This window comes from Chinchilla lanigera, unplaced genomic scaffold (assembly GCF_000276665.1).
Source record: "Chinchilla lanigera isolate Chin_1 unplaced genomic scaffold, ChiLan1.0 scaffold00002, whole genome shotgun sequence".
In the NCBI taxonomy this organism is placed as follows: Eukaryota; Metazoa; Chordata; class Mammalia; order Rodentia; family Chinchillidae; genus Chinchilla; species Chinchilla lanigera.
Window position 1 is genome coordinate 8,446,451 of NW_004955403.1, and position 50,628 is coordinate 8,497,078.

The window sequence follows — 50,628 nt, forward strand, 5'->3', positions numbered from 1 at the left end:
GGGCATTGGTGTCAGCTGATGGCAGACCATCTGATCCAGCGTCCTCTTGCAGTTCAGGGCATGTGCATGGCCCAGACTCAGGTTGCACTGGTGTGACAATCCCGGTCCAGTGGACCTATGTCCCCAGGCAGTTCGGGGCACAGGCAAAACCCAGACACAAACTACAGGGTCGACAGATTGTGAACCACCTGATTCTGTGTCTCCAGTCAGTTCAGCACACATATAGGAACCAGATGAGGGCCAGACCAACAGCAATCACAAACTGCCAGTGCCTGCCACCCCCTAGGGGGTCCAGGTGCAAGTAAAGCACGGACTTGAACTGTGGGACCAGCAGCTCTTGGAGCACTCACTCACTCAGTGCAGGGCATGCTCAGGGAGGGCCCACACACGAACGGTGAGAGCGGTCCCCTGGGCCTTCTGAGTGAGGACCTCCTGTCTGCTGCAGGTGCATGGAGGGCAGAGACTCAGACTGTAATGGCAGCAGAGTCCTCAGTTGCCTGCTCTGCCCCCAGAAAGTAGATGGGAAATACCTGGCTTTCTCCATTTCAGCTGGGAACCGTGGTGGTGGGAGCGGGTCACAGCCAGCCTGGTTCTGCCTCTTAGTCAGTTCAGGACATGCACAGGAGCCCGACCCAGGCCACTCAAACAACAATCACAGACTGGTCCAATAACTTTCATCATGGAAGTCTGTTGGTTCATTTCTACTCTCAAGTTTCCAGTTTCCTGTTGCATAGCTCATAAAATGATGCAACTTCAAGGCTTAGGCTGGAATCTGTCTGGAAATCTGACATAATAGACTGTGTCCACCTCCCAGGCTAAGGGGCAGTGGCCAGGCGATGGATATCTTTTCCAGATAAAGGCTTCCTTTCTTTGTGTGTGAACACGAGCAGCAAGACACTAGACCATGGGAGCAGTGTCAGCACTCCATGCTTACCTGTCACTATGATGCTTCTGCCAGTATACATTTCCTTGCCTCAATTCAAGGTCTGCCATGCACTAGATGTGAAAGTCACTTCCTTCTTTATTACTTTTACTCTGCCCTGATAGTTTCCTTTTAGAAAACCTATGCAACCCCACTTCTTGGGAACTGTGCTTCTGCACGGCTCCAACCAAGCAGGCAATGATGTGACGCAACTGCTCCCAGCTCACTGGAACATGTTCCTGCCTTAAGCTGGAAAAATCAAATTCTCCCTGCAGGGAATTTGGAAATGGGCTTTGAAACATCAGTCAGTCTTTGTTAGGGTCTGGACCAAAAGCTCTTATTAGTCTGAGCTGGGCAGCCATGAACAGCTTGAAGCAGACAGAGCAGATAAATAGAGGGCAGGAAGAATGAGACCATTGAGCCTCAGAGAGAGGGGTAAGAGAGAAAGGGAGAGGGAGAAGGAAAAGCAGAGAGAGAAAGGGGGAAGAGAAAGGGACAGGGAGAAGGAGAAGCACAGAGAAAGAGAGAAAAGGGGAGGGAGCAGGAGATGGAGATACAGAGAATGAATGAGAATATAACTATTGCTTGTGGAGATCCCAGCTTCTTGGGTTCCAGTTCCTCCAGAGGCTGGGCCATACTCTCTGCCCTTGGATTCCTTAAGATGTCCTTGTGTTTGCCCCAGAAATTTCATGTTTCAACTAATTTGAATGTGCTCTATTCTGGTGTAACCATTAATCTTGATGTGTCAGTTTTATTGGATTAAGAAATGCCTGGATTAATAAAGCATGACCTTGAGTGTGTTTGGGTGGGTCATGGAATTCTGGCCTTGGGCACTGTATCTGAGTCCATGCCCCCCTCCTGACACAGTTCCTCTGCTCTGTCTCTCACATCCAGGAACTCAGTAGCTTTACTTCACCATGCCCTTCTGACATGATCCTGCTTTGGAGCCTGCTAACCATGGACTGAATTCCTCAAAATTGTGAGCCAAACTAAGCCCCTCTTCCTTTAAATTGTGAGAGTTGGGTATTGTGTCTCAGCAACAAGAACGTTGACTAATACTAATACCCAGTCAACACAACCTACAGCTCCCTATATGGGCTGGCCATTACTTGATAAAAGATATAGCCCAGTGGTACTGAACCTATGCCATTGGTGTTGCTTTCCTTGTAATACAAAAGAGACTAACGTATGAGTTAGTTTTTTCTAAAGTAAAACCTCAGTATTCAGGTTTAATTGCAGTGGTGACACTTTGCGATAAGTAAGTGGTTTTGGATTGCAGTTTGGCCATTCGTCTCTGAAGGGCTCGCCATCACAGGCTATATTTAGCCTGATACCCATGTGATTCTCAAAACAGTCAGTGTCAAGAACAAGAACATAATCTAAGTTTATTTCTTTTCTTTCCATGTATCTTTTCAGAGCAGAGAAAGACACTTTAACTTCTTGAATTTGCTTTTTAATTTGAACAACAATTTAAAAATGTGTTTTACAAAGTAGCATTATATTTTAATTGTAGGCCTAGATATGAGAGCCAAAAGTGATGTACCGTTATGATATGGCACGACAGAAGTTCTCGTTTTAAATAACGTTGAGGCCATAAGATCCTTTTTCTCACAAACTTCAACTATTTGTGGAGAGAGCTTATGCTTAGCACTGTGCCAGAAAGCTCTTGACATCGTAGGAGTTAGATTAAACTTTAACCAGTAAAAAAGCTAACAGAGCCGGATGTGGCAGTGCCCGCCTATAATTCTAGCACTATGGGAGCCTAGGCAGGAGGGTTGCAAGTTTGAGCCCAGCCTGGGCAATGTAGTGACTTAAGATCGTATCTCAAAGTGAAAAAATTTTAAAAGGGGCTGGGGAGGTAGTTCAGTATGAAGGCTCTAGGTTCAATCCCTAGTACTGGAAAAAAAGGCAACTGAAAACAAAACGCCAGCTTTGTTCAGAATAGAGAATCTGAGATGGCTTATCCGTTATAGCAGTCCAGGTAAATTTAGGAGAGATCACCTAGCTTAGCAGTTATTAACCTGGAGTCCATCATATATTGAGTGACTCACACAAGAGTGAGTTCATAGAATTCACTATCTCATAGAATTCACTATGAACTCACGGCAATTTACCCAAAAGTTGAAGCCTCTCTGCACTGCTGGAAGGAGAGGATCAGTGTCCTTCACAGCTCACCCAGGCAGCACTTGACATGGTTAACGACCAGTGAGTGCCCAGCCCTCTTTAAGAAACTGAGGTAGGGCAAAGATGTGAGCTCAGCCATCCAGGGGTTTGAAGAGCGTCTCTTCTGAGTCACACCTGAAGGTCACTGGTCTTCAATATCTTGTTAAAAGTCTCGTCAAAGAGAAAGTCAATTATAAAACAGAGACTTTCTGACCTCAGTCCTTTCGTCTGCAGCATGAGAGTTTGAACTACTGCAGTATACTTCCCCGTGCAACTAGATATGGAGATACAAACTGACTCGTTCATGAAGGCCAAAGAAGCAGTAGACGAGCAAGGACTCAATTTCACATTTCCTGAATTTCTTCTAACCATTCCCTGTAAAAAGCTGGGTCTTTGCTAGGGTGACAGGGACCTGGGATCTCACGCTGGCTCTGTCACCTGTTGGCTGTGAGACCTTGAAGAAAAAGTCACTCAGCAACTGCACCTGGGTTCATTTTGGGAATTGGGCAGATGATTTCAACATCCTGTGTCCTTTCAATAAGAGGTTCCTCTGATCCTTGTGTGTATCACAGTCTGTGTGATCACATCGACCTTATTAGAATTTTGGTGCCTCATCTGCCATCAAACAACATGGACACATAAGGGATTGTGAGAAAATGAATTTTAAACACTGTTTTTATTAAGTTAAAAATAGCAGTGTATAGACGAGGAGCTCAACCAGCTTCACTTCCTTAATCCAGGAATCAAGTCAAGGCAGAGAGTGGGTCTTATTTGGTAGTTTGTAATTCTCTTACTTCTGCACTGATTCAGAATAATGCTGTCTTCCCTATGAATGTCTCAGGCTCAAGACTCGTATCTTCATTTGTTCTCATGATCACCTTACGCTGACGAGTGCCTGAAAGTGTTAACGATGGTAATTTTTTGCTGTATTTAGAAACTTTTAAGGATTGAGGGGAGTTCAAGGCCAGCCTGGGCTACATAGTGAGTTCAAGGCCAGCCTGAGCTATATACCAAGACCCTGTCTCAAAAAACAAAGGAGAAAAAAAAGGAACAAAATGTAAAATATTTTTTATTTATTTTTTGTTTGTTTGCTTTTTTGGTTTTTTTCCTGGTACCGGGAATCGAACTCATGACCTTGCGCTTGCCAGGCAGGCGCTGTGCCCCTGAGCTAAATCCCCAGCCCCTGAAAATGTAAATTATTTAAGAAATAAAATTCTCATCAAAATGTCCTCTACATGTATGAAAATACCACACTGAAAACCAATGTTCTGTGAAATTAAGAGGTGTTAATAAGAATATACTATATTAAAGAAGTAAATTCAATTTGTGAAGTATCTGGCATCTTTCTTTACCAGAAAAAAAAACAAAAAACAGAAAAGAAAGTTTTGCACTTTCCTACCATATTTGAGGTCCTGGGTTCAATCCCAGCACTAAAAATAAATAAATAAACAAACTTCTTAGCTAAAAAATGTTTTCACAAAACAACACATTATTTCCCCATTTTAAAAGGAAAACCATTCATTTAAGAAATGGACAAAGAACAATGTCTGCATTTGATTGTGAATTTCTCTCACAGGTCATAGGTAATGAATGACCTATGCTGCTATCTCAACCGTCACACACGGGTCACTGGCGCCCTCACACTGCCCACATAAGGAGCCAGTCAACCTGAATCTTCGTAACGGAGTTTGCTTTTCCTTCCTCATTACAGACAGTAACAATGTCACATGGAAACTAGTTTTTCAGGTATCAATGAGTTCCTCAGTTTTTAAGAACACTTTTCCCTTTCATGATGAGAATACTGCCAAATGGGCTGATTTGTTGAACTGGATTAGTTAGATCACAACTATGATAGTTCACCTTGCAAGCTCCAGAATAAAGGTGTTGCTCCTAGAATATTTCATTCAGTGCAGGAGAGAAGAATAGTTTAAAATTAACTTTTCTCCTTTGCTATTAATCGTTTGTGGATGAGATTTGGAGAGGCAGGTGAAGGTAAAATGACGCAGGATTTGAAACCTGGCCGTGTCCTTCTCTGACTGGCTGCTTCCTCCCCACCCCACTATACACACACACACACACACACACACACACACACAGAATATACCTCAACCCTTAATCTCAGGATTCTCCAAGGTTTACTCATGGATTGTTGGTTTGTCAATAACTTAACTTTGCTTTTGATGCTCTTTAGGAAAATGACTTCAAATTTTCAAAAATCCTCAACTCCAGCTTGGATCTTGGACATTCTCCTTTGTCTCTCATTTCTCACTGCCTGAAGGCAGCTCTGCTCACATATACCAAAAACCTCAAAACGGAACCATCTCAAATGAAATACTGAACATCGATTCCTTCCTTCCTGAATTCTCTTTCGGAAAGTGTTACAATTCTCTCCTTTTGCAAGGGTCACGGCCATGGATAATTTTCATCCAATTGCTCAGTATGCTGCTTTCTTAGGAGCTGGAGATTTAATCCATACAGTCCTGCTACTTCATCACTCCCAATCTTCGCCTAGATAGTGAGTGCCCCTCAAGGGCAGGGATGATGTCTTAAGATCTTGCTATCCCATTTCTTACACTGTGCCTGGCTAGTTTTAGGCAGGTGGATTCACAAATGTGTGCTGAATCAATTCTGAATTAACTATACATTCTCCACTCTCTTTCCTCTTGATCTTTACTCTGTGCAACTCAAATTCAGTCTGACTCCCTGAAGGTCAAACAACTGTAACAGTCTGCTTGTCATTCCTTCCCAGGTGGAATCAAGCCTTGCGGGGTGTCCAGAACATCTTCTATGAAGGACGTAATTTGGATTAGTACTGTTCCACTCCCCTCCTCAAACACTTCGAATTGCCTCTCAAACTAAATGAAAACTTTGTACAGTTTCAAAGGATTTAATTTAGATGTTTCATCTCTAATTAAATTTTTATTTGAATTTTCTGCCCTAGTCCATTAGTTTTTCTGATGGTACCGGAGGACATCTCTCTCTCCTCCCACATGGGGTCCTTTCCAACCTGCCAGTCCCAGGTAGCGTGAAGCCTCTCACTTCTGTCCTCTGATCCCTGCCTTCAGAATGGCTTGATATTTACTTCCTTCGCAGCCTTTGCTGGCACCTAGACCACTAACAACCAGGTCATCAGTATCCAGTTATCGATAGGATCATTTTCATAGACGCTCTAGTTTCCGCCTGCGTGGCGGGTGTTTGTATAAAGTGCTTCCTGTATGAATAAAATGTCTGCATGTAGTGCAAAGAGCCCATGCCGTTTAAAGCATAGCTGGCAGTTTGGAGCGCACATGGATTCTGGCATCTGACAAGTGGACTGACCCAGGTTCCTACTTACTCTAAGTGCAATAACTGTCACTGATCTCTGGAGATGTCCATGTTCTTATCTACAAAACGGGTGATCTCACCTCCAGATGTTGCAGAGGATGAAATGTAAAGTTATTGCCTTGCAGCAGGAAGTGGAGGACTCAACATACAGCACTACTGCAGTTACTGGCAGATCAGGACTATTAAGTCTCAGGTCATTTGCCTTCCAAGACAGAACATATTCCTGTCTTTTAATAAGGGACCACAGAGAAAAGTGACTTATGTCCTACAACCCAACTATGATATATGCAGGTAAAATCTTGGAAAATGGGATTATTTTCTTACTTGCAAATATTAAATATATTAACGTTGTTCTTTCAATAAAATTAGGCAGGCTCCAATTATTTCACCTGTAAGTGGAAACTGTCCTTTAATACCCTAAGAATTGGAGTTTAGTACTTAGCCATACCTGTGATACACCTATTTCACTATACAAACTGTTCTGTTACTTTCTCGCCAGTAAAAAACCAAAAAAAAAGAAACAGACCAATCTGAGAGCTAGTTTACACAAGAAACTCAGACGATCAACACATGCACATTATCTGATGATCGAAACACTGACTCAATTCAGAATGGAAAATAATGTCCGCGCCAATTTTAACTCGATGGAAAATCTCCTTACATGCTGTCAGGAACGCAAGAGTGCAAAGTGTGTATTTTCAGGGGAAACATTACCTAATGAGACCCTGGCCAGTTGAGTGAGAACCTACTACCAAAGAAATCTTTTGTCTTCTGGGAAGGCTAATAGCAGGGTATGGCACTAGACTTCAGATGTTTGGTTTAACAGTTCACAGTTGAAGACGGTAGTCTCAGAAAATTGCAAAATGCCTCTGCTGAGCCAGTTACTGGTAAGATTCCACCTCTGTAGGCACTACTTAAATATCTTCCTACATACTCAAGCCTAAGTGACCTGCCAATATCAGGTGTCTGTGAGAGTTCTAAGACAATGGCCTTGCTTGCTTAGGATTGTGTGTGGGTGTTGAACATGGTACTTTAAACAAATTTACGAGGTGCAAATTTTTAATGCTAAGATGACTCATAAGGTTTCAGAATGTGTAAATATGAAGCACAATCGCATTTATACCATCACTGGGCTCACCCACAGCAAAACTAGCTTCATTACCATATTGTTTAGACTACCAAGACACTCACAAAATTCGCCCCTCATGCTAGGCTGATGAGAGAAACTGCGGGTTTATGATTGCTAACATTTGTAGGGTACAGCCATCTTGAACCAATGCCATAACTTAACCTCCATTTTGCAACATGTTTTGATGGCAGCATTCAACTAATTCTATTTCTCTGAGATTATGAGAAGGTATACTGGAAACCTTAAGTAGAGGGCAACTGTAAAGAAAAAAAATTCTGGAACTTTATCATTGTAGCTCTAGATCTCTTTCAATTTACATCAATGTAGAACTATGCTCCATGTAGAATATCTTAAACACCTTACTGAAAGTTTAATGAGGCAAGTAATTAAAGTGCATTAACTATGAAGTCAAACAAAATTAGGAGGCAATTTCTCAATGAAGTGTCTCGATTTGTGGTAACGAGTATACAATGCATACCTATGCCCAATCATGTTGTACCCTAGAATATACAGTTTGTCAATGAAATATTTTAAAATTTAAAAAAGAACATAAAATGATTATAACTAAGCATTTCATATGCACACTGAACTAAAGACTAAGATTAGACTTTTGTGATTCACTTCTGGTGTTCCTTATTTGAAGGTCTTATCCAATTGTTTATAAAAATGTTCTGAAAATTTCCTTTGGTTGAAACCAAACTGGTAGAAATCGGGCCTTTACCATTACTAGGTTGATACTTTAGAATAACACCACTTTGCTGTCAGAATAACAATCTTGGAAGTTGTGACTAGAAAATGTGACACGGCCTGGAGACCCAAAACTCACCACAATGTTGTCTAAATACTTAAGAACTGTATGACCCTAACAGATGGGAAGAATATGAAAGAATAGAGGAGCTGAATGAAGAGATTTTGTAATGGGACCAATCATTATTCATGTTCTTCACAAAATGACTGATAGAATTTGCTGAAACTTTGTACACAGTATAAGAAATCTGACTTTTCTTTTTTGGATTTGAAGTTTAATGAATTGATTATGAACTTAATTCTGGACAAAAGAAAAAACTCTTTTTAATTCCATTTTCATAGGTCACCAGAAACAGAAGCCAAAAAAGTAAGTTAAAAAAAATGTTCTTTGAGACAGTCTCACTACATAGTTCAGCCTGGTGTTGAACTTATTATGTAGCCCATGCTGGCCTCGAACTCACAGCAATCCTCCTGCCTCAGCCTCCCAAGTGCTAGGATTATAGTCATGCACCACCAAGCCTGTCAGTTTTACAGATTTAACTACTGAATACTCAGAAAAATCCTAGCTCCTGCATTTTTTTTTCATTTCTATGAAGATAAAAATTGTCTTTAAAGGGATACTACAGTTAACAGCAAGATTTTTGAGATTAATTTGTATCTTCAATAAAAATATCAAGGCAACGGATCATTCTTTTATTAACTTTGGAAGCCCACTTGTGAATTTTATTTATGAGGAACTCACAGATAGTAAGCTGGACTCCCTGAACTACCACCCAAGCACGTCTAGGCCATAAGGTGGGTTTTAGTTAAGCATGAACTATCGTATTTGGATAAATATTTCACACTGCTGCAAACACAGTGTCTGTTCAATTCTAACTTCAGCCATTTACTCTTGATGTGACAGTTCCCTTGGCTTCACTGACTTAATACTTCGGCTGATTTTCTTCTGACGGCTCAGTGCAGTATTAAGCGAAGGTGCAAGCACCATCAGTGTCATGTCAATGACCCTTAAGCATCTGAGCAGGTGAAGGCGGGGACGCCGGGGACTCCCGCACACACCCAGGGCGTAAGCCTTCAGTGTTGTCAACTACAACCAGGAAGGCACAGCAGCCGCCAGGGGCCTCATACTCACCCAACTCTACAGCTTTCACCTAAGTTGTTTTACTAATGAAGGACATGGGAAAAAGTACTTTTTAAAGAACAAAAACAAAAGAGGGAGGCTCGAAGTGACACATGCTACACCTCTACCTCACGTGCTCCTGCCGACACTTCAATCCCGGCTGTCTAGCCTGCATCCCTCTCACTAAATGCCCTTCCTCTACCCGTGAAGTCCCCTGCCACGATGACTAGTGATACAGCACGCACTCCGATGTCAGCGAGTTTGTACTCCATACGGACCAACCTGACCCTGGGCTCACAAAGGCCAGGGTCTTACCTTACATTTCTGTGCTCTTCACTCCTATCCTGCCCTTTGATACTGTGGCCAAATCACTACACCATCTACAAATACGTAATGTATTATACATGCTAAATCCTAATGTTCCTTCTACTTAGTTGGTTAGAAACAGTGGAGACTTTTTAAACGTCTTTACGAATTTCTTGCAAGTTAGAACAATATAAGCTAACTTCTCTCTGTAGCAGACCAGCCAACTGAGGACCACTTGCCAAATAACTTCAGAAATTAAGGGAGCCAACAATCACATTTAGTGACAAGTTAGACAGAAGCTTCTGTGTAGACGCTCAAGCCCAGCCCAAATAATCCAACATGGAAGGCAGAGTAGGCCCAAATCACCCACTGTGGAACGTCCTGTGCAGAAAGCACTATGAACATGAGTGTGTGAGGCAAAGAAAATCTTTATTGCCACAGAAAGCAGGTGCACTCACCCCACCTCACCAAGAGCGTTGAGAGTCACAAAAATGCAGACTTCACACAGCAAAGTACAACAGACTTGGGGAAATGGTCCCTTGGACTATATTGGCTGTAATACTGAGGTAACCAATTGACCTTGCTTAGTGAAAATACCTCTAACACAATGAAAAACATCAACTAGTAAGAGCATCCAATTCATATATACATTTCAAATAAAAATATATATTATTTGCTTTAATGTATAGCAAGTTTAATACATTAGTGTTTACAAAATAAAAACTGTATACTACTGAAATTTTTCTTGTGCTTCCTCATCACTAAGCTTGAAAGATCAGAAAAGTATACTTAAGGAAACTTATTTATGACTTAAAGATGCAGTTTGTGGGCCCACGAAAGATGGATAAATAGTAGCTGGAAGTTTATTGCATCTTTAAAAACTGTTTCTTATTAAAACCTACAAACTTGAACTATAAGACACAATTAAAAAAAAGACCACAAAATTTCTCAAAATAGATTAGAATACAGAAAACGTTTCATGAAACTACTGAGATACTAACCAGTGCTATGGCTAATATTAAAAACTGAACAATCTATTTAGGTCGTACACGTACTACACTTTACACACAGTTAATGACACAACCACAAGAATCAACTTCAAACTAGCAACAAAGTTGCAAGGTCCACAAGAAACTTGTTCAGTAGGCAAAATGCTATGGTACAATTAAAACATTCAGGAAGGGAGAAACGCCTTTTAATAGTATAAAAGTTGTTTACCGGTGTTTCTACTGTAAAGCTCTCCTATGTATCAGAATAAAAAGCAATTCTACATGTGACAGTGATCAGAGACCACAGTGCAGACACTGAACATTTGGCTGACGAATTTCAGTGTAACAGGGTATGACTTAGTATTTATTACACAGTTATGATCTGAAGCAGAACTAAAGACAGACATATACTATGTCGATACACCCTTCTTGGCAGTAACTGGGTTAGGTAGATCTGTAGGAAACAGGTAAACTGTCAAATATCTTTTCTTAAACCAGCAGGAAATAGATGTATATTGGCAGATGTTGGATTTGTATTTTTTTTGTACCGCTATATTCAAATGTGAAATTCTCATAATTATATCAGTACACTGACATTTAAATATATCTTCACATATAGAAAAAAATATATGCACATAGTCCACTAATGGAACAGGGGAAATTTAAAACATAGTGTCAAGCTGAATAAATTTTACAAAAAAACCACATTAAAAAACCTGGGAGATATCCAAAAATGGACCTGCAAATAAATACTGAGTTGTAGCTGTTAACTGCGCTTCCACGGAGCCACGTCTGCAAACGTGGACGCAGGGAAAGCGCACGCCTGTGGCGTCCTGGCGGTGAGGCATCCCCGTGAGAGCCACTGCGTTTCTGCGGCTCTTGCACAGGGAGAAGAATTTCTGGATATAAAACACAGACTCTCTCATAGCTGTGTTAAGTTACCATCTCTGTCACATTTGAAGTTAACTATGTCTTAATCTATTTAGCACATTCTGAAGTATCATGTTTAAATCAAGGCTTTTATACATTAGTCCATTTGTTTCAAGTTCTCTGTCCAGGTAGTAGCTTCCTCTCTTTGCTGCATCCTTAGTAGCTGTTATGTAGTCCAATCTGGGTCAGTTAGGTAGGATGTATTTTCTACGCTACTCACTTTTAACTTTCCTTCAACATTGTGTATATGTGCACTGATTAAACCAGTGAAAATGACATTACTGAATAAATGCTACACATTTTCCTATTAAACAAAATCAGTTTTATCAAATATTAAATACACAATATTTTCCTTAGCTTAAATTGAGTATTTGTTTTCTATTTTTCTAGTCATTGCAACCTTGCCAATAACTACGTCACTTAAACTTTCTTTTTTGAATGCAAAGATCCTAAACTCTGATGTATAATATTTACGCTAAATACACTTAAAGTAGACAACAAAATTTCAAGTAAAATAAACTGCATCCACATCTACTAGACTGACCAAACAGGTCTGGACATCTAGATTTTAATTCTATAAATTACACAAATACATTTTACATTCTTAAATAATGATTGCTTACAATATTAACTTGTAAGCCTTTCCACATAAAGCAACTTACACAGGAATGTGAATGGATCAGTATTTGTTACAGATTACAGCACTCTCTTGATTTTCTCTTTTGTGGCTGCTGTTTTGTCTTCCTGGTTTCCACAAACTACTGAAGAAGTCCTTATGCTTTGGCTATGAAATCTGTTTGAGCTGAATGAGGCAACATCGGTTATTAAGGCTTATTTCTATGATGGAGCATGATCCTTAAATCTGATGCCATTTCCAGAGAACAGCGTAGGAATCCCAGCTATCTTGAATCTTCAGGCTCTGTTTTGATGACTTTCTTCTCCAAAGTGAAAGCTGAGTGAGGGTAGTCTTTTAGAATGCCAAGACTCTCTGCATAAAAGTAAAAACACAACATATGATGATATTTTGGATCAATGAACTACAAAAATAAAAAATTATAAAACAAAATTCCACAGCAAATAGTATCAACTATTTAATAATTCTATAGTTCTATATAAAAATTTGTCTATAGTGTGGTGGTTAAAAACTTGGATTTGAATTTCAACAGTGCCAATTACTAGCTATATATATCAGAGCAAGTCACACCCTTCCTAAGACTTACTGTCTTCATCCATAAAATGAGGTGACTACACATATAAATGTCATGAGAGTCAAATGATGAGGTGAACATGAAACAATGAGCATATATAAAACACTCTTTTTAAAAACTGCTTGGCACAAAATGAAAAAAAATGCAAAATAAAACTGCTCACTCATATACAACTGTTTTGGGTTTAAAATATTTACTACCAAAGAAGAAATGAGACAAGAAAGTATCTTCGATGTTTAAATATGGAACTGTTTTTAAAAGTTCCTCTAGCTATGAGACACTAAGAGAAAAAAGACTACCCTTCCATAAGAAATCAGCCTACAGAGTTTTAAGTGCTTAGGTATTTCTGTCTCACACAAATGTAATCATTGCATGAAGTACTAAACACCAGGAGATATACAGACAGACAGACAGAAACACACATCTCCAGGCACACACATGTGTCAGTATGCAGACAGACAGACACACACACACACACACACACATACACACACACATACACACAAGGATTCCAGTAAGGTAACCAATACTAATAGTTTATCTGAAATTAGGTAGCTCAATTTATGAATCCACTCTCTCAATATAGAAAGGGCCATTTAAATTGTGCATAATAATAAAAATAGTAGCCACCACTGAGTCCTTGTCAGCCATGCAATTTATATACACTATTCGATTTAACCCTCCTACTACACATGAGGTAAAAACTACTAACATTTTACAGATGAAGTAATGAGGGAGGAAGAATTAAGTAAGTGCAATTAAATTCGGGTTACTGAGTCAAGTATCAGTGCTGAGATCTGGGCCCATGTTTGCACTCTATGGAACCTGAATTACTTCTACTCAATTTTTTAAAAAGTAGAAAAAAGGCTTTTTCAAAGGTGTTCTTTTGTTCTACTTTTTTTTTTTTTTTTTTTGGTTTTTCTCCTGTACCGGGAACCGAACTCACGACCTTGCGCTTGCCAGGCAGGCGCTTTTGCCGCTGAGCTAAATCCCCAGCCCCTTGTTCTACTTTTATAAAGCCCTATATCTAAACTATACCTTTGTGCCATGTGTGGTGAAAAATATGGTGAACATTTAAAATAATTTGTTACAGTAAAAGACACATTGCCATTGGTTCCCTTCTGCAACCCTTCTGCTTGCTTCAGACACACCCATCCCATCATCCTGCCACTTTCTGAAGCAGTTCCGGAAGTCTTCTTTCACGAAGGTCTTTAGTTGTGCTGCTGTGGCTCCCTTATGGTCTGAAATCTAGGCCCAAACCTTTATGTTTCATGGTCACTTTGAGTTTGAGGAAGAGCTAGAAGTCACACTGTGCCACATCCAGGGAGTGAGGTGGGTGAGGACACACTATCATGTTTTTATCAGCCTGCCTTTTCATTTGGATAGCCTCTGCAGTGGGGTTCAGCATGTTTTCTGATCACACTTTGTAAAGTCACTAAGGAAAGAGGACTTCCACCAGAACTGCTTCAGAAAACAGCAATAACCTGGGATAAGTGTGTTAAAAGTGAGGGGGAGTGTTTTGAAGGGAATTAATGCCTATGTATTTTACTGTAATTTTTTTTAATTTTTAAAAATATTCACTATATATTTTTATCATACTTCATAATAGAGGTGTAAATTATGCTCTTATGGTAAGAAACATGAGTAATACAAATGGAGTATTTCTTTTATAGACAGAGTTCAAAGAAATTTTCATTGGTAGAAAGCTTTAGTTTTATTTTTTAAGAACTTTAAAGAATAGATTCCTTTTTCATATTGCAGAAAATGAGACAAATATTATTTTAGAATAATTTTCAATTTCTTAACCTCCTTGATAGTCTTAAAGTAGCTAAAGGTAGGCATGAAATAGCAGATGAAAGTCATAGCACTGAGTATTTATAACTTTGGCCTTCTTACCATCTATTAATTGTAGCCTAAGCAAAAACTAAGAGATAGACTCTTAATAACCCTTTTCCTGATAAATATATAACTCACTCTATCAGATACAAAGTCAGGTTTAATTCCAATGTTTTTAAAACTACTCTTCCCAGGGATTTAGAATACAAATGTAAAGTTATTTTATCTGGTCTTGGGCCTCCTCATCTATAAAATTAGTGACACTAAGTAACTTCTAAATTTACCTCAGTTCAAAGCCTGACAGATTTCTTTTGAATGCTGCTGATCTAATGCTCTAACTCACTTTATTTGAATAAAAATATGTAAATACCCAACTAGAAGCTGCTTATCCCTTTTATGATGTTTACTTCTGGAATATGAGTATCATCCCCAAAACACATCTGCATTAAAAGTCTAGACTTTGTTACATAAGGTTTTTTGGGGTAAGAGCAAATATACAGTTCATCAGTTTTGTATTAGGTTATTGCCAGAAAAGGGCACACCAGCCAAATTCAAAGCAGCCATTTAGCATTCAGTTTAGAAGTCACCATTCATGTAATAACTAATGAAAATAATCTCAACCTCCTGAGTTTTCCGTATCACTCTTTGGAATACTTTGTTGTCAAAAAGACTAGCTAATGTTATAGCAACCTACAGTTTGCAAAGGGAGAGGAACTGACTAGTAACACTGTTCTGAGGACATGAGGAGGCCAGGAGCGAAGAGGTATAGCAGCAGCAGGAGAAAGGAAGGGAAAGGTGCTTCACTCGAGTTTCACTCTGCTCATACACACATTCTCACCTGACGAGTGGGATTTGGCCTCCCCAGAGTAAAGCCTACTCAGCTCCCCATCCACCACAAAATGATGAGGGTGTCTGTTAGGTAAATTAGGCATTCGGAGATTCAAAGGTCTTTCTCCTGATGAAAAGAAAAAAATAACATGAGTAATACGAAAAACATACCAGAGCTTTTCTTTAAAATGTTTTTACAAATTGCCTGAATACTTCTTTGGAAAAGAGCAAAGTCAACAGGCACTGAGGAATTTAAACAGCAGTGGGGGAAAAAGCTTTCTAAAATGATAATTTAGGAGGGAAATGTATGTCATTTTAGCTACTTCCAAACTACCTAATTCTACTTGGGCATTTTTAACAGTTGAAAATGCACTAAACAAAAGACAGAATTCTAGCAAGCATTCCAACTTCAATGTATAATACATTTTCTCCTCAGGCATTTTCTTACTAGGACAACCATTTTTTCCAAGGCATGTCCATCATTAACAACACAGCAACGAATACTAGACAGAGATAGCTTTAAGCTAATTACAAATTAAAAAAAAAAAAACCTACACCAAAATCTATAAAAAAGTTAGTGCAGATACAGTTAATATGCTTTGTACACTAAATCATCTTATCTGTCATAAACCCAAATCTTTCAAATAAGCAAGTTGCTACCCCACACTAAATTATCCTGGGGTCTCCAAGGTCACCAAATCTACCATAATTGCCTTCACTTCTTAACTGTTAAACATGACTGGAGAAGTTAAACAAGACCTCAACCAAAAAGTTCCTGTAATATTTTATAAAGGAAGAATTTTCTCGTCCTCCAGTACTCTCCTCTGCTGACAAGGCAGTACCACACAGCAGTACTGCACTCCGTGTTGGAGAACGCTTGTTATAGCGGTATTCTTACTTGGAAGGAAGCCTTACTGACAACCCTTCTCTGTAAAAATGTAAGAATTATATAAAAAGACAGTATAAAATTCCCATTTTCTTCAAATACTGAGTAACCATTTGAAGCTGGAGGCCACATGCACACACTTGACACTGCCCACCCTCAGCGAGCATGGGAGTGCCTGCACCTGGAGATGCTACTGAAACCTCAGATGTACTGGACAAAGTAGTAATGATGGCTTAAGATTTTCCTCATGTGAAGATGCAAGAAATTAAATAATTTTCAAAATAGTGAAAATAGTCATAAAATCACATAGCTGTCTAAACCTGAGTTGTCCTTTTTTTTTTTTCTTTTTTGGTATGGGAAACTGAACTCATGACCTTGCGCTTGCCAGGCGGGCGCTTATGCCACTGAGCTACATCCCCAGCTCCCCCTTTGTCGTAACTCCTTAGAGCTATCACATTCTCTTAAGAAATGACAGCTATAAATTTCAGGTAAGGCTATTTTTGAAGTTTACAAAAAATATAGTTTTTATCTTTTTACAATGACCAGGGTGGGCCAGGGATAGAGCTCAGCAGCACAGTGTCTGCCTGGCAAGCACAAGGTCCTGAGTTTGATTCCTAGTACCAAAAAAACCCCAAACAAACCAGGGCTAGAGGTATAGTTTAGTGGTAGAGCACTTACCTACCCTATGCCAAGACCCTGGGTTCAACGTACACACGTACACACACACACACACACACACAGAATGACCTGTACTGATCACATCTCCCAATTGTACCACCACTCAAGCACACGTGCCAACTAGTGTATGGGAAAAATAAAATTAAAAACTTTTACAAATTAACATTTGCAGGATGCATTCTTGCCTTTTTTTAAAAAAGGAGGTGATTTAAAATTAATTTTCACAGAGAACTTATAATTTCTACAAAACATCAGGTTTAAAAATCAGCAGTCCTTCCCATTTCTCTTTGGAAGGTGCCTGAGAGGCCCAGGGCCGAGGAAGGAGGGCTACCTTGGCCGTCGGAGCTCTCGGCAGGCAGGCCGTTGGGGCTGTGCTCCTCAGAGCCCTGCCTGTACAGCCCGGCAGACAGTCTTCTCTCCGCATGCTGCAGTCTCTCGTAGCCAGCTTGGGCACACAGGAACTCCATCTGCTTTGCCATCACCTTTTCAGGCTGCTAGTAAGTAAAGCAAAAATAAAATCAGTAACTATAAAACATTCTACATTTTTAAATGGTTTAAAGATGCCAAATTCAGGTTCCAGTAAATATATTTAGTATTCATTAAAATTAGTTCACATTTCATGTGGTATATTTGGTTCCATAAATATGAATAAAGGTCTATATCATGTTAAAACACAAAATGCTGGATTCTGTACAAAAGAAAAAGGTTTCTTCTCAGTCCTATGAAGAATACTCCATCCCAGCTCAAAGGCAACAGAACCTTAGCTCTGTTTGCCAAGGTATCGCGTGCTTTAAAGGATTTTTAAAAAGGAACCTAAGAGCAACAGCAACATCTGCTATCAACTGCTTCTAACACACAGCGTGAAATCTCGGCATTTTTATTTTAGAATTTGGCACTACACAGACTCTGATGGGATGACAGTATGTTTGAGAGAGAATAAGGTGTAAAATGGTTGTCTAGAAGAATAAGACAAACACATCTCCCACTAAAATTAAACAATACAAATTATGCAGAAAAATATCAATGCCAAGGGGGATCTTCATCTGCACTGCAGAATGAATCCGCAGTATTTTCCAACCAATCATAAAGGACATGTTTTAAAATGTAAAATTAGTGAGGTGACATATACATTTGCCTCATGTTCTGTAAGTTCCTTTTCTATGCAGTGCTCTAAATTACTCGTATGTGATATTCAAAGCAGTGTATCTGTGGTATTTTGCCAGAAGGTAATAGTCAAAATGCAAAGATATGAATCACTGCCATATTATGTAAGAGAGCGGTGCGTGAAAGCTGCTATATAAAACGGGTTACAAAATGTCATGAATCACAATATTAAAACCCAACAGGTAAAATGTATTCGTCCATTGGATACATAAGATAAATGCGCATACTATTTTTCTAGAGATACATAAACCAGATCAAAAGTAACCATAAATTTACTTCATTTGAACTTGTTACTAGTTAAATGTTAACATGTCAGTTAAGCACTTTGGAGGGGGGAATATATTTGTCAAACATTTAATGTGAAAAGACGAAACTTGGCAGTACTAAATCTGAATAAAAGCAAGTCACTAGGAAGAATCAACAGGACTAAAACTTTCAGCGCTTTCCAAAAGAAAATTGTTTGCAGAAAGGACTTTTTCAATGCTCATTTCAGTGTTCATACACAAATAACTCAATGGCAAAGCACTTGAAGATACATATTAATTTAACAATTTTTCAGTACACATAAATATAAATAAATGAAACTAGCGGAAGCAGTCATTCATATTTTAACTTACAGATCTAACTGGCCGTTTACGTTACCTGTGAACTAAGAGCTGCAAGTTCTTCGCTCTTAGCTCGTGCCTGTTGGAAGAGTGTTTGCACAGAATCCTGGAAGTCTGGAAACCCATCCTGGGAATCAAAGAATGAGTTCTTAGCATTTAGTTTGTAAAACAGAAAATATAAGTGTTTCAAAAACTCAGGAAATAAAGCAAAGAAAACCACCTTAATCTCACTATACAAATTATCAGAGGAAAGATTTTAACATACATAATCTCATTTCAATCTCTTATGGTACAAATACGTTATGTTCTACACTGTAACTTCAGTAAAAACATGAATGAAAAATATAATCTTCCTCATGTTTTATTCTGGAAAACAACTTTATGATCAGTGACAATAGTTATACAGCCTTTCAACTGACGGTCCCACTAACCACAAGCCATTAACCCATGGGCTTTCACATTAAGCTGTACCTACAGCCCTTTTTTATTTCAGAGGCAGGGTGTCTGTGAGCTGTTAACCTGCTCAGGCTTGGCTCACACTTGTGATCCCTGTGCCCCCCCTCCCAGGGTGCTGGAGTTATACGCATGGGTCACCAGGGGCCACCCTGTATTACATGTATCATCTCATTAATCCTCCTCAGAAACAACTCTATAGCTTCCACTGCTTCTGTCATTTCACAACTACAGACAGGTTGAGCCCACGCTCAGTCTATAAAACCATACAGTGACTACTTTATGAAACACCAATAAATACAGCATTTCTCTTACAGTCTGTCCTTTATAAGAACTGCCTTTAACACTATTACTTGTCCTTAATTTGATACCCAATTCCACTGATTGCTGTGACACACAGCAGGTTATTTTACCTCTATTTCCTCTTCTGTAAAAGGGGTGTAACAATTGTACCTAGGTAACTTACAGAATCATTTTTAGACAGCAAACAGTCATGTCATGAAGAACACTTAGCACAGTTCTTAACATGTAGAAATTACCCAATAAATACGTTACTAATACTGACTATCTGAATCCAAAGCTGCCAGGCTTAATGAAGTGCAAAGCGGCAAGTGATCAGCAGGTTATCACCCAGAGGGAAAAGGATAAATTTCAGGGATATTTATATAGTGTGAGTATCTGGACAGAGTGGGAACTAGACACTGAACACTAAATCCATCAAGAGAATGAACAGTATATTGAGGGGCTAGGGATTTAGCTCAGTGGCACAGCACCTGCCTGGCAAGTGCGAGGTCGTGAGTTCAATTCCCAGTACCGGAAAAAAAAAAATAGTATATTGGTGGGGAACTGTCTTAGTGAAAAGCACACCGGAAATCTAGAAATGTGCTTATTCATTCAACAAAAATGTCACCTAACTGCTTCACATACTGTACTTCTATGGTGATGAAAAGCAAACAAGAGCAATACACCTTTGGCGCTCATGGTAAATGCAGGCCAGAGAGGGGAACAGACAAGACATGGGGCACAGCACAGCCTGGATGGAGGAAGTCCAGGCTGAGACATGGAGAAAGACCGTTTCCTCACAGAAAAGAGGTGCACAGAAGGGCCTGGAGCAAGAACAGGCTACACTCCTGACGCTGGAGAATAACATATTAGATAGGGAGTCCTGCAGACTGAGAAAGAGTAAGCGGGGAGAGAAATTCAAAAAACACAGGACCAGGTCTGGGTGGTCTTTTAAACTATGTTAAGAATTTTAGATTTTATCTGAAATTCAAAAAGCAGCCATGAAGGTCTTAGAAAAGAGACTGACCAGATCTGCACCTCAGAAAGGCCAATCAGAATGTGATGGGGTCGGCAGTGGGAACAAGCAGACTGGCAGGGCGCTGTGGTAAAGAAGGAGAAGGTGGCTCTGCCCTGGACAGACGCAGGTACAAGGGAAAGGAAAGGACTGCTGGGACTGAGCACCCCAGAATCTGGTGGTGATGTCTGCTACAGTGAATATTATGAGCCAGGGTTAAGGTAGGCCAGAAAAGTGATGAATCAAGCTGAGTGTCCAAGCTGGTGAGACCCTGGTTGGATAAGCAGACATCCAACAACCTCAGTTGTGTAAGCAGGTACCAGAGCTTGGAGCTAGGTGTAAAGGCTGGGCCGGAGACCCAGACTGCAGAGTGACTGGCTCATCAGCAAGCTCGGAGCGGAACTTGCTCAGTCAGAATCCACACGGGCCTCAACCTCTCAATATTGATTTTGAAAGAGTTTACAAAAGGAAAAAGGAGTGAGCTAGTCTTCTTACATCAGGAACCAGATGTACGGTCTTAGGAAAGAACGTTAACCTCATCATTTCCAGTGTACCCAATTTTTAAATGGGGATTATACCACACGCTTCATCTGCCCAGAGAGATCTGTGGGGATCAAAGAAAGCAATGCAAATGGTAAATCACGTCACAGAAATACACGGTGTCACCACCAACAGGATTATTCAGCCTCGGGAACACTGAAAGGCTGCACGGTGAGAACTTCTAACTCTGCGGGTCAAAACTTCTGCTCCATCATTAACCAGGAGAAGTATGAGCTTGCAGTAAGTAATACACAACGATAACCAGGGGACTAGGGACCCTTCTGAGACTGAGTCCATTCGTCCTTCTGATTTTCTCCCAGTCTTGGTAGCTCACCCCAGATGGGAAAGCTAAGATCAAGTAGCTGTCATTCCGTGAGGCGCAAAGCAGCTGTAAGCTCCCCAAAATATAAGACTTACAAGGAAATAAAAGTGAGAACATTCCCAAGAAACGGGTCTCTTTCCCATTAAGTCTGATGCGGGACTTTTGCTGTATGTCTCTTAAGCTCTTTTTTCAACAACAGTTGCAACGTCACGGTAGGAGCAATTTATCTCCAAGTCATATTCTTGGCTGCTGCCATTAATCACAGTGTTCCCTTGCTGATGAGACTCTGGGTTTGAACACCGAGAAAATAGAAGATACAGGGTGGGATGCTGCTCCTGACCTCATTACTCTCACCCCATTGATCTCCACCCCCACTCCCCTCATCTTTTTTGCCGAACACCAGCAAGCTGCTTTAAAGGCACTGTTTGGCTGTCTTTAAATGACTTGTTACAGCAGATGTTCTCAACCCCACATGTGCATTTTCCTTTTTTCTACTCACACTTTCTGTATGAATAGCAGATTGCAATGCTTCTGTTTTTCTGATCCAGAAGGGACCAGTCTACATCAGATTAGCCTAGGTTTCTCTTCAACAAGCTCAGCAACAGTGTAGGTGGACACTCTAACCCTCCCCACTCCCCCTTCCTCGAACCCTACTCCCACCCCACTGGAACTGCGAGCAGATGTTTCCTCTAAGTCTTTCTTCACACCCCAGTTCTCTGGCTTTCTGAGCTCTATGGTATTTCATCTCTTTCTCCCAGTTATCTATCTCCTTTGCAGCCCTAACCTCACAGGGTAAGAAAGCTGTCATCGACCTCTGCCTCAGTTTCAGCAATTCAGTGAATGAAGGAAACTTACAGATGAGATAAAAGCAGCAACAGTCCCCCCTCTAAGATGTTCCTTATAACACCGCAGGTTATGACAGAGTTTGCTCAAGCCAATGGAATCTACTTTTCACTAATGCTTTTAAAAATTCAGAAGACAAGACAGCTAAGATTTGGGCTCTTGGTTTTTCATCTCCTTGAAATAACTGTCAAGCCCTCTTAAATATATCCTGTCACAGATAGGCATAAATAAATGAGACTAATTTTTCTTAATTTAGTCTAGCTTCCCAGCACTCTGTTTTTACTCATTATAAACAATTAGAATATCACTAATAATATCCTAGATAAATACACTTTACAATTCACACTTAAATTTTCTACTCAAGACTTACAGGTGTTTACTAGCTTCTTTGGGTTAGAAAAGAGCTGCCACTCGTACCCTTCCTTTGAAGACCACAGACCTGCACATCCTGTGCCCTTCACACCCCACGAGGAGGAGGAAAGGTCTAGTACCAATAGTGTTTACTTCACAACTGCGGTTCCTTATGAATATCCATCAGTAGCCAGAACGGTGGTACTGCTTTGAAGTTTAGAAGTGAGACACAGATTGGAAATCCTGGCTCTGCAACAGGACAGCAATAAGGCAACTTGAACAACCTGAACTGGGCCTTTCTGGTTTGCCTTGGCTATAAAATGTAAACCATAAAGCTTCTATACACTGTAGAACAAGGTTTGTGATAATGAATTCAAAATGTCTAGAAACGACTGGCACATAATAGTCAATAAAATGTCATTATTTTTACAAATGCTGCACAGCTAAACCATCTGGAGACTTTGATTAAGAAGGAAGAACAGTAAGAACACTCTCCCTGAAAGAGTACTCAAGCTGTTCTCCTGGTTGGGCAGAACTGTTCCCAAGGCTTAACTAACATACAGGGTTGAGGGTGTTTCCCTAGAAACTCCACAAGTGGTAGTTTCCCTAAGGCCTACCCACGCCTACCCAGCCTTTTTTTTCTCTGTGGCTATCTCATTTACTCTAGGAATTAAAGGAATAAATTTCAAAATCTCTACTGATTTTATGTCTAACATACCCTGCAAGGATGACCACTACTTAAGGACAGCAGATTATCTTGAGTACTTCTATGCAGTGTTTACTAAGATTTAAAAAACAAATGAATAGTAGCCAATTATCCTTAAGAGAAAACCACCTGCATAGTGGTTTCTAGGGAGGAAAATCAGACAAGTGTTTTAAAACTTCATTCCACCCAACTCTTCACGTACAGATCAGAGAAATATAGTATTCAGCAGAGAGAAAAGAGTTTACTAAGCCTGAACAAAGTACTACTTTTATAGTGTACTCTGTAGCACTGATAATGGCAAGCAAGGGAATGTCCCTCTTTCCTCGCACGTCAAATTATTTTGATATCATTTCTATCCTTTCTACCAGACTTAACATTTTCCTTTGGTGAACTGGAAAAAAATAAGCTGAGCAACTTGGCATGGATGTTCACTGGCTGCTGTAATAGATTCTTCAATAATAAAGACAAAAGGCAAGAGGAAGAAATCATCTCAATAATTTGAACCTAGTAACTAGGAATCAGTTACAAGTTAACATCTTTCTTTAAATAAAGAATACGGGGCTGGGGATGTAGCTCAGTGGCACAAGAGCCTGCCTGGCAAGCGCAAGGTCCTGAGTTTGATCCCCAGTACCACAAAAAAAAAAACAAAAAACAAAAAAATAAATAAGGAATACGCTAAGAATCACAAAGAAATATTAAAGGAAGACTAGAAAAAGCACGTTCAAATTTCTAAAATCTTTCCAGTTCTATTTATGAAGTCTGTTGTGTCAATCACATCTCTAGACAAATGCTTCTACTTACTGCTCTCTAAACATGCTGCAACTCTGTATTGCTTCTAATTTTTTTTTTTTGCTTCTAATTTTTTTATTATCTTTGATCAATCGTGCATTCTTACCCTAGTAATCTGAGCAACTTTGTTGAAGGTAACAATATGTAATATAACAACCCTTGTTAACTTCCTATCACCTTGTTTTGAAATTCTGTATCGTTTTTTCTGTTTTGTTGTTACTGTGTTTTCTTTTCTCTTTAAAATTTTTTAAGAAAACATGCTTAGTACTACTTTCTTACCTCTGCCTTTGCCCACACTACTCCCCATTTATAACACCATCCCAACGCCCACTCAGCATCCCTACCTTTTGGAACCCTGCCCTCCTTTAAAAACCTCGCTCAAATGATACCCACCCCGTTAAAAGCCCCATCCAAATCCCTTCTCAGGCCAGGAAGTCTCCCTTTCTCCAGCAGCCACATAGGAGGCAGACATAAACGAAGCACCAGCATTCACGAGAGGCTTAACACAGAGGAGGCTTAACACATACATTCATGGTGGGCTGTAATTCCTGTGCCTCAAGGCTGGAGGCTCTGAACCACCAGTGGTACATGCAGGACCATCCCACTGGGTGGCACGGGACAGTCCTATTGGGCAGTATGGGTGGTGCAAGCCACCTGATGGGACCGTCATGCATGCACCATTGGTGGGTCAACCTGGCAGGAATGTGTTAAAGGAATAAAATCCCTTCACAGCCAACACTAACTACCTCGGTGTCAGCTTTCAGAACCAAAAGACAGCTCTAGTATCTAAAATTTCACTTAACACCACAACCGAATTTACACACGGATTTATACAAAGACTATATATTTTGCAAAAAATTACACTGCACACCTACACACACATACACTGAAGAGATATTGATGACTTGCAATATGTAAGTACTTTACTAAAAGCTAAGCAAAAACAAAATGAAATTTAAAACCAATGATAAAAAGTGAATCACTATTTTAAATTCAAAGCTAACATTTCTATTTCTGTGAAACATCAAGAGTGTGGTATCTCCAAAGGCACAGTGGTGCTGTGGCAGTCAGTAACTGGTTCCGGGAGGCGCAAGGAGTACAAAAAATGCTAAGTACTTCACCGAATAAACTGTTTTGGCTAGAAAGGGCAGTGAGTCCACACTGAAGTTCTAGCTTGACTGTCAACTACCGATGAAAGGATAAGAACTATGACAAAGCTTCCACTGAAATGCACCAAGTGCCAAGTTCAATGAGCTCTCAGCAGTGCAGTACTGAGGTATGAATGCTAAAGAAGCGTGAAGCTGATCAGGCGCTTGTCCTATGTAGACGGGTTAGAGCACAAGAAAAGGAAACACTCATTACTGTAGCTTTGCATCTGTAACTGTTCAGGTGGCTTTGTGAACTCTAGTAAAACAACGGTCACACAGAACTACAACTGAGTCATCATCAGTGGAATAGAAGACTCACATCTAATGCTATAACGCAACACCGCAGGCCCCTAATAAGAGACTACAAACGCTGTAACTGGATTCAAGAAGCAATCTGCTTACATTTCAGATCACAGCTACTGGGAGAGTCGGAAAGTCAATACAGCCAAATATGAAAGGAAGGCAACTCACACTGCCCCTGTTTGGGACAGGGAAAGAGCAACTTAGATGTGAGGAGCCTGAATCACGAGTACAGCGAGGCCACGAGTGGAAGACAGATGTGGACGCTTTTCTGGGCTTGCAGCCGGCGGTTCTCTGGCCTCTGGGTAGGAGCTGTAATTTCCTTCCTTTAAGTCCTCTGATGTCTCAGGCTACAACAGTTTCCATGTTCACCGGCTTTCCTGAGCAGCAGCAAGCTAAACAGCTAAATTCTCAAAGATCTTCTCTTACCCAGCATCGTGGGATCCAATGAGATAAAACTCTTTCCCTAGTTAGACCATCTTCCAATTTGCCTTTAGATAAATTTAATACCAATAATTTTTGGTATTGCTTAACCTCTTAACCCACCTAAAAAAATTACTCCAGAACAACGAGATAGATGACAAATGTAAGGATGATTTTTAAAAGATGTGCCCCTTCAGGAACAAAATATGTCTCTTTTTTGAGAACTATTATTTTAGGATAAAGTTTTTACAAGTCAGATGCTCATCCACAGCCAGTCATTATTTCACCCCTACCTCAGCAGGTCCTATGAAGTGCAAGGCACTGTTACACTCTCTGGGCATACGGTAGTGAGTACACAGAGAAAAGCCCTATTCTCATCCAATGGTACAGAATGGTAACTAAAACATACAACAGTTTCAGAGTGGAAAGGGCCAGGAAAGTGAACAAAACAAGCCAGGATGGCAACCTGTGTGCGATCTGGGGTTAAGGAAGCCCCTTTAGAAAGGGAGACAACCCAAAGTCAAGGAAAATTCAGCTGCCACCTACAGAAACCCCGAGAAAATAACCCTAGGGAGAGGGATGAGGAGTGAGTGCTGAGGCGCAAGTGTGTTTGGTTTGCTCTAGAAGGGAACGCGGGCTGGTGCACCCGGGACACAGCAAGTGTGGGAAAGCACAGCACCGAACCAGCGGCAGTCACATCAGGAAGGGTCTTTTCAGATGCCTCAGGGACAGTTTAGATTTTATTCTAGGTACAGCAAAAAGCCACGAGGAAGATGTAGGCAAACAAGGGATTTATGTTGTTGTAAGGGAATTCTGTCTTTAGTATAAGGAAAGGGTTATCACATACAAACAGGTACACAGTAAGTACAATGTGACGATGGACATTTGGGGTAGCCACGCACGACTTACTTGCTGAATCTTAATTAAATAACGGGCTGGCTAAGAGTACCAATCCCTACCCACTGCCCAAGAGGTAAAAGGGAGAAAGGAGCCAGCTGACTTCAACTTTCCATTCTGCTACTGACTAGACATTTCAAAAGTATTCAATCCAAATTAAGAAACAGTAGTTCTGAAACTATGCTATACTGCTGAGAGCCCTGAGAAATGCAGTTTTCTTCCTCAACTCCTACCTTACCACTTGTAAATCTAAACTCAGAACAGTCTCAACCACGGTCCTCAAGGAGACTTTAGTTACAGTAAAGTCTCCCTGATTTGTAGCTACTAAGTTGTCATTTCCCTCAAACAGCTAAAATAAAGTAAGACTTCTTGTGAGTATATCTGATGATATGACTGGTAAGATGTTAAAAGGAACTGTTTAACCAGTGGAATCTTAAATCTGTAAAAACGCTAATATGCAAATCAAACTGTGATAAACTGATGTCAATCTAGCTAGTAATTTCCTTTTAAGAATTTTCTTAGTTTTCTAGTATATATTACCATAGATGTCAGATTAATATAATTCTATAGCATTACTTTTACAATTATGCAATCCTTTTTTTACTAGTTTATAAGATAATCTTTTTGGTCTAAATTAGTAAGATTTTATTCTATTATTAAAGATCTTAAAACAGAAGCAAACAGGACTACTGTAAGAAAATATTACATATAACTATACCTCCACTTTAATTCTCTTTGGGGATAATTCATCTCTTTCACCACATTTTGACCTAAGAGGAAGAAAAGAGAAAAACTTGAGAAGGTAGCAGCCACTAACCTAAGAACTCCCCACAGAGAAATTACTCAATAAATATTTTATGGTTATCATAAAACAAAACAGAAAAATACCAAGCAGGATATCCCTTCGTGGTCCAGCAGAAACAACTGAAGATAAAGTAACAAAATGACACTTAAGATGAATGCTTAAAATTATTAATATACATGAGATTAAAAAAAGCATTTTGTCTACCGCTTGGCTCCATAGCTCAGGGGTTAGAGCACTGGTCTTATAAAAAAAGCATTCTGTCTGTGTACCAACACCACAGATGTACTTACCCTTGACTTAGAAATCTCCTTTCTAGCCCAGAGGAACTAACACATACATACAATGGCACTCCATCAATTCTACAACGCACAGTTACATCATGTACCACTCTGAAATATTACTGTCAACTAAGCTAGGGTAAGTCATCAACTGTAAGTTATACCTCAACATAAAAGATGCTAGAACGTGAAAAAGTACATCCCAGAATCAACAAAATGTTATCTACATTATTTATTGTGGCATTATTTTCAATAACAGAAGACTAAAAATAAGTCAACATCCATCAACTGGGCCAATGTACATTTATCAATATAAAAAGATTGCCAAGATTTACTAAGTAAAATAAAAGCAAAATATAAAAAAGTATAGACGTATGCTTTTATTTTTAAAAAGTGTGAAAATGAGAGTATTTTTCTTTGTTTGCATGTATATAACAAACACTGAAAGGATAAAAAAAAAAACTACAACAACTACCCTTGCTGGGATGAACAGGGGAAAAGAGGCACAGATAGAAATACTAGTTTTTCAATTACCTTTTGACAGTTACAAAGGTGGGTGCCTCTGCGGCCCGCAGCTGAGAAGTGGGAAGGTGAGAGAGCACAGAACTGCAGTTTCATTACCAGCCCTGAATACTTCTTAAATCACACATGTGCATATTTTGATTAAAGAAAATCATCTAAATGAAGTACTCAGAAAATTCTGTATTATACAATAAAGAAAATTTTAAAAACCTACTAAGTCAGCTCTTGATTATCTGATTCCAGAAAAAAAATGTAGAAACAATCTTAAGTTGCTGCGTATTCTTTCCCTGTTCACTTAGACTACTGAACTTTGCTTACTGTATATCTGCAAATGTGAAACTGCCTCGGTAGGCCAGAAAATGAAGCTACTATGAGTCAAGGGAAAACAACAGCAAGTGACAGCAAATGTCTAACTTTAACCTTGAGTATGTACAATGCTCATCTGGGATACTTGGGACAACTTCAGATTACAAGGTTCCATCCTCCAAAGACTGTTACTTATTAGACCTGGGATGAGTGCTGACAGTGTGACTTTTCAACAAATAGTCGGTGTTACTATCATGTAAGTGGTCATTATGTCTACTCACTGAAACAGTGGCATATACAAAAGACAGTGGGCTGGAAATAAGGCTCCCTGCAGAACCATGTGAACAAATAAAAATGATGCATTACCTATAGAGAATGATTTGGGTTCAAGGGTAGAATAAGATGATGAATAGTATTGTGTGTGTAGATTTTGAAGCCAACATTCTTTTTAATATTACATTTTTTATACTTCAAACTCACATTCTATGTAACATGTGCTAGTAGTAAAGATACTTCCAACTTCCCCTTAAAATGCTGGTCAAGAGTCTTTTCACACATTCCGCTAATCTCTGTTACAACACCTTGAAAAGTAACTGCTTTGTTTCCTCAGTTCAAGCTCATACAGTTAGTGGGCTGTACAAATCCTGTAAGTCTACAAAGTCTGTCTAAATCCCATCGTCCACTCTGAACCAAAGTGTGTGTGTGCGTGTGTGTGTGTGAGAAAAATGTCTACACTAATACAAGAGCAATGGTATAGTACCAAGAAACTATGGGGGCTAGGGATTTAGCTCAGTGGCATAGCGCCTGCCTGGCAAGCACAAGGTCGTGAGTTTGATTCCCAGTACGGGGGGGCGGGGACGGGACACACACACGATGACTACATCTTTCAAAAGAAAGGAAGATTAAAACAAACAAACAAACAAACAAACAAGCATTACTTTGTTAAGAGTAAGAAGCTCTGGTGTGCTACTGCCCAGCAGAGTGACCACAGATAATAATTGTGTATTGTGCATTACAAAACCCAGAGAAAGGATTCTGATTGTTTTTACCATAAATAAACAGTAAATATTTGAGGAGATAGGTATGTTTCCCCTGGCTGAAACATTATACAATTTATACATGCATTGAAGTACCACGTTATCCATCCCATTAATATGCACAATTTTTATGTGGCTGTTTTAAAAATTATTTTTAAAAAATCACTTTTAACAATCATGCTTTTAGAAATCACTACATTGTTTAATTTTATGGAATTATAATCACGTTTACCTTTTAGAAATGCTCATATTTTATCAATGGAAGGCGTTTCAAACTTGCCTTCTATCAAGCAATGCAAAAATACTGCTGATTAGTTAACACTTACTTGGTGGTTCTGTAAGTATATTTGTAGGTGACTTCTCGAGAAATCTGCCTAGCCAGGGCAAAAAGTTCATCTCTTCGTGTCAGCAGGGCATTATCCTTCACACAGAGCTGAGCAGCTGCTTCATTAACAGTGAGCTGGACATTCAAAATAAAGTTAAAAATCTATAAGCATTTTTATATTTTACCAATACATAAGTGTTTCACTTAATATAGCAAGTATACATTATTTAATAAAACCATAATTCATAAAAATCAGGATGGTCTTATTGCTGAAGCCAAATTTTAGGATAAAATTAATTCACTTACCATTCTACAAAGCCTAACCTGTTCAAAATAGTCATCTTAGTTTTATTTAATTTTTCACTAGTTAGGAAAGTTTACTGACAATAAGGAATACAAAAAGGAACAAGTATTGTGAATCTCACTTCCCTTGTGAAAAACCAAAGGATTAGAACATATGATAAAGTGATAGTACTTCCCTGACTGCAAGTGAGTATACACAGCCTGAAAAGATTTTTAAAAATGTTAACTGACATAAAAATTCTTGGAAAGAAATCAAAATTAAACAATTTTAGTTGAACACCAAATCACTTATTAACAAGGAAGTTACCACACATTAGGGCTATCCTAGAAAAATCACTGGTGACTCACCTTTTAAGATTTTATCTAATTCTATCTTCTATGATTCAGTAACTGTTAAATATTGCCAGTAACCTTGTACTAAAACTTAAAATAGCAAATGTCATCCTCAACTCGAAATCTCTAATTGTTTAATAACCTAGAACATGTTTTTCTCATAATTTTGTCGATTTAAATAGCTACCAGGAACTTCCAGGAAGTCTATCAGACCCGCATATTCAATCAAGATGACCAACGGTGGAAAGGAACCGGGGCCTTGGGCAGGCAGACGGAGAGGAGTCCTGCTGCACTATCACACTCTGTGTGACCTTGGAGCCCAAAGCCTAAGAGCCTCCGTTTCTGAGAGGCAAACAGGAAGACAGCACCCCCGTCTTAAGAGGGCTCTAACAAACAAGGAGAAATGCCTACCATAAATCTGTTGTATTGGTTCTTGTTTTCCGTTCTTTAAAAAAGAAAAACCCATTATCCAATTATCTTCTCTACTCAGGCAACCCATCTTTATCAATAATTTTTTTATTTAAAAATTTTGAAAATGTAGAGGCAAATGAGAAAAATAAAGTACACAATCGATCCAGAATAATCACTACTACTGTAATCAGAACATTATTATACTAATGTACATATAAACTTAAGTATACATGTATATACAGATTTGCAATCTCCCTTTTTCCACTTATATACAGTATAATTTTTATTTTTTACCACACATTAGGACAAAGACTTGGTTTCTTTATATCAGTATCTGGTATAGATTGTATGTTCGGTAAATGTCTATTGACTGATTAATGAATTTAAATTTCTGTAATACCATTTCCCCCTAAACATACAATATTCCATTATAAGAAAAATATCAATACATTTTTTAAATCAACAGCACAGTAAAATACCCCCAGTTGCTCATGTAGGTCACAGAATATACTACATTTTTTAAATTGTGTATGTTCCACCCACCAAATTAACCTTCAGAAAAAGTTGCCATATCATGGTGATGTCAACAATTGTATGAAGTCCATTTCCTAGAATCTTGACCAACACTGCTTATTATCTTTCAAAAGCTTTACCAATTTCACATATTTTACATGACATTTGGTTACATGTGCGTTTATCTGATTATAAAACTGAACTTTTAATGTTTTTGACTTAGTTTAAAATTTGCTTGCTTGTGGCATTTGTTTCTTCATTCTATTATAGTGCTTCATTTTCTCACAGGTTTTAGGAATTATTTATGTACTAAGAGCATGAACTCTCCACATATGCAGTGCTTTACTTTGTTCCAGTGGTCATGAGTCTTATAGTTTCTGCCTTGAATGAATGCAAAGAAAGTCGTTTCCCACCCTAATAATACAGAAATGTTTCCTGTATTTCAGTTTAACGTTTTAATGTCTCCACTTAAATATTTAATCCACCTAAAGTATGTTATAGTGTTTGGTATGATATATATGTATCGTCTTCTTCCCCAAATTTCCAACTGTAATTTATGCTGGTTTGTTCTGAGACAATTAGTTTAACTGACAAGTTTATAATAAGCCTAAGATTATTTTAAATTTGGAGCTAAATATTAAAATGTAATAGCACTGTAGGAGGCTAACGCAGGCAGATCACAAGTTTGAGCCAAGCCTGGGCAACTTAGCAAGAGACTGTCTTTAAAAAAAAATTTAAAGAAGGTAGAGGAAGCTGGGGATATAGCTCAGTGGAAGAGCCCTGCATCTACTCCTCTCCTTAATAAAAAACTGAAACTGAAGGAGGAATTTATTTTCTGCCTTCTCCTCCTCTCGGCCTAATCAATCACCAAAGATCAATTCCTTCCCAAAGTGCTTTGGAAAGGCACAATGCTACTGGAGCTTAAAGAATGATATCCTAAGTAAATTGCTAATTCACCATGAGAGTGGTTACAATGACCATGCAGACCTTTCTGTCAAATTGCTTTTTAAATAGCTATTTCTATTTTGTATTTACATATCTCAATTAGTATAGAAGACCTTGTTAGTAAGACTCCTAAACTAACATTTCAGAAGTACCAGCTAGGAAGTAACTTCTCAGTATAAACTGAAAACAATGTCCTAGCATGCCCTCCATCATCTCACCAGAGTCCAAAGAAAACAAGCGTAATATTCATTATCATGGAATTCAGGCTCCAAGAGGCTAAAAAAACTAGAGCCTTTTAGCAGAAAATTAAGGCTAGAGAAACAATCCTAGTTCACTCCTAAGCTGTAGTAAGAAGCTGATTAAGTCTCCTTGAAAATCATGTATTATCAAGATTGTATGGCTCCTAGTTGCTAAAAATTAACAGATCAGTAACTATTATGATATACTTTTAAAAATGACAAAACACTCCAAAAAGTATTCACGAGCTGTAGCACCATGTTAGCTTTTTCGAAAATGCCAACATTCTAGTTTGGTTAAAAGTAACATAATATTCTCCCATACTGGTTTACTTATTTTCCCTACTTTCTCTTTCCATGGCCCAAAATGCCAAATTTTTTTTCATATCTTCAGGTAAAAGATTTCTAAAAGTTACCTTTTTATCATTCTAGCTTTACAAACTAAACTCACAATAGTTTACCTTCAGGAAGAATAATAACTGATTCTATGAAAAAAAATTTTTCTTTACATATAATATTTCATAATTAAATAGGTAATTATTTAATTACCTATTTAATTAAAATATAATCTTTCATAAAGCAATATATAATAAATCTAAAATCTTTAATAATTAAAACTGTAATATATAATCTTTAATAATTAATGATTAAAACTGTAATCTTTAATAATTAAATGACTGTAACTTTCTACTGAGCATTGCTGCTGCAAACACACTACGTGAATGTGTGTGACAGAGGGGCTCAACAGGGCCTCAGGACCTCCGTGTTAGCACTCAGGAGGGTTAGGTACCATGAAGGACTGTCCAGATCACAAAGAATAAAGAGTAAGTGCAGGACAGTTGCTGAGCTGGACAACCTGAACAACCTGCAGTCTAATGGCGCTAGGGAGTGTGAAGGGACAGAGGTAAAGCCCAGGGCCCCTCCCTCCAAAGTGAGGTGTCTAAGACCCTTCTCCCGCATAAAGCTCAGCCCTCAACGCACCACACGCCAACAGAAGGGTGAGTCCGAAGACTGCCTCGCATCCCAGAGGAACGCAAGGAAAATTACCTGTCTTGAACCTTAGCACTAAGTGGGGAAGAACAGACTGCACAGCCCCAAATCCATCTTCTTATTTATCTGTAGCCCTAACTCACACTAAGTTGGCTGAGAAATTATTTTCACAGCGACCAGAGTTGTAGTGACCCCAGTTGCTCGGTAGAAGCAAAAGCAAATAACCTCTAAGGAAATCCACTTTCTTCCTCTAAACATTTAAATTCCAAGAAGCATGAGTTTCTTGACAGAAATCATCAAACAGAGAAACAAAGCAGCAAAAGACAGAATTAAACCCTCAAAAACTTTATTTAAAGAAACAAAAATATGAGTGGAAAGCAACCCTGTAAAAATGGCCGAGAACAAACAGCTGCAGAAAGGAAAAAAAGAAAGAAATTAGGGCAAACACAGAAGATTTAGCAGACAATAAATTAACAGACTAATCACTAAAGCTGAAAGCAAATAAAATGGTATCATCAACTACTAAAAGAAAATACAGAACTTACCTTAAATAGCAGTAATTAAGAGTGAGGGTGAAATAGAACTGTTTTCTAATGGGGTAAGGAAAGCCAGTCTGTAGCTTTTCACTGCTGTGACCAAATACTTGAGAAATACAAGCAGAGGAGGAAGAGATTAGTCTGGCTCAGTCTCAGAGGTTTAACTGTGGCTGGCTGGCTAACACTCTGGGACTGAGGGGACACAGCACGGCAGAGGGTACGGCAGAGGACAACTGCTTACCTCAGGCCAGCCAGTAAGTAGACAAGGAAAGAGGCAGAGGAGGAGGGACTGGGGACAAGATAGCACTCCTGAGGCACGCTCCCATGCCTCCATCTCCTAACAATGCCATCAACGAGGATCCCATCAGTGGGGCTTAGCAAACTGCAGGGAAACAACACACACACTCACACTCCCACAACCCAGAAAATCGCGTATGCTAAAAGTCACTTCTGCGAAAAGTGTAGCAAAAAAAGTCACTTCTTCAAAAGGAGTAGAAAGCTTTTTCTGTAGAAGGCCAGAGAGTAAATATTTTAGGCTTCATGGGCCAGTGTGTCATATCTACTCAACTCTGCCATTGTAACTTGAAGTCAACCACAAACAATTCATAAATAAGCAAGCCTGGCCTGTGTTCCAATGGCAGTGCATTTATAAAAAAAGGAGGTGGCTAGGCTGCCCCCACAAAGCTTAGTCTGCAGATTTCTGAAAAAGAGTAACATTCACTAAACTCTGGGGGAAAAAAGACAAAGGTACAGACAATATTATGTCTTTAAAAGTGTGAAGAACTTCATGCCAGTAAGTTTGATAACTTGAATGAAATGGACATGTTTAGAAAAAATGTAAACCTATCATGTGATTCAAGAGAAATAGATTACTTAAGAGTCCTACAATTAATGTTCAAAAATCATCTAAAGGAAATGGCCAAGTTAAGTATTGGATGCTAAAAATTATCCATTCTGAGCTATCAGCTCTGAACAGGCAATGTGTTCTGGTCTTTGCAGCTACCAGATTCAATGTTCTCTCAAAGCTGAAACTGTTGGATTCCTCTTAAAACACCTGAGTCCTGAATTCTCAGTACTAATGGCAACAGACCTAAGCTCGGCATTACCGTTTATTCTGTGCGCCTAGTTCATTCATGAACTCCTGGCAGTTCAGTTCCCATCTCAGCCTACAGCTTACCTGTCAACTACACATTCCCTTTTCCTTCCCATGTTCGAGTTCCAGAGCTCCTTGCCTGAAAGCTGCTATCTGCTGACAAATGTCTGTAACACCAAACTGCCTATCTGCATGTATTTCTACAAGTTCCCACATTCCCTACTACCTGGCTATTCCCAGCTTTATCTTTCTTCAACTACTGATTTCAGATCGAGGCATACTGCTAACCTTGCTGACCACCTGCTGCCTGCTAATGCACCCGAGGATAAATGGAGTATTTTGGCTGCTGGAAATTCTTTCTAGTAGCGCATCTGGTTTGGTCCTTAGCATATACCCCACACCAACAGCCTGCATGGTTCTAAGCCTCATTATTCCTGACACTATTTTTATGATCTGACTCCTATAAACCAGACTATCCGTAGCCAGGTCTCAAGACTACCACTGATTCTTTTGCTTAAAGTATTTAACAATGACTCACTCCATGATTCTTTACAATGCATTTGAAAAAGCACAAAAATATTTAAAAAAAAAAATCATATGTACTTGTGAGAGTTGAAAAAAACTTGAGGTGTAAGTAACTTCCTGATTTTTATCCACTAGTGACCTATTATACATAAATCTTTGTCTTGAATGATAGAGAGAAAAATGTTCACAAGAGTTCTATAAAGATTATTCTCAGAACAGTTAGATTAAGCCAAGAGTGAAGTAAGAGTAAATGTACTTCCTAATTTGGAAATTGAAGACAAACTTCTAACATTTTTTAATCTTAGGTATTTAGAAAAACTAAGAAGTCTTTCTCTGATTTAAATAGTCACATGAAAATATATAAATTTTTCATAATAGTTATACATACTAATGTATTAACAGTATTTACTTTCTTGTTTTAACATTATGGCCATGGATTTTATTTCATTTATTTATTTATTCATTTGGGTACTAGGTATCAGAACTCAGGATCTCACATTTGCCAGGCAGGTGCTGTGCCACTGAGCTAAATTCCTGGCTCTTTACTTTCTTTTTAATTCCCTTAGAATTTCATAATTTTCTCCAAGGTTTAGATGGTTACTAGTTTGAAGAGAGCTTCCTATCCATAAACTTTTTTCCTAAATGTATTATTAGACTGAATTCACAAATGAGTTACAAGCAACAAGTGCTCTAACTTAAGCTTCAAAAACACAAGCCACATTTTCCAGTTTCCATATCCACATCTCAGTACTGACATTAATTTTGAGTGTTTTGTTTTGTGAAAACTAGGATAGTCTCGTATCTTAAAAACTATCTGTACTTATTTATCTTATTTATCTAAAGTAAAGAACCCCTTAACAGAAGCCAAAAGTAAAAGTAATTTTCTTAAAAAACAGAGGACTTTTTTTATAGTGAGCAGACTATTTTAAAAATACTTTCACTTTGATAAAAATACAGGTCTTTTGAGTAACCTGTTTTTCATCTGCTATTTGTTTAGGAATTATATGAAAACTAGATTAAATGAAAAAATTATAATTGCCAACTTGTTTTGCCTTTTGTATTCCATTAATGACATTCAGAGTGTTTTAACTAGATACCTCTACTGGTTCATAGGTAATAAAAAGCACCAAAGCATATCTGAATCATAATGCTAAGCATGCTTTCTAGATGTACTCATAAATTCCTGTGGGTCAGTCAGACATTATGTGGCAATAATGATAACTGAACAATTGCAAAAGGGAGACCTCCAAAATCAAGTCTTAGATTTATTGCTATTTAAATCATTCTGCTAACCGATGCTCTGATCTTAAGCTCCAGTATTCATACGTAAACCATTTTTTAAAAAGACAAGATGGTAAAACTGCTGAAAACAAGATTACTATATAAAAATCAGTTAGTGATAGCCATTTAAAAAATCCCGAGGAAAAATATCTTATTTATAATTATGTATAAACCTTTTACATATATTTATAAATTCCATTTAAACCAAAGAAATTTTAAAATAAGTATGAGACATTTAAAATACATAGTATCTGACCTAACAAGAAATATACAAAATATATGTGAATGAAAGAATACTAAAATTACCGCAAAATATAAAGGTCCAAATAAGGAAATATATATATGCAACTGCATTCCTACACAGGTCTCATTGGAAATACGTTAATTTTTACCAAATTAATCTATAATTTTACCAAATTAATCTACCAAATTAATTTTTACCAAATTAATCTATAATTTTTACCAAATTAATCTATACCAAATTAATCTAAAGCATTTCTAATTAAAATAACAAATTTGCGCCTGCCTTGCAAGCGCAAGGTCGTGAGTTCGGTTCCCGGTACCGGAGAAAAACCAAAAAAAAATAAAATAAAATAAAATAACAAATTTGCCGGGCGTGGTGCCACATGCCTGTAATCCCAGCACTCGGGAGGCTGAGGCAGGAGGATCCTTGCGAGTTCAAGACCAGCCTGGTCCTGTCTCAAAAAGACAAAAAAAAAAGGTCAGGTGTGGTGGCACGCACCTGTAATCCCAGCACTTGGGAGGCTGAGGCAGGAGGATCATTGCAAGTTCGAGACAAGCCTGAACTACAAAGTGAGCTCAAGGCCAGCCTGAACTGCATAGCAAGACCCTATCTCCAAAAGATAGATAGGTAGATAGATAGATAGACAGACAGACAGACAGATAGATAGATATATAAAATAACAAATTTTTGACAAAATACACAAATGCAGCCAAAATTTTATTTGAAAGATGATCTTAAAAAAACAAAAACCTAGAAAAGTCCCAAAATGAGAGTAGATGGAGTACTTGCCTTTCCAGATGGCAAACCACATCATAAAGCTACAGTAATTAAAAAAAAAAACTCTAATCTTGTGAAGGAATAAAACAGTAAACTAATGATACTATATAGGATAAGATCAACAGATACTACATAAACTAAAACTTCCACATGACAGGTCAAAGGATATATGTTAATCTATAAAAATGGCACAATGTAACAAAAATAGTTAATACCCTAAAATGTAAAATTTTTCCAATATTTAAAACACAAATCCATCTTCAAAACAAAGGATATGAATAAAAATTTTACTATGTTATACATACGAAAAGATACTCATCTTCAGTAAGGAAAATAAATTTGAGCCATGAGAATTTTTCATTTATTAGACTGGCAAAGATGAAAAAGAATGTGAAATGCATTATATTAGTAAGTCTGTGAAGAGATGGACATTTGCATCATAGTAGTAAAAATACAAATTGTTGGCGTTTTTTTGGAAGGCATTTTAGCAGTAAATTGAAAATTTTTATCTACACATATCCTGACGCCATAACTTTACATGTTGGAATCCATCTATAGAAAGATATGCACAAGTCCGTAAAGGTATATGTATATAATAATGTTCACAAACCTTGCAATATATAATTTTAAAAATGTCAACAGCCTAAACAAAGTAGATCATTAGATAACAGCATACGCACACCCTGGAACACAATGTAACCCTTACATAAATTAGGTAGCTATATATGTACTGACTTGAAAAAGTATCTAATAGTATGTTGTACTGTAAATACACTATTTCATTAAAAAGAAAAGAATTCAGAACAATGTGCTAAACAGGATCCATATTTGTATATGTAAGAAGTACTGGGAAGTTTACTGACTCAATACTTTGTGTCCTTTCAATAAGTATATATTTTTTTCATGTTAAAGTACAAATCTGGCGGGGAAAAGCTGATACTAAATGTGAAATATTATATTCAATCTGAACTTTTTTTGGAGGATTTCTTTCATTTTTCTAAAGTATGAGTGTCCAGCCTTTTGGCTTGTCTGGGCAGCACTGAGTAAAAGGGACTGTTCTCAGTTGCATATAATATATAATATAGTTGATGTATATAATAAAACTTCCTTAATTTTAATATAATTTTTTTTTAGAAAGAAGGCAAGCAGCCCATAAGCTGTGGGTTGGGCACACCTGCCTAAAAGACACATAGAGATGAAAAAGCTATGAAAGTCTCTTGTATTTTTCAAAGTAAACATGTTTTCTAAGAACTTATCAGGTACGTTGGACTCTGATGATGAAAGATGAATAAGGCGTGGCCTCTGCCTTGGAGAAGCTCAAACTATACTGAGAGAGACAAGACGTGGATACAGGTAAGCAATTCCAACAAAGCGTTCTCAAGTAACTGTGACAGAAGTGTGTGCAGGGATAAAAATTTAAAAGGAAGAGAAGAGTCACTCTAGTTGGAGGAAAAGGTAACAGAAAAGACGTAAGTTTAGCTTGAGCTAAGGAGAAAGGAAGTGTAAGCTTACACACACACGTACAGTGTACATGCATTTCACATATACTGTATGCACACATACACGTATTTAAGCTGAATATTTCTCAGTGCTATAAAGATAAAACAATGAGAACTTTTAATGTCAAACATCAAACCAAAACAATGTTAAAAGCTGTAATAATTCTTCTAATATTCATCAACTATAATTTTGTTTTCTATCCTAGTTGGAAACTGTTTTCAGTTTTGGTTATTTTTATTAATTTTTTTGTTTAAAAAAGTCTACAAAAATGTTTTAAAAATAAACATGTCTACATTGAAAAATCTACTTTATGTCTTAAAAATAAACTGCCCTAGAAACACAAAGACTTCATACTTTCACTGCTTAAATTCTGACATTTTTCTAAGTCCCCTCATACTGTAGTTTCAAAGCTCAAACATGTTTAACATAAAATACTCCAACACGATAAATACAGTCTCCTTTCCGAAGAGCTGTGTTTTGCTAATACCTGTGTGGTTTTAACCCTGATCTCGGGAAGTCCATCTCCTTTCTGCAAACTAGTACCACACTCACCTCAAAGGAACAGCATCACACACACACAGCGAAGCATGGGCTTACCTCATGAAGTGTGAGATGTTTTCCATCCTTTCTCTTTGAGTCAAATCTGCCATATATTGCACTGTATTTCCGAATTTCCTCCTCTTTGTGTGGATCATCATCGCTCATCTCAAAGATGTGACCAATCATTTTAGCCAACTTCTTATTGGTTTTTAGCAGCTCTTTCACTTCATTCAAGTCACTTTTTGGCAGGGTGGGGGCCATGCGCTCCACACACTCAGCCACAGAGAGTGCAGCAGCAGCATCCAGGGCCTCGCTGCTCTCCTTCGGGGACGCAGGCGAGCCAAGATCTGCTGGGGAGAGACTGTGCTCGCTCTCCGTAGCGTGGTGACCCTGCCAGAGCCGGGACTCACCAACACTCTGCAGTGCTAAGCTCCCCACCATGTCTGACTTCCCCTGCCCCAAGCTCTGCACACAGGTGGTAGCAGCACATTTGGGGATTTTTAAATGAGGTTCCCGGGCATTGCTATTCCTTTCATAACTGCTGCAGGATATTCCCAGCCACGTAGGTGATCCCTCCGGTAATTTATAGATAGGTATGCTACTGACAGGAAGGGAAGTCAGTGGCTGATTGAAAAGGCCAGGGTTTGTAACCCAGTCTCTCAAAGCCTTCTGTAGCCTTCTAACATGAAGGGGCTTGCTAGCCATGCCCACCAGTGCCATGATTTCCAAAAATTCCTCTTCTCCAGCTTCACAGAGTTGCTGGACGTCATCACCACCTTGTTGGATAAAGGCATCAAAATAAGAAAGCAGATTGGCTTTTTGCAATATTCTATACAACTGCAACTCCCCCAGGGTCCTGGGTAAGGCCGCAGCCATTACTGTGGATACAGTTAACCTACAAAAGAAGAGAAAAAAAAAATCATTACACTTCTTTCAAACTTCTGAAACCAAACAGGTTAGATGCTACAAGATTTAGGAATACAATGCAGGAAGAACAAGGAGCATCTGCCAGCCAGTGACTGTTAAGGAAGCATTCTCTCTCTACACAACCTTTATCTTACTTTATACTTCTAGTAACTGCAAAGGCCAGTAATGAAATTGACCTATTTTCCTTAAGGAGAAGCAAGCAGGAAATGCAGGCTCTCAGGGTTCTATGGCCCATATTTTCAGCTATGCACTTTGCTGCTTCCATACTGTGGACAAAGCAGTGGAGCAAACAATCAAAATTAGGTGGCTATCATTCACTTAAGACTTACTCTGTGTCTAGCAATATGATAAAGACTTTACATTATGTCTAGTCCTCACATCAGCCACTGTGTGATAGGTGTATTTATTCTCATCTTGTAAAGAAAAATTAGCAACATTAGCCTGGCAGGAGAAGGAAGATTAATTTCAGTACAAACTGGAGGTTAAAAAGAAGGTCATATAAAACCAAGAAAAAAGCAGCAAAACTTCAAACAAATAAGTGATAAGACGTGACCACTTTGGTGTAAGTGATAAAGAGGATATAGTTACCATTTATTGATAGTTTGCTTTCAGGAAGAAAAGGGTCTTAAGTGACTATGGAGTTACATATCTGAGAGCCTAGAACTGTATAACAGGCATCAGGGATACAGAAAAATCAGGCTGATAAGATTCCTTTTCAAGTGGGTGCACTCAAACATGGCTCACTGTGGAATGCTTAGGTAGAACGGCCCTGCATGCAAGACAACAGACTGGGGTCTAAATACCCATCAGGGATGGAGATGCAGGATGAAATCAGAGGCCTGTGGGCCCTCCAGAGCAGCAGGGGAGAGCCCAAGGCATAACCAAGAAGGAAGTACTTCTAAAGCCTGCGCAAGACAGACAAGCCTGTTTTTAAGCGAAGGGAACAAGATTCAGCAAAGTACTTTTTGACCTCTTAGCAGCCTTTATAAGCTGTTCACAGTTGCCTGGGGAGACCTCCCACATACAAAGAAGAGTTGGCCAAGTACTTCCATTTAAGAGACCAAATTAACTTGTAATCAATGCCCTCCTAGGATTAGAAAGACCCCGTAACCCTCTATGGAAGAAATTACAGAAGGATAAAAGAATACATACATCACAGAAAAATGGACAACCCGTTCTCAACTTAAATGGCGTGGAATAGTCAGCTTGGAGATAATGTAAGCAGAGGCATATCAGGCACACCCCCGAAAGCCAGAAAGGCACCAAACCTGGGATTTGTTTTCAAATGCCACCAACCATATTCTACAAAATTGCGGTCTCAGACCCCAATTGGAGAATGAATGTTAGGGACTAACTAGGGGGAGGAAGGAGCTTCTTGCAGGAGAGGTTCTTCCCCAAGCTGTTTTCACTTCCTCAAGTGACCCCTTAAACCATATGGCTATCTGCAAGGGCTAATACGGGCACAGCCTGTGCAAGGGCTAATAGCCTGAGGACTTTCCAAGAGACAAAGAGGAAGATGGAACTAGGCTCCACAACCTCGGCCACATTCACCTGCGGCGCTTTTACAAAACTGTTTCCCAGGTGCCTGAGCTTCCGCTCAGGAGACTCAGGATCTGTCAAAGGAGGCACACTGCACAAGAAGATCCCTTGGTGACACGAACTCTACTAGTTCTAGGACCATCTAGGTTCTGCAGGTCCACCTTCAAGCTTAGCCACCTCCTTTCTCTGGATAAAAACATTCTTTATCTTCCACATCACCCAAATAAATGTCTGTTAATTTTCCCAATCGAGGGAGAGTCCATCATCCAGCTGGATAACAGCACACAAAAACAGGGCCCTTGAGAGACTTAAGGGTAAGTCTGTATTAAACTACGCTACATCAAACAGAAGGGCTGAGGTAGAAGGAGGGAAATCTGCTTTCTCATCATACGCCTAGTACACTGCTCCCCGTGCTTTCAAATGGAACACAAGAAAAATACACATGCACACCTAAGTACACACGCATACATGTACTCTTTTCTAAGAGGGCTGTGGCTCTGCAAAGGTTATGGAGTAACCAATTAACTGTCCATATCTGCCCCCCACATTGTTGAACAGAAGAAACACTACACGGCAAAACTGATCAGTTTTTAAATCGTTACATAAACTACAAGAAAAAAATCTACACAGTACATCTATATCTTTACCTATGTTGGAGAAAACTAAAAGAGAAACATAAAGATAACTAAAAGACCCAAATTTATATTTTATTCTGAGATAAGGTAATGATTTTAGAAAAATAGTAAATTTCAAGTTTGGTCTTCTCTCCTCTATCCAGGAAAAAGCAAACTAGCTCCCTAATGCCTAGGAGAAAGCCCTCATGTACTGGTATCATATCACAGCATACCTATGTTTAAAGCAACACAACTCACAATTTTGGAGGTGGCCTACATGTCCAGCAACAGATGAATGGATTAAAATGTGATACTCACACACCTTGGGGCACTACTCTGCCATAAACAAAGATAAACTTGAATCCTTTGTAAAAAAAATGGATGCATCTTGAGACCAGAATGTTAAGTGAAGTAAATCAGATACATAAGCTTACATATCACATGGTTTCTCTTAAATGAGAAATTCAAATCATAAATAAATAGCAAAATAAAAAAGACAGATAATAGGAAATAAGGAGATAGAGCGTTCTTAAATGGAATGGGATCAGGAGATGAAGGGAAGTGGGGACAGGATGAAGAAGGAATGAAGATGTGAAAGTGCACCAACTCCCCAGGAAGAACGCAAACATTGCAAATGTGCTAATAAATAAAATGTAAAAATAAAGTGTCTCCCAAAGGTCTCAAAAATTAAAAAAGTAATTATGAATCTATTTCCATAAGAATGGACAGTACTCAGTGTACATTTCCGCAGTCAAGATACCAGAGAAAAGACAAACACAAGCCAGGCAACTCTTCAGTCCCAGAAGGGTTTCTAAAGGTTCAATGCTGGGAAAGCTTTCTCCCCAAGCTTTTGCATTAGGAGAATGTTTCAGTTTCTTTCCAGAGCCTGCTGTAATAAGTTAAACACCCACCATTTTATGCATTAACTTGATTCTATTTAAAAGAAAACTTTCATATGACAAGATTTCATGTTTTCACAAAATCTGCAACCATTCATGCTCCTATATGAACGTCAACTTACATCTCTCTGATCTGAATTATACAAAAGGTCCTAACACAACACTACCCATAAGCGGCTTACCGTGTAGTAAATCCACTCAGCTGAAACTACCGGTACCTGGCTTCTCCAAGATCCTACAACACCAAGGGGAGTCTGATCTTTTCATGAATTCCACTATTAAGAGAAACCAGTTACTCACTCTTGCTGGCTCAAAAGATAACCTGAGGCCTTACTATCCCTGTACAGCAAACCTCCACTTTACACCACTTTAAATATTCCCCACCCTGGCCAGTCCAATAAAGAGAACCCCAGTATTAAGAAGAGAATTAAGGAACAACAGATCAGTCTGAGACCACTTGTTGTTCTATGATCTATTTCAAAAACCTTGAAAGCTGTATCTCACTTTAGCTCCTTACAGGGTAGCATCAGTCATCTAGCAAAGTCAAACCACGCTAAGTAAAATAAGAAGCTGCCTGATTCAGAAATTTGTACCAGTCAACTCCTGCTCTACTATGGGAAACAAGAACTTCCTGACATTTTCCAAGCTGGGATGTGATGACTGGGCAGGGCAGAGCCCTTTTACGGTCACTAGGGAAAAGAATCATTCCTCCAAATCTGCCTCAACGCCCCCCCCCCGCCCCCCGCATAAAAATCTCAAGGAACTACTGAGTGACCACTAGGCCTTTTGCAGGCACTAAGGAAGGAAAAATTATTTCTTCAAACCTGTTTCCATCCAGCCTCTCTGGGCCCCAACACTTCTCAAAAACCTCAACTATGGAGAGAGACCAAGCTCCTTGAAATAGTCTTCATTTGTGGTAATATATTTTGTTTGCCTACCTTCCCTTACTCTATTCTAAGGGTTAAAATTCCCCCAAGGTTTTCCTGTTTGCTGGTGCTTTTTGAGATGTGGATCTTGTTCTATTGCCCAGGCTGGTCTTCAACTCCCAAGTCCAAGTGATACTCCTGGGTCCAAGTGACCTTCCTGCCTGACGATCTCAAGTACCGAGACTACAGGAATGAACCACTGAACCCAGCTTCCAATGTCTGACACTAGAATACCTTCTACTGTCTGTCCACAGTCTCCCTGGATCCCTTCCCCTCCCAGCATCAGTGACTGTAGGCTGTAACCTCCAAATCTACATCAGCATTCTGAACTGCCGGCACACGGGCTAGGGCTAAGGAGCTCCTGCCGTGGAGTGTCCTCACGGGCCAAAAGGGTGCCTCCACATATGTCCACTTCACAAATGAAGGCAAACAGGCTTCTCTGTAGTTTAATAAAACATGACCCCATTTAAAAGTATAACTGAATTTATTGTTTTGAGAATATGTATACTTAATAAATACTACAAGTATGAGTCTTTATAATTTTTTTAAGTTTAAGATGTGATCCTTATTCCTGAAAAATTTGGGGAACATCAGCCTGACTCACTCTGAACTATAGTCTGGCATTCCCTCTGCGGTCTGTCAAAACCTCAACTTCAGTATGTCCAGAAGTAAGCACAGTATTTCATCTTCTCTTCTAGACTGCCAAATCGACTCAGCATCCTCAGTTCTCTGATTTGCACCACTACTTTTACAGTTCTCCGGTTTAACAAGAGTGGAGTGGATCGCTGCTTCTTCCTCCTTCCTTAAATTTAGATGTCCTTAGGCCCAAATCACCCATTTTCTGTTTCAAAAGCTCCTAATTCTGGTTTTCACTAAACTTTGAAAATAATTTCCCCACCTCAATGCATCCTGGACTGCAATGTTATCTTTATCTTCCTCAGGACAGGTATGACTCTTCCCGCATCTGTGCAAATCTCCCCACTCCTTGGAGAAAGACACCCAACCTACTCACACAGGCACCCCACACCCACACCTACCTCTCAAGCCGGCTGGCTCCCCGTTTACTCCTCAGAAGTGCCTTCCTCTTCCTTGCCCCACACCAGACATCCTCCCACCCTCCAACTCCACAAAGCCTTTCCCACACCTCTGGCGCCCCCTTTGTCCCTCTCGGAACTCCAGTTTTTCCCTCTCCCTTCCACTCTCCTCTCCCCTCTCTCAAATATATCAGGCCAGTTCTAGGGATGCAGAGGAAACACAAGAAGCATCAGAAGGGAGACAGACGGGTAGCACACAGGGAAGCTGTGAGAAACGCTACACACACCTTACACAAAAGGAGTCACAGAGCAAAGACGACTTAACCCGGCTCTGCAGAACAAGTCACTGTTAGGTTACACACACCCTGAGGATAAGAATTAGGTCCCATTAGTCTTCTACCTGCCCTCCTCTGTAGCAAAATGTTCTATATGGAGTAACACCTCTACAAAGGCCACCGTTTAGTGAAACCCAATGTTTAAGCCTCCTTTTGCATCTGGGTAAACAGGGGCCCAGTGAACTTTCGGTCTAGTAAGGGCACATTCTGTTGCTTCCTTTAACTTCACGTACAATCCTTGCCTTCTTCTCAATCTCAATGCTTTTTCCTTCTTAGTAGGCTATATGGTAACTCCCTTATCATGGATATTTTTCCAAGAGATCCAAGGATGCATTCCCCAAAACAGAAACTACTCATAATTAATGTTATATATCCTGTGAGTCCAGCCCTAAGACCAGCACTTTTAAGAAGTCAAGTTCAGTCACAAGTGATTCTAGGTCTTTTTCCTCTCTATTCCTAAAAATTAAATGCAATATAAATTACTCCCAAATATAAAATCTAACATACTAATTTTCTATTCAAGTGGATTCATAATCACTATTTAATATTCCACCCACGTGGTATTGGGAATCACTGCCTCACACACAGTGTAGCACGTGTGTGTGCTGTGTGTGTATACGTACTTTTATAAACCCTGATAGTCCAGGGAAGACAGAATCAAGGCGTGGGGAAAAACCAAGAGCAAAATCCCAACAAGGCCTGGTTTTTTGTGCAAAGAATTATAAATTCCTTTCCCAAAAAACTGCTTGAATTTTTTACTTCAAAATTACCTAAGAGCAACCTCTAATAGACTTAGAAAAAATGTGAAAAAGCCTGGCTACCAGCTCAGGAGTCATTTACAGATAGATTAAAGTGAATTAGTTCCACAACATTATTTTTCTCTTAATATCCAGATGAGATCTGCTATATATTATGGGAATAAAAGGTGAGATGGGAAACTAGAATGAAGGAAATAGTAACTCTGATGACAGAGATTACACTTATGGCCTCTGAAGTACAGCCAACGTCAGAGGAATGTAGCTCAAAGGTAGAGGGCTCTGGGAGCAGCGTACAGGAGGCCCACTACAGGTGGAAACGGAAAAGGTCTACAAAACGTCAGAATCTGGCTTAGGAAAGGATGAACCTCTAGGAATGCATTCTTACCACATCTATTCTACACCTAGAACCCAGAACTCATGCTAAATAATTAAATGTAAGTTACTTACATTTTGTAGGTTACTTAAATGTGCTAGGTTGGCCTGAAACTTAAAACTCCTATTTAAGTTCCAAGTTCCAAAAGGTTTATCTAGCTGCATTGATCAGTAAGCACGTAGTGATGCAAATTAACTAAGCCAAGACAATTCTGGGTCTTATTGCTGTTAAAGATATGACTTAAACATATATTTTCTAATGGAATGGTAATCTGGGAAACGAATGTATTTTGCTATTAAGCAATAACTATGCCCAAATTTACAACAGGCAAACACTAGCTTTTCATAAAATGGCTGTAAATTTATTCATCAACCAAAAGTCAAGTCATTCAATAGGCATTAAGAGCACTCTGAGTACAGTATGTAGGCAATGCAAATAAACTTTATCATCTTTTCAGAAGTTTCTCTGTAAATATTATTAGTATACAATGCAAATTAGCATGCAGCCCCTAAATACAGTACAATACACTGAGAAATGACAAACTATTTGAAAGCTTAAGGCTACGTTTTAGGTGTGAAAATTCTCACAAGATGAGGATTAATAGCTTTTCTCAGAATCAACTCAATTTCCTACATGTTCCATTGTTAAGTTTAGGGGAGCTTCTTCTACTTTGTACAATATTGAACATCTCAGATCAGAAAGTAAATTTGCATGTAACAGAATAAATGTATTATTCTTTTTTTCTGCTCAAAATAGTGAAAGCAGGTAAGGTAAAAATAAAACCAAAGCCAAGGAGCTAGCAATCCTGCATTATGCTCAAGTGGGTATCATTAATTCTTTAATGTATTTAATAAATCCCACAATGAAACATGCATAGGCAAGATGATTATACATTAGCATAATCTTGAAACTGTAAAATGTTCACTTCCACGAAATATAAATATACGATGGTTCTGCAGTGTCCAGAACATAGCTTCATTAAATTTTACAGAGCTTTTATTTCCAAAAATGCATATAAATAGCAACAACAAAATAACCACAGGTTTCTTACAATGGATTAATGAGGCCTATGTCTTAAGACAGAGTCTAAGCCAACCAACACAGAAAGCCTAAGGTACTGTCTCCATCCAACCACCTTTAAAATTTAAAGTTCATGCAACGAATTTTTCAAAGGTCTCCCCATTTTATGTTTCTTCTTCCAAAGCATCTACAGTGTAAAACCCCAAGACCTTTAATAATAAACCATATGTTCTTGAAATGTGGTTAAAGAATAATACCTAGTGCTTTATCTGACACTCGGGAGGATACAAAATCTAACTTTTCTATAGGGTTGTATGTGTTACTTACTGGTCAGAAAACAGAACATTTTTATTTTAGCTAAAATTATACAACCGTACTAATAATCTTTAGGTAAGACTATTTCTTAGGATTTTTGTCATTTTAATTACAAAAAGAATGAAAAAAAAATCTACGGTCCCTCATTATTTTTATTACTGATACGTTGACATATTACAGAAATCACCAGAGCCAGGACAAACAAAATAATTCCAATACCAGCATGCCGTATTAGCTTTACTGAAAAAGTGACAAAAACTAAATATTAAAAGGTCCCTTGAAATTATTTTTTTTTAAAGACCCCATGTTCCAGTATCTAACACCCAGAATAGGAATAAAGAGTGATGTTGCCAGTCGTCTACAAATTCTCAACAGAACCCTTATTCGCATCTTACTACCTATCTGGACAAATCAAGCTTTTAACCTCAATGAAAGAATACCACTCAGTGTCTCAACTGATACAAATATGGAGGGGGAAAAAAAGGATACCCTTGAATCTTCAGAGCTACTTTTACTGGCACTTAAGACTGAAATTAGCTGTCCGTGGTCTCAGGAGGGCAGCCACCATCCAGAACAGAGAGAGCACATCCTGTGTATCCCCTTGCCAGTATTTCCCCTTAAAGCCCTGATAAATTATAAAATGTCATAACTGGCTAAGTTATACAAGGAAGGGATTTCAAACAGTGAAAACCCAGGAAGGTAATCCACCGCATATGCACTTTTCCAACAAAACAGCTAAGCATTTCGTGACTAATCTGTTTTAAATTCGGTTGCTCTGTTCCTATGCAATCTAATAAACTGCCAAAATATTTTTAAACAAGATCTGAGAATTTCCCTCGGAGCTTCTGATCTTTGCACTCCTTAGAGTTGGCAGACACGTCACTGGCAAACCATTTGTGACTGACAAGTTATTCCAAACCGGCTGACTCCGCTGAAACTGTAAATTAACGGGAACCCCTAAAATCTTCCAGCCTCTTAAATTCCAGGAAGCGAGGGTTAATTAAGCATGTACAAATCCATGGTTTGTACTGATCACCTGCAGCAAAACTTGGGTCTGCAGAATCTACCAATGCATACTCCAACTGAACCATCCTTTCCTCCCAAGATCCTGCTACGTTTTGCTCAGGGTCACTTCCTATCTCGCCGGTCACAAATATCTGCCGATATTCTACGGCTTCTCCCCGCCCGGGTCGCACACATCTGCACGCAAAGCTCCGTCCCACATGTGTCTGCAAATTCCTCCCTCGGCCTTGCAGGCACCGCCGAGTGTCTGGCTTCCCTGCACCTCGGTGCCAAGTTTCTCGCAGCCACTTCCAAGCAAAACTCTCTGCTCCTGCTTTTAAAAAGAAAACTACATTCGGAAAAGCAGGACACCCGGGAAGAAAGGAAGACTGTAAGCGCTGCACTTTGTTAAGTAAACACGCGAAGCCCTGGGTCCCCGCAGGCGGCGGCGGCAGGCGGCCCCGCGCCACCACGGCCGCCTC

At 39.0% G+C, this 50,628-nt stretch overlaps 1 protein-coding gene across 1 annotated transcript; it reads right to left on the minus strand.

Annotated features, from left to right (window-relative positions):
- Positions 1–10,121: 10,121 nt before the first annotated feature.
- Nab1 (NGFI-A binding protein 1 (EGR1 binding protein 1)) lies at positions 10,122–41,299 on the minus strand (the record flags this gene model as incomplete). The annotated part of the gene is given in 7 exon segments (XM_013512258.1): positions 10,122–12,618; positions 15,513–15,629; positions 17,398–17,560; positions 18,873–18,962; positions 27,623–27,674; positions 30,179–30,312; positions 40,462–41,299. Coding segments are annotated over 7 exon segments (1,464 nt in total). The 3' UTR covers positions 10,122–12,529.
- Between the last annotated feature and the right edge of the window lie 9,329 nt (positions 41,300–50,628).